The sequence below is a fragment of the Sycon ciliatum genome, chromosome 13 (assembly GCF_964019385.1).
Source record: "Sycon ciliatum chromosome 13, ocSycCili1.1, whole genome shotgun sequence".
NCBI lineage: Eukaryota > Metazoa > Porifera > Calcarea > Leucosolenida > Sycettidae > Sycon > Sycon ciliatum.
Genome location: NC_088655.1, coordinates 20,903,421 through 20,975,509, shown reverse-complemented (window position 1 = coordinate 20,975,509; position 72,089 = coordinate 20,903,421). Strand labels below are relative to the sequence as shown.

The following is a 72,089-nucleotide window of genomic DNA, read 5'->3' as shown; positions in this document are numbered from 1 at the left end:
GTGTGCCTATCCAGGGTGAAGTTTCGCTACAGGTGTCCAGACTCGATGATGCTGTTTATCTGCCATGCACTACGAGTCGGTTTCTCGTCGTCCCTGATTTGCATGCCGTTGGCTCAGATCTGGTCATTGGCCTGGAACTGATTTCCGCACTGGGCGGTGTTGACGTCCAGTATGATCATGGCGTGCTCACTGGTGTGACGTTTGGCACGAAACCGCAGACCATTGACCCAGTTGCAGCTCCACCCGAGAGGTCGACCCATGACCATCCATATGGGCATGTGACAGTTACCAGAGATGACGAGGGTAATGTCACCCTAGCAACGGATGATGGCCAAGTGTGCTGGGACGCTGCTCGTAAGAGATGGGAGCTGACCTGGAAATGGCAAAGTGGGAGCGAGCCTCAGTCGCCCGTTGGCTGTGGCATAGGCGAGTACTCTCGCTCGAAACTGACTGATGAGCAGGAGACCCTGTTCCAGCAGGAGGTCCGGACTTGGATTGACAACGGCTGGCTGCAGCCGTATGATGTGGACCAACATGGCCAGCCCAAGTGTGTGCTGCCTTTCCTTGCTCAAGTCCAGGAGCACAAGTCGTCCACTCCAGTTCGCCCTTGCTTGGACTATCGCAGGCTGAATGCCTGCATCATCTCACATCCTGGCTCAGAAGCACCTGCCTGTGGTGAGAAATTACGGAAGTGGCGGCAGGCTGGACCTGCATCTGAGTACGTTCTCCTGGACATTCGCAAGGCCTACTTACAGGTCCATGTCGCACCATCATTGCTGCCATACCAGGTTGTCCTCGTCGACGGCCAGCGTTACGTGATGGAACGGATGGCGTTCGGTCTATCCATTGCCCCCAAGTTCCTAGACATCATAGTGAAGTGGGTCTTGCGTGACGTGGTCGATGCCGACAACTACGTGGATGATATCCACGTGCCGCGTGACCGTGCTGCCGAAGTGTCCTCTCAGCTTGCTGCGTTTGGTTTTGAGACCAAGCCTGCAGAGCCATTGCCTGATGCCCGTGTTCTGGGCTTGCAGCTCCATTCTAGCGCCACGGGTGAAGTCTTGTGGACCCGTCGTCAGGGTGTTGATCTGTCTGTTCCACCCACGACTACGAAGCGGGAACTCTTCAGTTGGTGCGGTCGGGCGCTCAGCCATTATCCCGTCTGCTGTTGGCTTCGTCCGGCCTGCAGCTTCTTGAAGCGCCTCGTGTCTGGCCAGTCCGCATGGGATAAGCCTGTCTCTCCTGAAGTACAGCGGTTCCTCCAGGAACTGTCCGATCGCTGTGTGCGAGAGGATCCTGCTCATGGTACGTGGCATTCTTCCTCTACTGGTTCTGGTTTTGTTGTTCATTGCGATGCCTCTGATGTTGCTATTGGTGTTGTTTTGGAGTGTGATGGTTCTGTCCTGGAAGATCGTTCTTGGCTCCGGCAAAAGGACGACCGGCGTCATATCAATCTTGCTGAGTTGAATGCTGCCTTGAAAGGCCTCGAGCTGGCTATTGATTGGAATGTCTCTTCTGTTGTGCTCAAGACAGACTCTAAGACTGTCTTTGGTTGGCTCCAGGCTGTGTTGCGCAATACTGAACGGGTGCGAGTTAGTGGTTTGCAACATGTCTTGGTTCAACGTCGTCTGCAGATCTTTACAGATTTGATTGAGGCATCCGGTATTTCGGTCACAGTGGAATGGGTGCCAAGTTCTGAGAATCATGCTGATGTACTGACTCGTGTTCCGCAGCCGTGGGTTGCTCATGCTAAGAAGTTGTGTTCTTCTGCTGATGTCGCTGCTTCTGCCCCCTCTTCTACACTTTCACATCCATTGGAGTTTGACGTGTTGAAGTCTGGTCAAGCTACTGATGATGCTATCCAGAGCGTTATTCGCGATTTGTCTCGTGACGTCTCTGTTTCTGATCCGTCGTTCTGCAAGTTTCGTAAGCAGTTGTGTGTTATTGATGGTCTATTGTGTCGCACTTGGCGTGACCCCGTCGACGGTGAGGTACTGGTTCCTGTTGCACCGCAATCCACCGTTCCCGCTTTGATTACTGCTGCTCATGCCAATACAGGTCATGGCAATTGGGAAACTATGTGGCGTTCTCTGTGTCAGTCTTGTTTCTTTCCAGGTATGTCTTCGCTATGCCAGGCCTATGTGCGTAATTGTCAGGCCTGCCAGGCTGCCAATCCCCGCAGTGGTCCACCAGCTCCTGCTGTTCAGAATGACGTTCCTGTCAAGCCGTGGGACATTGTCCAGATCGATACACTGGAGCTCGGTGTCAACCAGACCGGTCAGTACCATTGTGTGTTAGTGGTTGTCGATATGTTTTCCCGTTGGGTCGAGGTGGTACCCTTGCGGCGTCATGATGGTCGCTCTGTTGCAGAGGAATTTCTGCGTCTCTGTTTGAAGTTTGGTCCGCCGCGTGTGGTGCGTTGCGACAATGGTCATGAGTTCCGCAATGCTATTGTGTCTTCTTTGTTGGATGTGTTTGGTGTTTGCGTTCGTACTGGTGCGGTCCGTCACCCTCAGTCACAGGGTGGCGCCGAGAGATTCAATCGTACTATTCTCACTCTTATTCGCAAGGTGTTGGATACTGCTGCCGATTGGCTAGCCGAGCTAGAGATTCTCCTCTTCTTCTACCGTACTCGTCCGCATAGTGAATTGTAGATTTCTCCCATGCGTGCTATGTTTGGCTGGGAGCCTCGTGCTCTATTTGTGGACGGTATACCATCTACTCTTTCGTCCTCTCTTTGGGTTGATGGTGTGTGTGATAAGGCTGCTCGGGTTCACGACTATTTGACGGCGGTTGTTGCAGAGCACGCCCCTGCGCCTGTTGTTGAGTCGCCTTCTTGTCCGTATGTTGTTGGTGATCGTGTTCTATTGCGTAACCCTGATCGTCGCCAGAAACGTCAGCCCCCGTTCGATTCTGGTTGGTCAGTTAAACATGTTATTGGTCCTGCCAGTGTTGTGATTTGCCGTGTGCATCCTGAGTCAGGTCGTCGTCAGGAAAAGGTGGTCAATGTCGAGCTCTTGAAGCGTGATGTTGGTTTGGTTGTTCCTGATGTGCCGTGTGTTCCTCTAGTGCCCCCGCCTGATGTTGGCGATGTTCGCGTTGATGGTCCTCGTGATGATGGTGATGATGATGGTTGGGTTTGCTTGGACATTTCCCCCCCATCTGATCATCTGGTTGGTGGTCATTCATTACGTCCCCGTGGTTCTCTGCAGCCCCCTGCTCGCTATCGCTAGGCATCTGTCTTCCCTGCTGTATGTCATTACATGTATGCCCCATCCAATGTTATCAGGTGGAGGGGTGAAAGGGAACTATGGTGTTCGAATACTTATGATAACATTGTGTATGCATTTACAATTATTATTCACGATTTGCTGGAGTTACTTACGTGGTTTGTTATATTCTTGCTCAGTGAAGTCCCTCTGCAGAATAACTCTACGATGTGTCACTATCTGACAGGGTTTACTGTCACCCCGTATCGGGTGCAAGCACCCACTGACAGATCAAACACTTTTCTTTCCTCAACTTTGATCTTTCTGTCTTCGTCCTGCTCACTACTGTTTGTCGTTCGAATTTCTGATTTATTTATTTATTTTGCTTCTGCATTTCTGCATTTGTTTTGCACCATGTTTTCCATGGATACGCGGGCTGTGCGCAGCAGCGCACCTTTCTGGGAAGACTGGTATCGTTTTAGGTTGCGTCCCGCTACCCTTATTTGTTGCGTGTAGTACGCTGGTCTCGTTTGTGCTGCACTTGTACGCGCACGTTTTGCCAGGGACAGCGGTTTTGCATTCGCTCTTCTTGGCGCAGCCAGTTCTCTCTCGCGTCTCTCTCATTTTCTCTCTCCTTTCAACCATGCATAATTTGTTCCTTATCTGAAAAGGCTGTGATCTTTTGTGTGACGGTGTGCACGGGGTGCATGACTGAGTGCCTGGGAAGGTTTAGATAACAGCCTGTTCTTTCAGGACCTGCCATCATCTGCGGATGGGCATTCAATGATTGTATTGTGTGTGTGTGTTTCATTCAGAATCAGATCCGCTATCGTTGCTATAAGAGAAAATCTGTGGGTTCACATCCAGTGCATTTGTAGATTTGCGTGCTTTTCTCGCCACAGGTGCATACATGGGACAGTGTGTGTGTGTGTGTGTGTGTGTGTGTGTGTGTGTGTGTGTGCGTGTGTGTGTGTGCGTCTGTGTGTATGGGGATATTGTCTGTATCGGCTTTTGGTACTAATGTTCAGGTCTGTGCTTGCATGTGTGAACATGAAATTGTTCGGTTCTGTGCATGCTATTGCTATGTTGTATATTATTGTATGTATGTCTGCATTTCCACGAACAGTGTAGATGAGCGTGGAGAGTGCATTCATCCCGGCCTCATCAACCACTTCCCCTTGGGCTTACGAGAGTTTTTCTGCGTACCTCTCATTTTTGTTTGTTTCTCTCTGATACTGTATTGATGCCGGTACCTGTACCTCGATGAGTTCCTCTATCTGCAGTCGCCTTTATCCTTCGGTCAAGTTAACGTATATTGTGCTCTATTTTATCGTGCGAATCAAAATAAACAATAATAACACAAGTCATGCTAGAGTGACGACATGTGCGTGTAGTAGGGTTGATGCGATGGGACGTTATAATTAGGTGGAACAGAACACACATTGGGCAGATTGATTGGGCATCATTGATTGTGCTCAGTCTAAACAGTGAACATAATGATAATTTTTATATTAAAATAATTATCTCCAGTGACAGACTGTAGGGGCTAGCCTCCAATAGGTAGCTGGCACTAGTCGTTACTGCTTGTTTGACAGGTGCCGCCAGAACCCCTGTTGTGTCATGCTATAGATGCACATGCCCTATTCTGGGGCATACTGAGGTACTTTGATTTTGTTGACTGCATGTAGACAGCATCCAATAGTAGTACTCGTAGACCTTGGCTCTTTGTAGGTCAACCACCATCGCATGGATCGATCGGTGACTATGCACTTGGAGGTTGGAATAGCCCGCGCTGAACAGATCTTGCCATGGCCCAGGGAGTGAACTCGCTTACTCGACTATCCCGGTTTTAGTTAACCAGCATGAGTGGTGCAATTTGTCCATACCATGTTGCGAGCTCACAGTTGTTCGGGCAGGTTTTGAGCTGCACCACGAAACAAAGCAAAATAACGGCGTGACTGTAGAGCAAGGAAGCGGCGAGACGGCACTTCCAGGACGAGACAGGCAGTAGAGATGTGTTCACAGCACGAGCAACCTCTCAAACCCTGCCGGTACTCCACAGTTACAAGAAAATGTCGGACTGGACGACGCGCCAATGCAAACCTGCTACATCCACCCAGGCAGATAGCTGCCAAACCAGGCCAATGTCGACCCACTGCATACCGGTATGTCAATGTCAAACAGATCCTGCAGGAGAAGACTGGGATGATATTGGCGTCCAGTGTACGGACACCAGTCACATTTCCTGCGTCTTTTGCAGCATACAGGATAGACTCATCACTATAAAGTCCACTACTTTGTGATTTTTATTTGTAGAATACATGACAGGCATATTCAGTGTGCCTCGCAGGACTGCGAGATGCTGCAGAAGACCAGGTTCGACCTTTCTGGACCACCATTCACCGACGGTGGGCTACACGATGCTGGAGGAACTAGATTCCAGTGAAAACCCAAGATTCCTTTGATCCTGGACGCTCCGACGTGTTGTGATATCTGCCAGGTGCGCAGTAACTAGTATTTTCATCGTTATAGCGAGGACGACGCCGATCGGCAAACTCTCGCTCACAGCCATCACCAGCCTCTCAAAACCATCACTTGGCATCCCCCAGAGGTATAGGAGAAAGCCAAAACAGCTCACAACAATCAAAAACTAAGGACGATGGAAAGAGAGCATGTCAAAAAGAAGACGAACAGTATGAAGTTCAAATGGGTTTGAACACTCGTACCACCAACTATACCACTTTCAATAAATCGTGACGCCATTTTGTTTTAACACGCAAACGGTCCATTATTGCTGACGCGGACCAAGTAGTTCCATGATTTCGTGAGCATAATCCGTCGGTAGCCTAGCTCTCAGTGTATCACCGGCGCCTCCTCTTTCTTTTGTCTTTTTCTTTCTTCAACAAATATTTCCTTCTTTCTTTCCACCGACGCAATCCACGCAGTCAAGTAAAGCCAATTCTTTCAGTAACCGAACGTTTCGTTTCCTTCTCATCATGGGTAAGTGCAGGGAATAATGGAAAAATGTCAAAATACAGCAACTTAGAGAGCTAGAGCAAAAGCATTATACATAGATCTACTTCGAAGTAGAACATCACACTTTACATGTACATGTGGAAAAAATTAAATTCACCTGAACGCGATTCAGCTGAACGCGATTCAGCTGAACGCCATTCAGCTGAACGCGATTCAGCTGAACGCGATTCAGCTGAACGTGATTCACCTGAACGCGATTCAGCTGAACGCGATTCAGCTGAACGCGATTCAGCTGAACGCGACATTCCAACAATCAGCAAACGGCTATCAAGAATCATCTGTCGGTTAGTGATAGTTGTGAGTTGTACAGATATGATGTTTTTTCTGTATTTCGATATTTTCCATCATTCCCTGTACCGGTACTTACCCATGATGAGAAGGGAACGAAAACGTTCGATTACTGAATTGGCTTTACTTGACTGCGTGGATTGCGTCGGTGCTGACACTGTTTTTCGAAATTGGATACGCCTCCAATTCTATTTTTCTTCCTTTCTTTCACTGGTTTTGCGGCAAGATACAAATGGGAACAGTCTGAAGAAAAAATAGAGTGTCACCACCCGGACTCGAACCAGGGTCCAGGGACCTTCGCTTTCTTTCTTTCTCTTGTTCTTTCCTTCCTTTCTCTCCCTTCTTTCCCCTTCTTTATACTTTTGCCAGGAATACCTGTACCGGTAGAGAGCGGCTATAGAGTTGGCAGTTATTTATAAAATACATACTGAGTCCGAGGTGTTTACGAGAAATAAAAAACCGACACAAAACCCGAGGCGAAGCCGAGGGTTTTGTGGAGGTTTTTTATAATTCGAGTAAACACGAGGACGAAGTATGTATTTTATTTAAAATATACTTATAAAAACCGATTTTCGTTTTGGATTTTCGTACCTATTTCGGCGCATGCTCGAACTTACTCCTCGTGTTTCAACTTTCTCCTCGTGTTGTTTATTTTGGTTTACGAGTGTAATGGCTTCTTCAACGTCTACTTTTTATTTTTTTATTTTTTTATTGAAAAACCACAAACCTTCAGACATGTGAATGTGCACATGATATACAGTGTACATACGTATGTATCGAGAAGGCAGCACGGAAACGGCAGTGGTGGTGAGGCCTGGGCAGCTCGTCCGACCGTAGGTCTCGGAGTCAACACTGGGCAGACGCACCGGGGGGGGGGGGGGGGGGGGGGTGGTAGCTTAGGAGATAAGGGATGAAGCCAGCATGATCATAGTATGTAATTCATATGCAGAAGTAATAATGATGTTAATCTTAAATACAATAGTGCGGTCGCCCTGCGCAGAGGAACGGCATCATGGACATGATCTACGTGTATAACAAAATAATAATATTATAAGTAAGCTAGGGCACATCATACACACACATATGCGCATGTTCAAATAGGAGATCAACCTGATAGGGCGTTCGCCGGCGTTGGGTAATCTTGAAATAAGGATATTAATATTATTGAAGAGATTTTTATCATACGCTCACATAAACACCACATACCAACCATGTGCACCCCCCCCCCCCACACACACACACGCGCGCGCGCACACACACACACACATGCTCGCACGCACGCACACACACACACACACACTCACACACATACACACACACCACACACACACACACACACACGCACACACATACACACACACACCACACACACACACACACACACACACACACACACACGTACACACACACACACACGTGCACATTCACGCAGACGCGTAATCATACATAATATTTGTGCACAGACTCACTCTCTCACAGTAACGTCCAGAAAACCACCACGCCGAGTCCCTACAGCCGGTCGGTCGCCCAGTCCCAGTGGCTTGAGCGCAGGAATCGGTGGACGCTGCACTTGAAGGACTGCAACCTGTTCTGGTCGGGCTGATCCAGGAGGTGTTGGCGAGGCAACTGGTTCCAGGCGTCCAGCACTCCTTCAGGGAACGACCGGCGGACGTTGTTGCGAGAATTGGCTGGGATATCAGACTGCAGCTGGTAGCGGTGGCCGCCGCCACCCGCGCCTGCTGCCTGGTGTTGGCAGGATGTTGGTCGTGGTCTGGTACTGCTTGGGAGGGGGGCAGCATTCGGGTTAGCATCTGTGGACCTGTCAGGTAGTGGATTTTGTAGAGATAGCAGAGAGCAGCCACTTTGCGCCGGAGTTCGAGGCTTGGCAGATATGCGCCTTCGCCGATCAGATGCAGGGCTCTCCGCTGTACAGCATCGAGTTGGGCCAGCACCGTCTGAGAAGCACCCATCCAGACTAGCATGCCATGCTCTAAGACTGGGCGAACAAAGCCGTTGTAGACCGTGAGACGGCAGCCAGGGTCAAGCACTGCGGAGGCCTTCTTCAGGAAGCCCAGTCGCTGTGTGGCGCGCAGGGCTGACTGTCGAATCTGCTGGCAGAATGTCAGTTGACTGTCGAAGGCTATCCCAAGTAGCTTCAGGCACTGGGTTTCAGGAACCATTTCACCTTGGAATGTGACCGGAGGGCAGTCCCAGGGCCGACGGTGGTGGCTGACGTGGAGTAGGTATGACTTGGCGGGCTCGAATGTCACTCGCCAGGTCGCACCCCAGGCAGCAAGGGCATTGACGGCGGTCTGGAGATCATCACAGTCAGCTGCGAGGTTGCCGAGATACCGGATACACTTGTAGAGCGTTGTGTCGTCTGCGTACGTGGCAAGGCTGGTCGATTGGGGAAGGTGGTCCTCAGCGTCATTAATGTAGATCAAGAAGAGAGTGGGCTCCAGGATGCTTCCTTGAGGCACACCTGCTCGGATGGCGTGTGTGGCTGATGTTTGTCCACCAACTACGGCCCGGATCTGGCGGCTCTCTAGGTAGTTTTTCAACTATGAGAGCAGGTGGCCAGTCAGCCCAAGGCATCTGGCCTTGTGAACTACACCGCGGTGCGACACTTTGTCAAATGCGCCGGCCACGTCGACAGCAAGGACTCGGGTCACACCCCCAGCATTGGACGTCCGACTCCACTCATGCTGAAGTGAGAGGAGAAGATCAGTCGTGCCCAGGCCGCGTCGGAACCCGAATTGACGTCCGGAAAGGACCTGATTGCTTTCCAGGAAGTTAGTGATGCTGCGATTGATGATGGCCTCCATAACCTTAGAGAGTATAGAGAGGAGGGAAATCGGACGGTAGTTCTTCGGGGTAGACTTGAAGCCTTTCTTGAAAATAGGGACAACGTTCGCGATCTTCCAGGATTCAGGTTGCACCCCGTCCCGGAAGCACTGGGTGAATAGCTTTGCCAGAGGGCTGGCGAGTGACTGCGCTGACTTCCTGAGCACTTGCGCCGGAATGCCGTCAGGGCCAGTTGCTTTTGAAGCGTCCAGGTTCTTGAGAGCTCGCTGGACTGTGGCAGGGCGGAAGTGTACGGTCTTCAGCCTATTGCCTGTGCGTTGGCGAATAGGGGGTAGAGGTGTGTCTGGCAGGTCATTGGCACCAAGGCTACATTTCTCCGCGAAGTAGTGACCGAGGCAGTTTGCTTTCTCGATGTTCGTGGCATGCTCTTTGCCAGCAGGGTCGACAAGAATCGGGATGGAGCTATTTCGGGAGGTTCCGATGGACTGCTTGATGGTTGACCACCACTGTTTATCTCGAAGGCTGCCGGTCTGGAGTCGTGCACGGACTATTGCTAGATGGTGATTCTGGGCATCACGTAGGCAATCAGAAGACCGGTGGACAGCGAGAGTATAGTTAGCTTGACATTGGGGCGAGTCTGGTCGTCTCTTCTGGACGTTTTGCGTCCGTTTCTGAAGAAGAAAGGAAGAAACTTTTGGAATCAGCAGTTCCTATTATTTAAAGTCAACCAAAGTTGCAACGAAGTTTTGGTTGAAGGTGTTCAGCGATTTTTTGATACAGGAGAGCTTGTCTTGTGATTTTGCTACTGTCGAAGACAAGGTACTGGCGGAAATCCTCGAAAGGTTTTACTGCTCCGTGAGAACTCTTGACAAGAAGGAATATAAACGGGCCAGTCTAATAGCTGCAAGAGGAGCCTTGCAGAGAGAAGTCAATGACCGTGACCGGGGCTTCGATTTGAAGCGTGGCGTGTTTGTCAAGGCCAACAAGCTCCTCGATGCCGTCCTCAAGGACAAGAAAAAAGGAGGCCGCGAGGCTCCTGTATGCCACAAGGAGAGTTTGTCTGATGGCGATTGGCTGCTCAGCAAAGAATATGTTGCTGATGGGATGACGACAATGGACCCATGACGAGGAGTGAGTAGCTCAATACTCTCCTTTTGATCATATGTATGTGTCTCTCATCTTACCATTCTTGAGCGGACTATTTAACCTTTCCAGTTCAATTTGTGCTCTTCTGATCTTGCTCTGCATCTGTTTGTACTGTTTTCTTGAATACTCTTATCTCTTGTTCTCATCTACCCCTAAAAAGAGGTTTTTTATACAGGTTTTTTATAGCCGGTAGGTTTTTTATACAGGTTTTTTCTAGCCGGCAGGTTTTTTATACAGGTTTTTTCTAGCCGGCAGGTTTTTTATACAGGTTTTTTATAGCCACCAGGTTTTTTATACAGGTTTTTTATACAGGTGTGTATGAAGTATAGAAACTTCTAACCCTACACGACAATCAATGGAGGTTTTTATAAGTATAATTTAAAGTGATATACTGGTTATAATGTTATCAGCTTCAAAATTCAAAAGCAAAAGTTTCTTTTCCACTCAAACTAAACCGGTTATAAGAGTGAAGTAATCGGCAAAAGCAATATATCGGCTACTAGTAGTAAAACCTGTCAAGGTGACCACTCGGAAAAGGCGACCACCTGTCCTGGAAGACCACTGTAACCGGGAGAAAGGGAGACTATTTCCAGTCAAATGACCGTGGATAAGGAGACCACCTGGTAACGGAGACCAGGATTTGAAGGTCCCTTGAGTCCCTTGTCTTAGACAGGTTTTACTGTACTGTGATAAAATTCTCAAAAGGAGAAAAACTATAACAAAACAAACAAAATATTCTCATTTCGAAACCACTCAATTGCATACATTATGGATCGTTTATAGTAACTAATGGTACCTACAGGAAGCTTTGGGAAACTGAGATTGTGTAAATGTTGTGTACTGCCAGCGTTGTGGTCATAGAGTAGGTGCAAGTTGTTGTTATTAATTTTGTACTTTACAAGTCTTGGTATGGTATTTACATCCATGATGCACGTCTCTTTGTGTATATACTTGAAGTATTCATGACTAAGTTGCAAAGTTATCACTTACATACTTTGAAGTACTACTTTGTCCAATGGTATAATATACCATTGAAGAAGTGTTATTTGATCACTATAGACAATAATATTATCACTATATTATAGTGATAATATTATTGTCTATAGTGATCAAATAACACTTCTTCAAACACCAACGCTATAACAGATCTCCAGCTGTACCGTACTCTTTTGAATAGTGCCCTATCTCGAATAGTGCTCCAGTCTCTAAGAGCCAGTGAGCAATAAAGCCTTCTCTTGCCTAGTGCCCCCCCCCTCCCCCAAGCTTGTAACCAAGTGCGTGTTTAGTTTCGTGTTCTTTTGCTTTTTCTTGTCTATGTAACTGCACTGGTGGTTTCAGCATCAAAATCGCAGTTCTTCTCGCCGTTTCTGCTGAGTGACTCAGTCGTGATAGTTTACAGCAAACTTTACATTGTACTCTCTGGTTTTCTCTGCCTTCTTTCCTTTTATGTCACCAGACTCACCACGTAAATTTACCACCATTGCACAAACAAATAGTGCCCTCTCTTTAACAGTGCCCCATCTGTAATGGACATTGAAAAAGCAGTGCCCCAGGGGCACTAACCGCGTGAGTACGGTATTCAAAGGTTTACGCTGACGGCAGTAGGAAAGCTAATTTGCGATCTATTTTAGCATTAGGCTTTCCGACCATTTTGGAAGGTTCCCTTGAGATTCGCCGATAATCTACCAAATAATTATTGTTCCAAAGTGCGTTTACGAACGAATGAGGTTGCTGCAAGCATGGCCGCTTGAGCTCTCTACTTCAGTGCTTGTAGTCCTAGTGCGTTGAGGTCGTGTGACTCGTGTCCTTTGACCTCTTCTCAAATAAACATTGCCATTAGGAAGATTGTTACTAGTAAAGTATTACACTACAGCGTACAGTTGTGGCCAGTAAATCAGAGCAGAGTTGTATTTCGAAGATCTCACCAATTCTGAAACCAATATGCCAACAATTCCTTCAGCCGATTTTCCAATACATTCCAATTTTGCAGCCGATTTTCGAACAATCAGCTGATTTTGCAGCCGAATCTGATGTATTCTTGAGCCGCGCGAAAAACCGAATAGGCGAAAAAAAGGACCGATTTGGGGAAAGCCTATTGAACCAGGCTGGCACAGTGGGTAGGTCAAAGACCATGATTGAGATACGAGAGGTACCTGGGTTAAGTCCTGCCTGGGAGCGATTTTTCCAGCCGTGCTGCTACCCACAGTCAACTGGGAACTTGTTAGGTAGGCCTTGACGGATTATGCTAGTATTTTCGTTCAATTATGCTTTTCGCATTGCTGAAAAAATTGCAAAATTATGCTATTTTTATGCTAAAAGTTATCATATTATGCCGCATTATGCTCACATATGCTGCTAATGTATGATGGTTCTGTGCAAAATAACAGGGGAATTTTTTGTAGAGGGCGCTGTACTGTTGTAGCAAAAGTTCAACGGGGTCAACGCACCGTGTGACCTAGCTACGACCGTCACTGATTGTAGTGGACTGGATATGTTATCAAGGTAGTCGTACACCTACGACTTCCTAGTGCATCTACTTGTACGTGTACTTGTAGAACACTGTACAGCTGTATGGAATTTGATGCGAACAGGCGGATTATTCCAATTTATGCGATTCGTATGCAATTTGCCTCGAATTATGCCATTATTCGATTTTGGTAGGAATTATGCGAAAAATTATGCTAGCATAATCCGTCAAGGCCTAGAACTTGTGGCCAGGCACAAGGGGTACATGGATGGAGCTATTGGGGTTTCTCGGCAATTGTGCCAGTGCTTATGAGACTTATCCACTCAACCCCACCGTTAGGCGCTGCATATTCCGCAAGGGTTTGCCGGGTGTTAGCGGCCGTCGTGAGTTCTCTTCGGGAACGGACACGATAACTTACTTTTTACTTACTTGTTGAGCATGCTCCTATAGGGCTTGAAAGTGATGACGTCAAAACGGTCAGGGAGTAGTAAGTTGACAGGAGATTTCTATTTTTGGATCCACTAAGGTGTGACTTTGCTATTGCCTAAGTATGTGGGTGCATAGCAACCCACTCATGTAGCATGCAGGTGTGACTTTTATGTTGCCACCAGTTGTAACCTCGCCCTCAGTAGCCAAATCAGTCAGTTTCACTGGCTACATCACCATGCTGTGGGTAAACAGCTTGAAATGTGCTTGGATCCATACAAAAACTGGATCCAAGTGGATCGAGTTTTTGAATTTTTGAAATTGTTGCTATGCTGTGACGTAGCACTTTCAAGCCCTATTGCCAGTGCAGTTGAGCACAGGTCTTTCCAAGTCTCCTTTGTTTGTGTTGGCGACGAATGAAACGTATTTCTACGTGTAGAATTCCTCAATATGGATGGTGAAAACTGGCAGTAGGGGCCTCATACTAGTCATCTACACGCTATACAGTCATGCACTTGTCAGATGATGTCATAGAATAGTCTAGTCCCTTTCCCCGTAGGATTTAGAGCGGAATTTAGAATTTTTGTCCGTATCATAGCAAAGGTAGGCATGGTAGGATGGTCTTTAATGACCAAGATTGATAAGCTGAGAAAAAGAGGGTAAAAAAGAGTAAATTATCGTATCCGTTCCCGAAGGGAACTCACGACGGCCGCTAACACCCGATAAAAAGAGGGTACGTCTCGTACAAGGTTTAAATCCTGCTTGGAAGCGAAAGTGTATTTACAGCCGTGTTGCGGCTCAATCTTAAAATGGAAACACGTGACCTGGCACACGGGAAACATAGATGCACCGAATGAGATGTTTGGGTCTTTGACCCCTTGGGTGCTGGGTTTGATCCACTTACCTCCCACCGCTTTAGGAGCTGAATATTCACCTCGATCCTTGACGTTGGTGGCTTTCATGCAGATGCGGAAAACTTGGGTTAGCCGAGTCTCTACGAGAACCGTAAAAATGTAGTCCAATGGGACAGCAACCCAACCAGCACATGCACATCACGTGACCACAGAGGATACTATCTCATTAGGTTTCCATAGTTGGAAAAATCTTCGGACAGCTGTTTCGCTTCCTCATGCGCAGTTGTACACGGGTAAGTGTGATAGAAAAAATTTAAAAAAAATATTATCACGGTTCGCATTAGACTCTGCTGGAGACCGAATTTTCAGCATCCACTGGGACGCCAACACCCCTACAGATCAACGAGCAGATGCAATTTCTAATGCGGTGGGAGGCGAGCAGATAAGATCCACCACCAAAGTGGCCAAAGATCGAGAATCACATTCGCTGCATCTATGCTTCCCTCGGTCCAGGCCACGAGTTCCCAACCAACTGTGGGTCGCAACACGGTTGGAAAAAATCCTTCCTCTTCAAAGCAGGACTTGAACCTGGTACCCGGGCCTCTGTTTCTCAATCATGGTCCTAGACCATCCCACTATGCCTGCCTGCTATTTATGAGAATGAAGGGGCGAACTACTGGATGTGCACAACACAGGGCGTCAAATTGACTCAAGAAATCACCAATCATAGCAATTACTGCAAGTACAAATCAGTGAAAGCTACAATATGTGGTGCAGAGGCAACAATTAAATCCATGTAATGAGCATTGCAGAATGTATTCACAGCAAGAAGGTTGACAGTTGATATACATGGATGTACATGTACATCAGAACAAGTCAGTGTAAATACCGAACTTGCATCAAGCAGGGAGTAGTAAAACACCGGTATTTTATTACTCTCTGGTATCAAGTTTTTGTCTCCATACCGATTGCGGGAAAAAAACGATGTCTGTTTCCAACGGAAATCACGAAGCCCGCTAATGTACGGAATAGTCTAGCCAAACGACTTGAAAAGACAAATTGATAAAAAAATTAAAAAAGGAGAAACGTGTTGAAAATACATCCACTGACGATAGTATGTCAGTTGATTCTAATAATTATAATGCTAGCAAAGCACTACTGTGACGACATTGTACAATTTTCTATTCAAACATTGTAACTTCTAGTAAGGATCTGCATGGAGTGCAAGACGATCTGCAACAGATACTTGGAAGGGAAGAGGAAATGGAAGCTATCATGTCTAGAAATGTATGGTATCATGCACTGGCATTGTGGGCAGGGACAGCAAGACAACACTGCAGTCTTACCTGCCCATTGCTCAAATACATACAAAGTCATGTATATGTGACGATTAAAGCTCTGGATCCACCAAAGAAAGATAGCTGCCATGTTGCTTCAACTGGCAGGAAATGACCCGCAGTGTGTGCATAGTCACTTTACAATTAGTAAAGGTCTCATGATGTCTATGGGGTGGCCTTCTCCAATAGCGCTACAACCGCATGACGTTTCCAGTATCTCGCTCTGTCCAGTGGTGTCAGGCCATCCTAAACACAAGAGAGTTGCAATATACACATAACACACCTATCAATATAATATTATACATCATGTCATACAGGTACTTGTGCAGTTGTGCTCCGTGAAATCCCACCCAAAGTGCATATTTGGTGCCATGAACTCGCACAGCCCTAGACGCCCAGGATGTGATACAAATGCAACTGGACATACACATGTGCAAATGCAGTGATGCAATTAGAACTGGTCGAGGGTGTCAACTTTGCACTTTAGGCCGGATTTCGATACTCACAACTGTACTTGGTCACTGCCTTAATCTGATCTCTCCCGGGTGATTCAGCAGCAGTTTTGGAGTTTGTGTTTTTGCCACTTTCAAAATGGATGTTTTTGCCTTTTATCCTGCATGTGTAATTTGATATCGTACTCGTAATGCAGGTTCAGTGAAACCCAGCCTATTCACGCAGCAGCACATTCGTAGTACATACCTCATACGGTGTTACTGTTGCTATTGAAACAAGAAATAAAAGGAGGAGGAAGGCATGCAGACGTCTTAGCTTCCGTGCTTCTGTTCTTTGCTCGCGAAACCAGTCTGTGCAGCTAGTGCACCTAAACCTGACGTGAGGGTTCATGTATGGAAATCCTGTATCCACATCTGGAATGATCGAGGTCCTGTATGCACCGCCTACTACTAACGAGGATGGAGCCTGCGCTGCACTAGCCTGTAGCAATGTAAGATACAATATACATGTAGCTCGAAATACTTTTCCTTTTCCAGCTCATGTGCCTGAAGTTCACCTGTATAGGAATCCCGAAGTTGTTCCAAGTTTTTCTACTTCGACATGCTTGCCCCTCATACGTGTAATGGATGGAACATAATTATTGGTCCGTCTGGACCTGCGCAGGTGAAAGATTCCGGCATGATGGCGTTCCTCGAAAATGTACCAAGCAATGGGAGCGTGACTGATTTTTAGAAAAATAGACACAACACCCTGGGGCAAAGACCTGCACACATTGATTGGGTGAGGAGGCCGTAAATGAAAATTTTCCAGTGATGACAGGAATCCACTCGGCTTATGGTCAGGGAAAACATGATTGTTTGTACGTTAATTGTACAGTGCAGGCGAAGAACATGATCATGCTGGTTCACGACACTCAATGGCACTGTGCTTTACCTCATTCTTGATGTTGCAGTCCGTCGCTGCCTTAATCTGATCCCACCCGGGTGATTCAGCGGCAATTTTGGAGTTTGTGCTTCTGACACTTTCAAAATGGATTGTTTTGAATTTTATCCTCCATGTATAATTTGATATCGTACTCCTAATGCAGGTTCAGTGAAACCCAGCCTATTCACGAGGCTGCACATTCGTAGTACATACCTCATACAGTGTTACTGTCTTATGATGGGGAAAAAAGCTGCCGTCAACTGAATCCGCCGAGGGCCAAACCAAGCGGAGTTAAGCATGCACTCTGCAAATTTAAGGGCAGTCACGTCGTGTCCGACATGTTGATATCAAGTGGCGCAAGAAATAAAGGAGGAGGAAGGCATGCAGAAGTCTTAGCTTGCATGCTTCTGTTCTTTGCTCGCGAAACCAGTTTGTGCAGCTAGTGCACCTAAACCCTACGTAAGGGTTCTTGTATGGAAATCCTGTATTCACACCTGGAATGCTCGATGTTCTGTATGCACAGCCTGCTATTCACGAGGATGGAGCCTGCGCTGCAGCAATGTCTAGCCTGCAGCAATGTAGAATATAATATACATGTAGCTCGAAAATACTTTTCTGTTTTCAGCTCATGCGCCTGAAGTCAACCTGTAGACTCCTCCCGAAGTTGTTCCGAGTTTTAGTACTTCGACATACTAACCCTTCATACCAGGGCCTGCTGGAGAGCCGGGTCTGGAAACTGCACGATCTGGCTGAACAGATAACACCGGGTCCAGTCTGACCCGGCTGAAAAATGTCTCAAACTGACAATGGATTCCTAAAATACCGGTATTTTACAACTCGCGGACCCCATCTGTTGCAAATCTAGCGCAACCGTACACACTACAGTCTACAAACGACAGAAACTTTGCTGGGGACTAGGGTCAACTGTTGTCAACTGGTTCGAGGGCGATCTGGCCAGCGGCGAGCAGGAAGTCAGGACATTCAAAGTCGATGTTTCAGGCAGTCAAAAGTGTAACTTTGGCTAAAGCTTTTGACACAGTTGCAAATTTTCAGCCGACTGGTGATTTGGACGATGGAGCCCGCAGCGAAGAGAAAAAGAACTCACGCTTTCCATGACTCTTGGAAGAAAGGTCGACCCTGGCTGGACTAGGACCATGCCAGCCTATCCGTGTCATGCGCTTTGTGCAAGACGCATTTCCAAAGGAAGACGAGCGGCGGTGGATTTGGTCGCGATGCGTGGTTGAAAGGTAAGAAATCACTGCTTCGAAATATCGGCATGCTGCTCGGCTCCATCCTAGGTTTCGACATCCGTTCAATTAATCGTTTAGTCTCACCCACCCGAACCCGAACCCGAGCCTCCGGGCCTCGAAAGGCGTCCAGCAGATGTTCGAGATTCTCGCCGAGCAACATGCTGGAGACTACCCGAACCTGGCTCGCATCGCTGATTGGGGATTGGCCGTTTGCCTGTCCACTGCTGAATGCGAGCGAGACTTCAGCTTGTGAAGACGGCGATGCGGAACTCGCTGTCGACGAGGAATCTGGAGATGATCATGGCAATCAAGCTCGACGTTCCTGCCGTCGCTGACTTCAACTACGACAAGGCTATGGCTGCATGGCATTCTGAGGTGACTCGGCTCACTACGACTGCCACGTCAACCTCGTCTGAACGGAGGGACCTGGCCCGCATGTACACTTATACATCGGTTATCCAGACCCCAAAGTTACGGGAATTTCAGGCTACCGGACAAACTTGGGGAGAGTTTCAGTGTAAATGTTACTACTCTTTTGGCAATTTTTGTGGAAATAGTGGCGACATATGCCATATTATCTATGGCCATTCCCCGTCAAAATGTATGTCATTCGGAGTAACGGACATTTCGAAGTTACGGACAGTGCCCAGTCCTAGATCGCCCGGATAAACAAGTTATGAGTGTATTTCATCTTGGCGGATCATTGTGTCGTTGTACAATTTGGATGAACACCCAGGATGTGGTAAAAATGTGGCTAGAGGTACACATATGCAAGTGCAGTGATGTGCTCGGAACTGGTCCATGGTAGCCGTTTTGCGCTTTATGTCGCATTTAAGTGAAGATAATTGTGCTTGGTCACTGCCTTAATCTGATAACTCCCGGATGATTCAGCAGCAATTTTATGGCTTGCGTTTTATAGCTTTCAATTTTTTTTATAAGATTGGAAAACTTCAAATTTCAAAGGATCAGTCGAGGGAGTGAACTGCCTCGAAAGCTTAGAAGTGCCAGACACACCAGGACTCAAACCCGAGAACTTGATTGTTGTGGGCAATGCTCTAACCATCCCAGCTATTGGACCAGGCCGAAAACAGAAGGCGCTGACAAGTTTTTCACTCCGAAGGCAGCTCACAACACGTGTCACACATACTGATGACTCTTGGGTCTTTTCCTGTCGTCAGGGGACCAACCGAGGTCAGGTCTAGAATGTGCTACCAGAAGTGAAAGAAAGTTAACTAACTAACTTCCATTCGTGGATACAAATTGTGTTCAGGTCACGACATGACTCCTTTCAGCTGCAATTGCATGAATTTTGAGTATTTCACGCAGTTTGAGCAAGATTGCATCCCTTACTGTGCTGCGTTCCTCTTTTTGGAGAATGTATCAATTCTGTTACCCTGTGGTTATAAAATAGTCTTGGCAACCATTTCCAAAATATCAAAGGACCACAGTGGCCAGAGACCTGGAGTTTCAGGTGTTGTCATTGGCCCTGTTTTCGGTATTTACATGCAAAGTACCAAAGAAAAAGCCTAGTAGCTCTGAACAATGCGCAAGCAAGACGACCTGTGCCGAAAGAGTGTGTACTGTAAGACATGTATATATAACGAGGAAGCAAATCTAACGTTTTAACGGATGACATTTCTTCGTTATAATAAGATCCGTTCAGGCTGTACTGCTTCATATATGCTGTGTGTGGATATGGCAGAATACTGCAAGATTGTTAACATATCTTCTTGTTAACCTATGAATTTTGGACAATGGTTAAATTTGGGACTCGTTGTAATGAAATGTCTTACAGTATACGAAGCTCAGTAGATGTAACTTAGTGCACACACAGAAGCGGGATATGTGTACAGAAGTGGCAAACTTCCAAGCACCTTTCCGTTTTAGTAATAATTATAATGATTGTAATGTAACTATAACTGATAGTATTCTGTTGAGTGTTGGGATGCGTTGGGACCCCGACACCAATAGGTGATGTGGCCGATTTTAAAGAAAAGTTACACAACACCCTAGGGCAAAGATCTGCGAACACTACAGTTGTGAGCAGGCAGTAGATGAACAATTTTTCGGTTATGACAGGATTCCACTTGGGTAAACTAAAAGTTCAGGGGAACGTTAATTTTAGAGTGTAAAAACAGAACAGGATCAGCATGGTTCATGACACTCTAAATACTGTTCTTTACCCCATTCCTGATGTTGAAGTCCGACCCTGCAGCGAGCAGTGCTTGACACACCTCGATTCCACCCCAGATGGCTTTGTGCAACGGAGTGTCGCCACGCTGGAAGCACATGCAAGAAACAACAGTACAGGAAAAAGTTCTTGAGAAGTCTAAGTATAGATCACAGTCACAATTGTCAATCAAAGCAAAACAATGCAGAGTGGAATTCAACAGTTTGTTCATATGGTACTACTTGTCTGGTACTGCCGTGGACATGGAATTCCGGTCGCATGTCTAGCGGCCCCTGGGCACTGTCCACGTAGCCTTGGCTCGGTATGCGTAGTCTACGGTACACACATGCAGTGCGCTGGTCATATCGGATCAACATGTGCACTTCATGTAACGTTCTGTACACTAAGGGCGCCGGTCCCGGTCATTCTCCTGGATTTCCATGTCCAAGACAAGACAGTATTTTCATTGCATGATTGTCATTAGTGTACAGACATACATGTATGTCATATTTTCTTATCAGTGTGGTGCTATACAAATTGGATCAATGCCCAGGATGTGGTAGGAATGTGGCTAGACGTGCACATAATGCAAGTGCAGCGATGTAATCCGAACTGGGCCAGGGTGACAGCTTTGCACTTTATTACTGTAAATATACAAATTCTCGGCAGCTATTTAATTTCGGCTATATTCGGCACCGACCCAAAACGCCTAAATTAAAACGCCGATGAAATTTTTCACCGCATCTGTCGCACTATACCATGCCCTCTACCCCACGCCGAAAATAAATCGCCGCCGAAATGTCAAAAATCATGAAGTGCCGAAATTTTGCAGCGCCGAAATTTTGTATATTTACAGTAGTTCGGATTTCAACACACACAACCGTACTTGCTCACTGTTTGAGTTTGAGTGCATACTTTCAGAGCGTGGTGAAGGTAAGTTACGTAATAAAGGCAGAGAGCCGCGCACTGACCCATAACCACAGTTGCATACTCTTGTTTATGCACTCTTGCTACTATCCACGAGGATGGAGTCTGTGCTGCACTAGCCTGTGGCAATGTAAGATACAATATACATGTAGCTCGGAATACTTTTCTGTTTTCAGCTCATGTGCCTGAAGTTCACCTGCATACTCCTCCCTAAGTCGTTCTGAGTTTTTGTACTTCGACATACTAGCCCCTAATACGTGTAATGGATGGAACATTATTGTTCTGTCGGGACCTGCTGAGGTGAAAGATTCTGGCATGATGGCGATTCTCTACACTATACCAAGCAATGGGAGCGTGACCGATTTTGAGAACAATAGACACAACAAACTGGGGCAAAGACTTGCACACATTGATGGGGTGAGGAGGCAGTAGATGAGAATTTTCGGGTTAGGACAGGATTCCACTCGGATAAAGGTCAAGGAACAGATGATTGTTTGAACGTTAATTGTACAGTGCAAAAACAGAACATGATCGTCCTGGTTCATGACACTCAATGTCACTGTGCTTTACCTCATTCTTGATGTTGCAGTCCGCCCCTGCAGCGAGCAGCGCTTGACACACATCGGGTTTACCTAAAGTGGCGGCATCGTGCAACGGAGTGTCGCCACACTGGATGCACACGCAAGAAACAACAGTACAGGAAAAAGTTCTCAATGAGTTAGATTGTGGAACACAGTCACAACTGTAGATCAAAGCAAAACAATTCAGAGTGGAATTCAACAGTTGGTGGATATGGTACTACTTGTCTGGTATTTACATTGCATGATTGCCATTAGTGTACAGCAGGGAGTCGTACTCAAACTAGGGAGGTGACACGGCACAGAAATCCGTGTCACAGGGGTTGACTCGCACCCGTGACCCCTCGTTGTCATTTTTGGAATCGTTCAGTCCAGTCCAGTCCAAAAGTTCATACTCGGATCGACTCGCCTTCTGTACTTCACCTCCAAGCGTGCCGCATGGGTGTCTAGTTTTTGAAATTATTGAGGTAGCACATTTCGTTTACAGCCCATCACTCGCCAGTATTCTTTGAAAGACTACCAGCAATTTTGTTAGCTCCTGCCATGTCCGAACTACTTGATAGCAGTGATGGCAACAGCAGCAGTTATGAAACGGCGTGTAGTGTTGCGATAACTGTTCAGAACTTTTCAGAGTCGTATCCGAGGTTAATCCGAATACTAAAAATTGACCCAAATTGCACATAACACGAAGCTGGTTTTTGAAAATTGTAAGTCGTGTATCTGCCCCATTTCTTCTTTATGACTTGCACAATACACCAGTCTTCCTAAACAACACATTTATAGCAGGGGTTAAGTACCATATAAGAGAAGTACAGTACGTATCGCCTATAAGGTTGGCGGCTATAGTAAATACCGGATATACTGATCAATTTTTCAAATTCATTTTCATTTGCCATAACTAAGTATACACAGTTATCGCGTATAGTAATAATCGTCTATAGTAATATATCGCCTATAGTGATCAAATTCTTCTTTCAAAAGACCTTTGTTACGTTATTTTTGCATCGATTATAGTGATTGATGTAAAATCAAGTGGTGTCAGAGGAGACCAGGGTGTTAATTCTTCGTGAAGAACTAACTTGTCCAGTGTTGTTTGGTGAGTTCTGCTTGTACAAGTTGCCAAATATGCCTCCATCGTGAGGAAATGCTCATGTTGTGTGACATGAGCTGTAGCCAGCTATGCAGTGTGTATGTGCACGCCGCCCGGAGTCGTTTGACACCCCACTCGCATACATTGCATGCAGTATCGGCCATAGTGATATATCGCTTATAGTGATAAAATGCTCAAAATCAAACACCAACGCTATAGGCGATACTGACTGTACAGCCAGTGATATTGTCATGTTGAAATACTACAATTTTGACACAAATTACACATAACACGAAGCCAGGTTTTGAAAATTGTAAGTCATGTATCTGCCCCATTTCTTCTTTACGACTTGCACAATGGTCCAGTCTGCCTCAATAACACATTTATAGCAGGGGTTATGTACCATATTATAGAAGTACAGCCAATGATATTGTCATGTCTAAAAACTACAATTTTGACACAAATTACACATAACACGAAGCTGGTTTTTGAAAATTGTAAGTCGTGTATCTGCCCCATTTCTTCTTTATGACTTGCACAATACACCAGTCTTCCTAAATAACACATTTATAGCAGGGGTTAAGTACCATACAAGAGAGCTACATTGTACATCTAGTCATATTTCCAGGAAAATCCTCTTACATTGTCAGCTCCTATGTCGTTAGATACAATGTAGGGGGCTGTAGGACCGGCTCGTCAAAAATAGAGAACCTGAACAAGCGTGCTCGGGATGTCTCAGCAATCGTAGTAGGCCTGAGCACTCCAATAAAAACTTGATCAATGGCAAAATCGTTCCCCACAGAAAAATCATACTTTGCGGGTCTTGCGTTGCACGCTTGGAGGTGAAGTACAGAAGGCGAGTCGATCCGAGTATGACCTTTCGGACTGGACTGGACTGAACTATTCCAAAAATAACAGTGAGGGGTCACGGGTGCGAGTCAACCCCTGTTACACGGATTTCTGTGCCGTGTCACCTCCCTAGTTTGAGTACGACTCCCTGGTGTACAGACATACATGTACACTTATACCTCGGTTATCCAGATCCCAAAGTTACGGCCATTTCAGGCTACCGGGAAACCTTTGGCCAAGGTTCAGGGAAATGATAGTACACTTTTGGCGATTTTTGTGGAAATAGTGACGACATACGCCATACTTATTGCCATTCGCCGTCAAAATGTATGTCATTCGGGGTAACGGACATTTCGAAGTTACGGCTAGTGCCCAGATAAACAAGTTATGAGTGTATTTCATATTGTCAGATCATTGTGTCGTTGTACAAATTGGATCAACGCCCAGGATGTGGTATGAATGCGGCTAGACGTACACATAATATGAAAGTGCAGTGATGTGATCGGAACTGGTTCATGGTACATGTACCAGTTTTGTGCTTTAGGTCACAATTCAGTGAAGAGAATTGTACGTCGCTGCCTTAATCTGATGCCTTCCGGGTGATTCAGTGGCAATTTTGGAGTTTGTCCTATTGCCACTTTCAAAATGGATGTTTTTGCCTTTTATTCTGCATGTGTAATTTAATATCGTACTCGTAATGCAGGTTCAGTGAAGCCCAGTCTATTCACGCTGCTGCAGATTCGTAGTACATACTGTAGAACAGGTAATTTAGCGACTAGTTTTATTTTAGCGTTTTCCCGTTGTCAACGGGTTAGCGACGTTTTAGTTTTGCGATATGCAGCGATTTTACTCACGGATCACCAGCGCACTACTTGTCTCAACGGATTAAGGACTTGAAACTTTAGCGAAAATGAGTCGATCGCTAAATTCGCTAGGGTTTTTACGTTGCTAAAATTACCCGTTCTACAGTACCTCATACTGTGTTACTGTCTAATGATCTGGCGAAAGGTTTCTGTCAACTGAATCCACCCAGGGCCAAACCAAGCGGAGTTTAGCATGCACCCTGCAAACGGAATAACACTCACGTCGTCTCCGGCATGTTGATATAAAGTGGCGCAAGAAATAAAAGGAGGAGGAAGGCATGCAGAAGTCTTAGCTTCCGTGCTTCTGTTCTTTGCTCGCGAAACCAGTTTGTGCCGCTAGTGCACCTAAACCCTACGTGAGGGTTCTTGTATGGAAATGTGTTGTTTTTTCACGGCTGAGCGTAGCGAAAGAGTGTAAAAAACGTATTTTTCACTCACCATTTTTCTGTCGTGCTCTGCTGCTCTTCCACTGCGCAACTCTCCCCCACCTGCCATCGTGGTCTTGTATTCCTCGTAGAGTACATTCTGGTAGACCACTACCCCATGTACAACCCGGTTGCTATGTGAGTGAAAAACTGTATTCACATCTGGAATGCTCGATGTTCTGTATGCACAGCCTACTATTCACGAGGATGGAGCCTGCGCTGCTCTAGCCTGCAGCAATGTAGGATACAATACACTGGTAGCTCGAAATGCTTTTCTGTTTTCAGCTCATGTGCCTGAAGTCCACCTGTAGACTCCTCCCGAAGTCGTTCCGAGTTTTAGTACTTCGACATACTAACCCTTCATACGTGTAATGGATGGATCATAGTAATCATTATTCAGTCTGGACCCGCTCAGGTGAAAGATTCTGGTATGATGGCATCTCTCAAGAATATACCAAGCAATGGGAGCGTGACCGATTTTGAGAACAATAGACACAACACCCTGGAGAAAAGGCCTGCACACATTATAGTCGTGAGGAGGCCGTAAATGAACATTTCCGGTTAAGACAGGATTCCACTCGATCGGGTGAAGGTCAGGGAACACATGATTTATCGTACGTTTATTGTACAGTGCAAACACAGAACCGGATTATCCTGGTTGATAACACTCAATGTTACTGTGCTTTACCTCATTCTTGATGTTACAGTCGGCCCCTCCAGCGATCAGCGCTTAACACACCTTGAGGGTATATACCTCGGTTATCCAGACCCCGAAGGTACGGGCATTTCAGGCTACCGGACACCATTTGGTTGAGTTTCAGTGGAAATGTTACTACTCTTTTGGCAATTTTTCTGGAAATAGTGACGACATATGCCATATTTATGGTCATTCCCCGTCAAAATGTATGTGATTCGGACTTACGGACATTTCGAAGTTACGGGTAGTGCCCGGATAAACAAGTTATGAGTGTATTTCATATTGTCGGATCATTGTGTCGTTGTACAAATTGGATCAACGCCCATGATGCGGTACGAATGCAGCTAGACGTACACATATGCAAGTGCAGTGATGTGATCGGAACTGGTCCATGGTACCAGTTTTGCGCTTTAAGTCGCATTCCGGTGAAAGGAATTGTATCGCTGCCTTAATCTGATCCCTCCCGGGTGATTGAGCGGCAATTTTGGAGTTTGTGCTTCTGACACTTTCAAAAAGGATTTTTTTGCCTTTTATCCTCCAAGTATAATTTGATATCGTACTCCTAATGCAGGTTCAGTGAAACCCAGCCTATTCACGCGGCTGCACATTCGTAGTACATACCTCATGCAATGTTACTGTCTTAAAAAAATAAATAAATAAATTCGACGGGGTTCGCGTACCGGGCAGGTCAAGAACAAGGAGTCGTACAACTCCCTGGTCAAGAACCACCTTTCATGTCGGCTGAAGAGGTGCTCCAGTCCATCATGGACTCGGACAGTGATGAATGGAGCTGCGATAGTGAAGGCGATGACTCGAATGCGGATGCAGCCGTCCGCGATCGTGACAAATTTCGCAACCAAGTTCGCCGTGGTCAATGTCGTACCTACTGCCGTGGTCGCCTTGGACGGCCCTGAGGATATCGGAGGTGTCGATGTCGAGTTTGAGCAGGGCGCAGCAGCACAAGCTACGCCAGCGCAGGACAACAAGTTGGTTTGAGTTAATACGACTAATTACAAAAAAATGGCCCCGCAAACCGCGTGCATCTGGCCTGGCACTGAAAGGGATTTCAAAGGATCAGACAGGGAAGTGAACTGCCTGAAAGGAGATAAAAATGCCAGACCCATCAGGGCTCAATTCCGGGACATTGTTTTTCATGAGCAAGGCTCACAAAACACTTCCTTTCACCTCTCGTAGTACGTTCCAGAAAACTGACCGTGGTTGGTCCCCCGGGAGAGGGAAAAAACCCAAGCGCCATCAGCATGTGAGGCATGTGTTGTGAGCTGCATTTGGAGTGAAACACTTGTCAGCACCTTCTGGGTTCGACCTGGTCCCATAGCTCACATATTTAGAGCATTGTTTTCTCAACACGACTGTTCACACAGCATGGGGCTGTGTTCCCAAAATACGTTAAAGAAAATTGACAAAACAAATTGAATACAAACAAGAACACGATAAGCAGCAAACGCACAGGAGGGAAGTGAGAAATGGCAACTAGTTTCAAGAGATGTTTAGAGCATTGCTCATAACAAGCAAGGTCCCGGGTTTGCGTCCTGATGGGTCTGGCATTTTGTTGGTCGCTGTGTGCAGGTCCTATATGGCATTTGGTACACTATTAAACGGTCGCTAGTCACGCAAGGCAGGTGCAGTTTCCTTTTAGAACTGTCCGTGGATGGAAAAATGCTGGTTAAAAGCAGATGGTGGCTAAAAGCAGAGGTCGCTTACACCAGGTTTTACTGTAGAGTGAAATCTGGCCAAGTTCATCCGTCCACAGATTTGTAGTACATGTCTAGTATGGTATTACTTATGATTTCCAGAAAAGTCATGTCAACTGAATCAGCCGTGGGCCAAAACCGAGCAGAGTTGCCCATGCACCCTGTCAACATGTCGGAGACTCATAACGTCTCCGATATGTTGATATAGAGCGGCGCAAGGAACAAAATGACTTAAATGAGTAACGCAACTTGCAGAAGTTTTAACTTCCCTGCTTTTATGCTTTGCTCTCGAAACAAGTTTGTGCAACTTTTTGCTTTTCGGTTTCCGGATCATGCACCCGAAGTTCTTGTTTCTGCTCTTCTCGAAGTCATTCCAAGTTCTTGTACAGGTAGACTCCCTCTAATTCGAATTCGGAATAATTCGAACATTCCATGTAATTTGAACTTTTTCGTCGCACCGATCTTCTGCAAGTCACTTCAAGTTAAATTCGAATGCATAATTCGAAGTACGAAAAGTGCACCCGCTGGATAATTCGAACTCTGTCTTCGTACAGAAGAACAGTTTACAGTACAGTGACTATTTCCTTCGAGCGCTTATTTCGAAGTGAGATGGAGTTGCTACTCTCGTAATTCGAAGTTCATTTTTTCTTCTTTTCTAGCCAAGGGTAACTCAAAAATTGATCCCTGGTCCGCTCCAGGATCGACAATAGCGTTGAAGAAACCCACCTTCTCTCGAAATTTGATCCAAGCCTCTGCAAAGCAAAGTGCAAAGATTGGATTGAAGACGACTTCTTCCAGGTGGTTGGCTCTCTTCGCGGATCTCGATGGCTTGTCATGCCGCGCCAGCTCATGCGCAAAGAAGTTTAGGACTGAACTAAAACTGGAAGTCGTAAACATTGTCTATGCCTATGCTCCACTTCTGTTCTGCAGAACGACGTGCTGCTCTCCGACGGGCTTTCATGACGCAGAGAAGGCAGTGCTCTCCTTTTGCATTGAAATCGTTTCAGGACAACGGCACCGATTGAAAACTGCTTCACTAGAACTTCGTAGAAGATGAAAATAATGTCCAATGACTTCATGTCGATCCAGTGTTTTGGTGAAATGACCTGATTTCGTTGTTCCTTACCACCTATGTTTCGTTGTTGCAAATAATAATTATGTGCAAAAATAATGAGCACGCAATTTCGAGCATTTTGACATACATATCAGTACATGGGACTGCATTTGGGATAATTAGAAGTTCTGGATAATTCGAATTTGGTGCCTGGCAATTTGAGGTTCGAATTAGACGGAGTCTACCTGTACTTCGACATACTAGCAGCTAATACGTGTAATGGATGGAGTGTAGATCGCAATCACAATTGTGGATGGAAGCAAAACAATGCAGAGTGGAATTCAACAGTTGGTTGATATGGTACTACTTGTCTGGTACTGCCGTGGACATGGAAATCCGGTTGCACGTCTAGTGGCCCCTGGGCGCTTTCCATGCAGCCTTGATTCGGTATGCGTAGTCTACGGTAAACACATGCAGTGCACTGGTCATATCGGATCAACATGTGCACTGCATGCAACGTTCTGTACACATTGAGAGCGCCAGTCCCGGTCATTCGACTGGATTTCCATGTCCAAGACAGTATTTTCATTGGGTTTGCATCCTGGTGGGTCTGGCATTTTTTTGGTCGCTGTGTGCAGGTCCAATATGGCATTTGGTACACTATTAGACGGTCGCTAGTCACGCAAGGCAGGTACAGTTTTCTTGTAGAACTGTCCATGCATGGAAAAATGCTGGTTAAAAGCAGATGGTGGCTAAAAGCAGAGGTCGCTTACACCAGGTTTTACTGTATAGTGAAACCTGGCCAAGTTCATACGTCCACAGATTTGTAGTACATGTCTAGTATGGTATTACTTATGATTTACAGAAAAGTCACGTCAACTGAATCAGCCGCGGGCCAAAACCGAGCAGAGTTGCCCATGCACCCTGTCAACATGTCGGATACTCATAACATCTCTAACATGTTGATATAGAGCAGCGCAAGGAACAAAATGAGAAAGGCAACTTGCAGAAGTCCTGAGGGAGCATCTCATAAGTTCGCATTTTGTTTCTAAACATAACGCATTTCGAAACGGGGGTAGGGGGGTAGCGCCCTTTTCGAATAGAAAAATGACTGTTCGCACATTTTCTGGAACTGTACAATCTACTACCGTGCTAGATCCCTGCAGCAAATGAGTGTGTTTTGGTGGAGATCTACCTGTGTTTGCAGATCAGCTAACCTTTGCACTACATACATGCAGGCTACTCAGAGGTGTCAAATGTCACACCAGCCTGATCAAACCGTGTACATGTGCCTGGCCAGCGTTTACAGCAGTACAGTTGTTGTGGAGGAACTACTGTATGTTTATGTGCGTGTACATGTCATTGATTGTACTTGTACTCAGTAAATGCGGTACTACTGTATGCACTTCACGACCGCTCTAGCAAAACATTCATATCCATGTACATGTACATGTACAATCATGTACATAAGCATACCATAGCATGGGGCCGCATGGACGTGTACAGCAGATAAACACAGAGAATGTGCGATAAGACTTTCGAATAGAGGGGGGAGGTGGGGGGGGGGGTAAAGTCTATTCGAAATGCGTTATGTTTGCAAAATAAATGCGAACTTATGAGATGCTCCCTAACTTCCCTGGTTTTGTGCTTTGCTCTCGAAACAAGTTTGTGCAACTTTTTGCTTTTCGGTTTCCAGATCATGCACCCGAAGTTCTCCTTTCTACTCCTCCCGAAGTCATTCCAAGTTCTTGTACAGGTAGACTCCCTCTAATTAGAATATGGTATAATTCGAGCGTTCGGTGTAATTCGAACTTTTTCGTCGCACCGATCTTCTGCAAGTCACTTCAAGTTAAATTCGAGTGCATAATTCGAAGTACGAAAAGTGCACCCGCTGGATAATTCGAACTCTGCCTTCGTACAGAAGAGCAGTTTACAGTACAGTGACTATGTCCTTCGAGCGCTTATTTCGAAGTGAGATGGAGTTGCTCTACTTATAATTCGAAGTTCATTTTCTTCTTCTCTAGCCAAAAGAGTAACTCCAAAAAATTGATCCCTGGTCCGCTCCAGGGTCAACAATAGCGTTGAAGAAACCCACCTTCTCTCGAAATTTGATCCAAGCCTGTGCAAGGCAAAGTGCAAAGATTTGATTGAAGACGACTTCTTCCAGGTGGTTGGCTCTCTTCGCGGATCTCAAAGGCTTGTCATGCCGCGCCAGCTCATGCGCAAAGAAGTTTAGGACTGAACAACAACTGGAAGTCGTAAACATTGTCTATGCCTATGCTCCACTTCTGTTCTTCAGAACGACGTGCTGCTCTCCGACGGGCTTTCATGACGCAGAGAAGGCAGCGCTCTTCTTTTGCGTTGAAACCGCTTCAGGACAACGGCAGCGATTGAAAACTGCTTCACTAGAACTTCGTAGATAATGAAAATAATGTCCAATGACTTCATGTCAATCCAGTGTTGGTGAAATGACCTGATTTCGTTGTTCATGACCACCTATGTTTCGTTGTTGCAAATAAAATGTGAAAAAAATAGCCAGCACGAAATTTCGAGCATTTTGACATACATATCAGTACATGGGACTGCATTTTGGATAATTAGATGTTCCGGATAATTCGAATATAGTGCCTGGCAATTTGAGGTTCGAATTAGACGGAGTCTACCTGTACTTCGACATACTAGCAGCTAATACGTGTAATGAATGGAACATAATACTGTACCGCCTGCACCTGCTCAGGTGAAAGATTCTGGCGTGATGGCGTCTCTCAAGAATATGCCAATCTTGCACATCTAGTACGCAACGGGAGTGAGGCCAATTAAAACAAAATAGACACAACACCCTGGGGCAAAGATCTGCCCACATTGCAGTGTTGAGGAGGCAGTAGATTGAAAATTGCTCCTACATGCAAGGATTCCAATTTTGTGAGGGTCTGTGGAACACATGAGTTGTATTTTCTCGATGGTACATTGTTAGCACAGACCATAATCATCATGGTTCATGACACCCTATTATACTGTCATGACCGCATTCTTGATGTCACAGTCCGCCCCTGCAGCGAGCAGCGCTGGCACACATCGATTTTTTCTGCCCAGGCAGCATGGTGCAACGGAGTGTTGCCATGCTGGAAGCAGTTAATTTTACAGTGTAAAGCAGAACAGGATCAGCATGGTTCATGACACTCTAAATCCGGTTCTTTACCGCATCATTGATGTTACAGTCCGCCCCTGCAGCGAGCAACGCTTGACACACCTCGAATGTACCTCTCATGGCGGCATTGTGCAACGGAGTGTTGCCACGCTGGAAGCACATGCAAGAAACAACAGTACAGGAAAAAAGTTCTTGGGAAGTCTTATTGTAGATCACAATCACAATTGTAAATCAAAGCAAAACAATGCAGAGTGGAATTCAACAGTTTGTTCATATGGTACTACTTTTCTGGTACTGCCCAGGACATGGAAATACGGTAGCACGTCTAGCGGCCCCTGGGCGCTGTCCACGTAGCCTTGATTCGGTACGCCTAGTCTACGGTGCTCACATGCAGTGCGCTGGTCATATCGGATCAACATGTGCACTGCATGCAACGTTTTGTACTCACTGAGAGCGCCGGTCCCGCTCATGCGACTGGATTTCCATGTCCAAGACAGTATTTTCTTTTGGGTTTGCATCCTGGTGGGTCTGGCATTTTTTGGTCGCTGTGTGCAGGTCCAATATGGCATTTGGTACACTAAAAGATGGTCACTGGTCCCGCAAGGCAGGTGCAGTTTCCTTGTAGAACTGTCCATGCATGGAAAAATGCTCGTTAAAAGCAGATGGTGGCTAAAAGCAGAGGTCGCTTGCACCAGGTTTTACTGTATAGTGAAATCTGGCCAAGTTCATACGTCCGCAGATTTGTAGTACATGTCTTGTATGGTATTACTTATGATTTCCAGAAAAGTCATGCCAACTGAATCAGCCGTGGGCCAAAACCGAGCAGAGTTCCCCATGCACCCTGTCAACATGTCGGAGACTCATAACGTCTCCGATATGTTGATATAGAGCGGCGCAAGGAACAAAATGAGAAACGCAACTTGCAGAAGTCCTAACTTCACTGGTTTTGTGCTTTGCTCTCGAAACAAGTTTGTGCAACTTTTTGCTTTTTGATTTCCAGATCATGCACCCGAAGTTCTCCTTTCTACTCCTCCCGAAGTCATTCCAAGTTCTTGTACAGGTAGACTCCCTCTAATTCGAATACGGTATAATTCGAGCATTCCGTGTAATTCGAACTTTTTCGTCGTACCGATCTTCTGCAAGTCACTTCAAGTTAAATTCGAATGCATAATTCGAAGTACGAAAAGTGCACCCGCTGGATAATTCGAACTCTGCTTTCGTACAGAAGAGCAGTTTACAGTACAGTGACTATGTCCTTCGAGCGCTTATTTCGAAGTGAGATGGAGTTGCTTTACTCGTAATCCGAAGTTCATTTGTTCTCCTTCTCTAGCCAAGAGTAACTCAGAAATTGATCCCTGGTCCGCTTCAGGACGACAATAGCGTTTAAGAAACCCACCTTCTCTCGAAATTTGATCCAAGCCTGTGCAAGGCAAAGTGCAAAGATTTGATTGAAGACGACTTCTTCCAGGTGGTTGGCTCCCTTCGCGGATCTCAATGGTTTGTCATGCCGGGCCAGCTTATGTGCAAAGAAGTTTAGGACTGAACTAAAACTGAAAGTCGTAAAAATCGTCCATGCCTATGCTCCACTTCCGTTCTTCAGAACGACGTGCTGCTCTCCGACGGGCTTTCATGACGCAGAGAAAGCAGCGCTGTTCTTTTGCGTTGAAATCGTTTCAGGACAACTGCAGCGATTGAAAACTGCTTCACTAGAACTTAGTAGAAGATGAAAATAATGTCCAATGACTTCATGTCGATCCAGTGTTTTGGTGAAATGAACTGATTTCGTTGTTCATGACCACCTACGGCACTTGTGCCAGTGGTAGTGAGACTTATCCACTCACCCCCACTGTTAGGCGCTGCATCTGCCGGTAGAGTTTAATGGGTGTTAGCGGCAGTCGTGAGTACCCTTCTGGAACGGACACGATAATTTCCTTTAATTTTTTACTTTTTTATTAATTTTATTTATTTATTTATTCAACATCTTATGGCTTCCGATGGCAGCCAAAACGGGAAGATGTGGGTGATAGCCAACCATGGTAAAAGAAGGAGAAGATTATATACATGAAAAGGAAACAGCCGAAAAGCTATATTGATTATGTTTCGTTGTTGCAAATAAAATATGCAAAAATAATCAGCACGCAATTTCGAGCATTTTGACATATATATCAGTACATGGGATTGTATTCTGGATAATTAGAAGTTCCGGATAATTCGAATACACACTGCACTGTTGAGGAGGCAGTAGATTGAAAATGGCTCCTTCGTGCAAGGATTCCAATTTGGTGAGGGTCTGTGGAACACATGAGTTGCAGTGGTAGTGAGACTTATCCACTCACCCCCACTTTTAGGCGCTGCATCTGCCGCTAGGGTTTACCGGGTGTTAGCGGCAGTCGTGAGTACCCTTCTGGAACGGACACGATAATTTCCTTTTTATTTTTTATTTTTTTATGTTTCGTTGTTGCAAATAAAATTAATATGCAAAAATAATCAGCACACAATTTCGAGCCTTTTGACATACATATCAGTACGTGGGACTGCATTTTGGATAATTAGAAGTTCCGGATAATTCGAATATAGTGCCTGGCAATTTGAGGCTCGAATTAGACGGAGTCTACCTGTACAGTCGAATGTCACTTATCCGGACGCCAGTTATCTGAGCACGTCGGTTATCCGAGCACGTCGGTTATCCGACAAGCTCGGGAGTGGTAATTTATGACTCTCAACAGTAAAATTCTAAAAAAAAAATAAAACAAACTTTTTTCTTCTTATCATGTACGGTGTAATATGCATTTACTTGAAGTAGATGTGGTCAAGTATGCTAACATGTATGTGTGCATGGAATATGCATGAATATATTTGGGTATTAGTCCATCGGCCAAATCTCAGAAAGGGCCTCTTTCGGCGAAGGTGATGCACTGAAGCTCCAACTAAACGCCCTTTGGCACACTAGCTCATGAGACCCCATAGAATACGAATCCGATTGTTGGACGTTGCCAATCCAGTCCAGGATAGTCGAACTGGGTCGAATACCTTCTTCCGATTTTCGTAATTTCGTCCACCATTACATCTTTCTCATCGACTTTTTTTCGCTTGGCGAATGTTCTTGAGCCGCTGAGCAGAATCTACGCACGCTCGAACACTTGAAATGCCTGCATGTTGACGGTGCGCAAGATTCTAGCGAGCTTGTTGGAAATCTATTATTTATTTTGACATTTTTGGGAGAATCTGAATTAGAACGGTAGAAGCTCATTCGGAGAAGACGGCGTGTCGCCGCTGTCGGGTTGTCGCTACTGTGTTTCAGACGTATTTGCTTGAACGTGCTATTGAGGATGGACAGAAGATGAAGTGACGGCTTTCTTGAACACGGACGTTGTGTCTACATTGTAGCTGAAACATCTCATCTGGCGTCTAGAACGCAATTATTATGAGTTGTGAGTGCCAGCTGAGCTGAACACAAGCTGGACACCATTCGTCAGCTGGGAATTTGCATCGAAGCTCTTGATAGCCACGATAAGCTTAATTATACAGAGGTAACCTTGTTTGACTCAATACGCATGCAGGTGATACCACTAGTGGCACTACAATGTAAATGGTGCAAAATTGATGCAACAGCGAATATGTACTTCGTACAATCACGAACAATTGTAAGGCAAGTGTTCATGCCTGTCATAGAAGAATTTCAGCCCGGAAGTCTTGTTGTCATGGTCATAAATAATACAGGACTTGAGTTGGCTCTGGACATAAACACACTTGTGGTGAATACGGTCATTATTGCGAGAAAAATATTTAGCCACTGTATGTTAACTGTTGCCGCACTACACGCAATATTTCATGTACATGTATGTGAGACTCAATTGCATCCACAAGGCCGTAGATGCATGTAAGCACACAATGCTGTACAGTATAAGTAGTAGTCGACATGTGGTGCCTTCCTGCTGCACATGCACATGCGGCAAGTTGGCAACGACACATGACCTATCTGCACCGCACAGCGTGAGCTTAGAAAGGAATATTGCACACATAGTGCTATTTGTGTTCCGATATCATTAAGCCGGTATACATGTACTAGTACCCTTAAACATGTACCTGGTCACTCGATAGGCGATGCCGACTGTACTAATCTTATCCATATTACCCGATAGCAAGAGTACATAACCCCCCAGAGTGTGCAACGCCGATCCAGCTCTGTGTAGGGTCTTGGTCGAGCGGAATCGGATCTTCTGATGTCATGCGTACACTTCACACCAGCGCAAGGCCGGTCTCGAGGCAGGGCACCATTGTTTTTGATCCAAGAGTACCCGCGACTCCCCGGGTTCCCCTCAGATGTGTACGGTATTATGACGCAAAGATCCGATTCCGCTCGACCAAGACCCTATGCAGAGCTGGATCAGGCGTTGCACACTCTGGGGGGTTATGTACTCTTGCCGATAGGCTATAGCACACTGCGTCAGATCACTATGCAACAAAACAAGAGCTTTGGAGCGAATATACACTGAAGCAAAGTAGGTTTCAACGGTACAGCACTAGTCACGATGAGGGGAGTTACGAGGATGGTTAGGCCGTGACACATAGATGATGATTGTTAATGATTCATGCACGGTGGAAAATTACCACCAATGGCGATGATATTGCTTTCACAACAATGACATCAGTAGGAGCAGTGACACAACCTTACTGCTCCAAGTAGGATTTACAAGCGAGTGAAGGGAGAGCAGACTGGTCTAATAGCAGACCGGGTCTAAGCAAGGAAGTAATCGGCATCAGAGGTGAGCTTGCACATCAGAAAACAGATGATGATCACCAAACACAGAGAAGTTGGCTATGTGTATGTTTGTGTCACTGTGTGTGCATGTGTGTGTGTGTGTGTGTGTGTGTGTGTGTGTGTGTGTGTGTGTTTGTGTGGATGCGCGCACATCTGTGTGTGAGAGAGAGAGAGGCAGACAGACAGATAGCATATGGTGGGAGGGATCAAGGTCTGACCTCAGAGTTAAATGCTGACGGTGTGGAATAGCAACAGTGCGAAATCGGGCAGGGTGGTTAATGGCCCACACTGGAGCCGAGTAGGAGCGCCAGTGGTTGAGGGCTAGCACAGGAGTAGCAGCAGCTCCAGCCTAGGAAGATCAGCTTCTGGATGAAAATCTCCCGGACACAGTAGGTACCAAGCTTCACTAGCAGATTGCCGGCAGGGGTGCACGGCGAGCACCCGTACATCCCTCAAGCCACCAGAGCCGCAGTACTTGGACACGATCCAGATGCTTACCCGTCAACAATGCTGAGAAGGCACTGGAGCCATACAGGAACTTATGATCGAGCATGACCACAGACTTGAAATACAGGGTCCGGCGTTGAATACTGAGACAGCGACGTCTCCTCCACAGAACACCACTCAGCCCCACCATTGCATTATTTTCGCTTTTTCATGATTTTTACAATTGTGTTAGAGCACACAGCACTCTGCAACATTTACCAGTGACTAAATAACTCCGCGTCTCCGACCATAACTGCAGCGTTCCCGTGAGCCTGTTGGATTTCCGTCAGCCTGTTGAGATCATCTTCATCTCGTCACATGTGAGCCTGTGTGTTTCATCCGTATCGTGGCACAATTACACAGACACGATTTCCAACTCAGGCCGGTTCCGTTGCTCGAAGGGTTGGCGGTAAGAATTGCTACGCCGTCTGTGGCTGCATGGGAACTTGGCGAGTCGTCGTCTTTCTCCATAAATCCTGATCGTCACGCGAACAACAGCCACTATTGCCTAAAAACTACGACACAACAGTATCAAGCTCGCCCCAGCAGAAGGACACGAATGACGAGCGCTAAGACGGAGAAAGAGAGACAGGGTTAGCGAGAGCTGACTAGTGCATGTACGCTGTCATCTCCTGAGGTGGTGGGCGAAGCAGCGAAGTGAAACGAAGGAAGATAGAACTTATTAGAAGGCATACGGAGGCACCAAAACCTATTGCCTGTCACATACTAAGTGCCATTTAGGGTTGACAGCTGTCAGCTGACAGCCTCAAAAATTTGAAAATCTGCTCAAAAAACTCTCGATCAGAACTCTAAGCACTCTCAAATGGAGCGCACAGTAAAAAACTCGGCGACGAAGAACGCTTCGTATCGACGCCCTGGACTGAATTCGGCACGTCCAACAAACGGAATAGTGTTCTCTGATATATTCTCTACGTGCTGGGTATGGTCGCGTTTAGTTGGAAGCTCAGTGCATCACCACTTTCGATTTTGAGACTTGGCCGATGGACTATATTGTGTACCTAAATCAGTGAAATCCAGCCATATATGCACATGCAAAATGATATCAGTTATCCAACATATTCAGTTATCCAACATGCCTGATTCCCGAAGTGGTCGGATAAGTGACATTCAACTGTATTTCGACATACTAGCAGCTAATAAATGTATTGGATGGAACATAATATTGTACCGCCTGCACCTGCTCAGGTGAAAGATTCTGGCGTGATGGCGTCTCTCAAGAATATGCAAATCTTGCACATCTTGTACGCAACGGGAGTGAGGCCAATTAAAAAAATAGACACAACACCCTGGGGCAAAGATCTGCCCACACTGCAGTGTTGAGGAGGCAGTAGATTGAAAATTGCTCCTTCGTGCAAGGATTCCAATTTTGTGAGGGTCTGTGGAACACATGAGTTGTTTTTTCTCGATAGTACATTGTAAGCACAGACCATAATCATCATGGTTCATGACACCCTATTATACTGTCCTTGACCGCATTCTTCATGTCACAGTCCGCCCCTGCAGCAAGCAGCGCTGGCACACATCGATTTTTTCTGCCCAGGCAGCATGGTGCAACGGAGTGTTGCCATGCTGGAAGCAGTTAATTTTACAGTGTAAAGCAGAACAGGATCAGCATGGTTCATGACACTCTAAATCCGGTTCTTTACCGTATTCCTGATGTTACAGTCCGCCCCTGCAGCGAGCAGCACTTGACACACCTTGATTCCACCACAGAAACAGACGGCTTTGTGCAACGGAGTCTCGCCACGCTGGAAGCACATGCAAGAAACAAAAGTACAGGAAAAAGCTCTTGATAAGTCTTATCGTAGATCACAATCACAATTGTAAATCAAAGCAAAACAATGCAGAGTGGAATTCAACAGTTTGTTCATATGGTACTACTTGTCTGGTACTGCCGTGGACAAGGAAATCCGGTCGCACGTCTAGCGGCCCCTGGGCTCTGCCCATGTAGCCTTGATTCGGTACGCGTAGTCTACGGTGCACACATGCAGTGCGCTGGTCATATCGGATAAACATGTGCACTGCATGCAACGTTCTGTACTCACTGAGAGCGCCTGTCCCGGTCATTCTCCTGCATTTCCATGTCCAAGACAAGACAGTATTTTCATTGCATGATTGTCATTAGTGTACAGACATATAATGTATGTCATATTTTGTCTTATCAGTGTGTTGTTATACATATTGGATCAACACCCAGGATGTGGTAGGAATGTGGCTAGACATGCACATATGCAAGTGCAGTGATGTAATCTGAACTGGTCCAGGGTGACAGCTTTGCACTTTATTATTTCGGATTTCAACACTCACAACCGTACTTGCTCACTGTTTGGGTTTGAGTGCATACTTTCAGAGCGTGGTGAAGGTAAGTTACGTAATAAAGGCAGAGAGCCGCGCACTGACCCATAACCACAGTTGCATACTCTTGTTTATGCACTCTTGCTACTATCCACGAGGATGGAGTTTGTGCTGCACTAGCCTGTGGCAATGTAAGATACAATATACATGTCGGAATACCTTTCTGTTTCCAGCTCATGCTCCAGAAGTTCTCGTGTATGCTCCTCCCTAAGTCGTTCCGAGTATTTGTACTTCGACATACTAGCCCCTAATACGTGTAATGGATGGAACATTATTGTTCTGTCAAGACCTGCTGAGGTGAAAGATTCTGGCATGATGGCGTTTCTCTACACTATACCAAGCAATGGGAGCGTGGCCGATTTTGAGAACAATAGACACAACAAACTGGGGCAAAGACTTGGACACATTGATGGGGTGAGGAGGCAGTAGATGAGAATTTTCAGGATTCCACTCGGATAAAGGTCAAGGAACAGATGATTGTTTGCACGTTAATTGTACAGTGCAAACACAGAACATGATCACCCTGGTTCATGACACTCAATGTCACTGTGCTTTACCTCATTCTTGATGTTGCAGTCCGCCCCTGCGGCGAGAAGCGCTTGACACACATCACGTTTACCTAACCTGGCGGCATCGTGCAACGGAGTGTCGCCACGCTGGATGCACACGCAAGAAACAACAGTACAGGAAAAGTTCTCAATGAGTTAAATTGTGGATCACAGTCACAGTTGTAAATCAAAGCAAAACAATTCAGAGTGGAATTCAACAGTTGGTGGATATGGTACTACTTGTCTGGTATTTACATTGCATGATTGCCATTAGTGTACAGACATACATGTACACTTATACCTCGGGTATCCAGACCCCAAAGTTACGGGCATTTCATGCTACCGGACACCCTTTGGTTGAGTTTTAGTGGAAATGTTACTACTCTTTTGGCAATTTTTCTGGAAATAGTGACGACATATGCCATATTATCTATGGCCATTCCCCGTCAAAATGTATGTGATTAGGAGTTATGGACATTTCGAAGTTACGGGCAGTGCCCGGATAAACAAGTTATGAGTGTATTTCATATTGTCGGATCATTGTGTCGTTGTACAAATTGGATCAACGCCCATGATGCGGTACAAATGCGGCTAGACGTACACATATGCAAGTGCAGTGATGTGATCGGAACTGGTCCCTGGTACCAGTTTTGCGCTTTAAGTCGCAATTCGGTGAAGAGAATTGTATCGCTGCTTTAATCTGATCCCTCCCGGGTGATTCAGCGGCAATTTTGGAGTGTGTGCCTCTGACACTTTCAAAAAGGATTTATTGCCTTTTACCCTCCATGTATAATTTGATATCGTACTCGTAATGCAGGTTCAGTAAAACCCAGCCTATTGATGCCGCTGCACATTCGTAGTACATACCTCATACGATGTTACTGTCTTATGATCTGGAAAAAAGCTGCCGTCAACTACCAGTTTTGTGCTTTAGGTCACATTTCAGTGAAGAGAATTGTACGTTGCTGCCTTAATCTGATGCCTTCCGGGTGATTCAGTGGCAATTTTGGAGTTTGTCCTATTGCCACTTTCAAAATGGATGTTTTTGCCTTTTATTCTGCATGTGTAATTTAATATCGTACTTGTAATGCAGGTTCAGTGAAGCCCAGTCTATTCACGCTGCTGCAGATTCATAGTACATACTGTAGAACAGGTAATTTAGCGACTAGTTTTATTTTAGCGTTTTCCCATTGTCAACCGGTTAGCGACGTTTTATTTTCGCGATATGCAGCGATGTTACTCACGGATCACCAGTGCACTACTAATGTCTCAACGGATTAGCGACTTGAAACTTTAGCGAAAATGAGTCGATCGCTAAATTCGCGAGGGTTTTTACGTTGCTAAAATTACCCGTTCTACAGTACCTCATACGGTGTTACTGTCTAATGATCTAGAGAAAGGTTTCTGTCAATTGAATCCACCCAGGGCCAAACCAAGCGGAGTTTAGCATCCACTATGCAAACGGAATAACACTCACGTCGTCACCGGCATGTTGATATAAAGTGGCGCTAGAAATAAAAGGAGGAGGAAGGCATGCAGAAGTCTTAGCTTCCGTGCTTCTGTTCTTTGCTTGCGAAACCAGTTTGTGCAACTAGTGCACCTAAACCCTACGTGAGGGTTCTTGTATGGAAATCCTGTATTCACACCTGGAATGCTCAAGGTTCTGTATGCACAGCCTACTATTCACGAGGATGGAGCCTGCGCTACCCTAGTCTGCAGCAATGTAAGATACAATATACATGTAGCTCGAAATACTTTTCTGTTTTCAGCTCATGCGCCTGAAGTCCACCTGTAGACTCTTCCCGAAGTTGTTCCGAGTTTTAGTACTTCGACATACTAACCCTTCATACGTAAAATGGATGGAACATAGTAGTCATTGTTCCGTCTGGACCCGCTCAGGTGAAAGATTCTGGTATGATCGCGTCTCTCAAGAATATACCAAGCAATGGGAGCGTGACCGAATTTGAGAACAATAGACACAACACCCTGAGGCAAAGGCCTGCACACATTATAGTCGTGAGGAGGCCGTAAATGTACATTAAAGGGGAAGTTAAGGCAAAAATTAAAATTTCACCAGTTGTAGTCTTCAGGGTACTGAGTCGAATGGTCTTGGTCCGAGGAAGCTGAGACGCTCCCTTCCTACTTGAATCCCAATCGAACTCGCGCACTTCCACCGAAACTGGGTGACTGCGCCCTACTAGATGGGGATTTGTATGCAAAATGTCACTAAAAGCGCCATTTCGTTCTTGTTAAAGCACGGATGACCGCGATTGGCCCATATGTTGTAGTCTTTTGGACGCTGAGTCGACTGGTTTTGGTCCGAAAATGCTGCAATGCAGCGTTCCTCCTTTATTCCCAATCGAACATGGTTGAAGAAGCGGTCACGTGGTCCTGGGTGCCGAAATCACCTGGTCACCACGCCAGCAGGTGACAACTTTCACACCAAGGTTCAACTCGAGTTCAACTCGAGTGACAGGACTGCACCCAAAAAAGGTCAAACAGGCTAGTAAGTTGTACCCTGCAGGCACGATGACCAGGTGACTGGTGTACGCAGGAGCACGTGACCGCTTCTTCAACCATGTTCGATTGGGAATAAAGGAGGAACGCTGCATCGCAGCCTTTTCGGACCAAAACCAGTCGACTCAGCGTCCAAAAGACTACAACATATGGGCCAATCGCGGTCATCCGTGCTTTTAAAAGAACGAAATGGCGCTTTTAGTGACATTTTGCATACAAATCCCCATCTAGTAGGGCGCAGTCACCCAGTTTCGGTGGAAGTGAGCGAGTTCGATTGGGATTCAAGTAGGAAGGGAGCGTCTCAGCTTCCTCGGACCACGACCATTCGACTCAGCACCCCGAAGACTACAACTGGTGAAATTATAATTTTTGCCTTAACTTCCCCTTTAACATCCTACTCACCATGCTAGAGTATAGAGTAGACACACACGTGTGCAGGACGCGACACACCAAAAGACACGAGAGTGAGTTTGGAAGAATGGGAACGTCGGGCAGAGTAGCTGGCCTCAATTGACTGCGCGTTAACGAACCGTGTGGTCGGCCTACCCAGGGCAGGAGCTGTATATGACCAAGTGGGTCGGCCTGCGCTGAGCAGGAGCGGTTTGTGACCCGCTGGTTGGTTGGGTATTTTTTCACTTCGCACATTCAAACGGGATGACGACCCAATAAAATGATGGCGAAGGCTTAGCCTAGAAGTGGCTATGGAAGAACATAGTAAAAGCTATAGAAGCACATAGTAAGAGAATAGGATACTAATAACTGCGAGTAAACGGCCTCGCACGCGCATTACTGCCTGCAGGCGAAGTTTGAGTTGCCGCCCCGGGATCAGGGGCCACATTCAAGGCGGCGGCAGAAGAAACTGACGGCGCAACGTCGGAGACAACAGAATCTGAGTGGGGAGGTATTGGAGTTCTGGGCGGTTGAAGACGAACAGGAGTTCGCCGCACACGCACATTACGTCCTGTATCCGAAGGTTGAGCTGCCACTCTGGCCGATGGCGTCTTTTGTCTGGGCGAGAAACGAGCCATCGTGAGAATATAATACTCAAATAATCTCTGGCCGCTGAAAACACGTAGTGTGACGGGACTGAGCTGAGAGAGAACAAGGAAAGCGAATACTAAAGACGGCAGCCAATCGGCAGAACTAGGACTGACACTCTGAAGCAGAACGGAGGCAAACTCAAATCAGAAATCAAAATTTTTGAGTTCAGAATTTGAAAACTGACTGCAGGCAAGGAAACTGGAAAGACCTCCCGAAGTTGTTCCGAGTTTTAGTACTTCGACATACTAACCCTTCATACGTGTAATGGATGGAACATAGTAATCATTGTTCCGTCAAAATGTATGTGATTCGAAGTAACGGACATTTCGAAGTTACGGACAGTGCCCAGTCCTAGACCGCCCGCCCACAAGTTATGAGTGTATTTCATCTTGGCGGATCATTGTGTCGTTGTACAATTTGGATGAACACCCAGCATGTGGTAAAATGTGGCTAGACGTACACATAATGCAAGTGCAGTGATGTGATCGGAACTGGTCCATGGTACCAGTTTTGCGCTTTATGTCGCATTTCAGTGAAGATAATTGTACTTGGTCACTGCCTTAATCCGATAACTCCCGGATGATTCAGCAGCAATTTTGGAGCTTGCGTTTTATGGCTTTCAAAAGGAATTTTTTTATAACATTGGGAGAACTTCAAATTTCAACGGATCAGTCGAGGAAGTGAACTGCCTGAAAAGCTCAGAAGTGCCAGACACACCAGGACTCAAATCCGGGACCTTGATTGTTGTGGGCAATTGGACCAGGCCGAAAACAGAAGGCGCTGACAAGTTTTTCACTCCGAAGGCAGCTCACAACACGTGCCACACATACTGATGACTCTTGGGTCTTTTTCCCTCGTCAGGGGACCAACCGAGGTCAGGTCTAGAATGTGCTACCAGAAGTGAAAGAAAGTTAACTAACTAACTTCCATTCGTGGATACACATTGTGTTCAGGTCACGACATGACTCCTTTCAGCTGCAATTGCATGAATTTTGAGTATTTCACGCAGTTTGTGAAGATTGCGTCCTGTACTGTGCTGCGTTCCTCTTCTTGGAGAATGTATCAATTCTGTTACCCCGTGGTTATTAGTCTTGGCAACCATTTCCAAAACATCAAGGACCACAGTGGCCAGAGACCTGGAGTTTCAGGTGTTGTCATTGGCCCTGTTTTCGGTATTTACATGCAAAGTACCAAAGGAAAAGCCTAGTAGCTCTGAACAATGCGCAAGCAAGACGACCTGTGCCGAAAGAGTGTGTACGGTAAGACATGTATATATAACGAGGTAGCAAATCTAACGTTTTAACGGATGACATTTCTTCGTTATAATAAGATCCGTTCAGGCCGTACTGCTTCATATATGCTGTGTGTGGATATGGCAGAATACTGCAAGATTGTTAACATATCTTCTCGTTAACCTATGAATTTTGGACAATCGTTAAATTTGCGACTCGTTATAATAACATGTCTTACAGTATACCAAGCTCAGTAGATGTAACTTAGTGCACACACAGAAGCGAGATATGTGTACAGAAGTGGCAAACTTCCAAGCACTTTCCGTTTCAGTAATACAATTATTGTAATGTAACTATAGCTGATAGTATTCTGTTGAGTGTTGGGATGCGTTGGGACCCCGACACCAATAGGCGATGTGGCCGAGGAAAAGAGACACAACACCCTGGGGCAAAGATCTGCGAACACTAAAGTTGTGAGGAGGCGGTAGATGAACAATTTTCCGGTTATGACAGGATTCCACTTGGGTAAACTAAAAGTTCAGGGGAACCCATGATTTATTGTACTATGTTAATTTTCGAGTGCAAAAACAGAACAGGATCAGCATGGTTCATGACACTCTAAATACTGTTCTTTACCCCATTCCTGATGTTGAAGTCCGACCCTGCAGCGAGCAGTGCTTGACACACCTCGATTCCACCCCAGACCGCTTCGTGCAACGGAGTGTCGCCACGCTGGAAGCACATGCAAGAAACAACAGTACAGGAAAACATTTCTTGAGAAGTCTGAGTATAGATCACAATCACAATTCAACAGCTTGTTCATATGGTACTACTTGTCTGGTACTGCCTTCGACATGGAAATCCGGTCGCACGTCTAGCGGCCTCTGGGCACTGTCCACGTAGCCTTGGCTCGGTATGCGTAGTCTAGGGTACACACATGCAGTGCGCTGGTCATATCGGATCAACATGTGCACTGCATGTAACGTTCTGTACACTGAGGGCGCCGGTCCCGGTCATTCTCCTAGATTTCCATGTCCAAGACAGTATTTTCATTGCATGATTGTCATTAAGTGTACAGACATACATGTATGTCATATTTTCTTATCAGTGTGGTGTTATACAAACGAAGTAGCGGTGAGGCATCCTGCAGCTTCATACTAGTAACTCGAAGAGAATGGGTGAGCACACATGCTCATTCCCTGGGCACTGCAAATTCACAACTAATTTCATTTTACAGAATGATTTTCAACCTTTCGGCAAATTGCCATCATCAGGATGCATATGAAACGTTGAAAATGATTCTGTAAAATGAAATGAAACTCGGGTATTGAGCCAATAATAAAAGTAGAAAGGAAAAGGACATAATTATGGAAACGAGTTAAGAGTAACTCTCCACCACTGTAACTAGATACTAAATACAGTCAGAAAGTGCAACAACTAGGCACAAAACTGACAGAGTACTTAGACATTCGACGTCCTGACACCTAGCTTCAACACATCTCCGTAGCGCTAACCGACAGCCTTCCAACTTGGAAGGTTCAAGGTTATGGAAAGACCAAAGAGGGGAAGGCAAGCGCAACGAAAACGAGCACAAGCTACAGTCTCAACGGAACAAAGAATGTCGATTGTCACTGGACGATGACGAGACCAGTGGGATGAGCCGTCACGAACCATACGGCGAAACGTACGTCGTGTGAAACAACTTGTTTTGTAGTCAACTAGTCCATCACAATGCATGAGGAGTACTGTAGGAGTTTAGCTTGTACAATTCGTTCTCGCAAAGCTTCCTCCTTCTTAACTTATCTTTGATATTGTTGACCCACCCAAGTTGGGTGGTGTGCTGCTTTGCTGCTTCGAATTGTAGTTAGACCGCTTTGTCAAATCGCCTACTGGTCTCGTCATCGTCCAGTGACAATCGACATTCTTTGTTCCGCTTTCTGACTGTATATAGTATCTAGTTACAGTGGTGGAGAGTTACTCTTAACTCGTTTCCATAAAAATGAAATTAGTTGTGAATTTGCAGTGCCCAGGGAATGAGCATGTGTGCTTACCAATTCTCTTCGGGTTGTTATACAAATTGGATAAACGCCCAGGATGTGGTAGGAATGCAGCTAGACGTGCACATATGCAAGTGCAGCGCTGTAATCCGAACTGGTTCAGGGTGACAGCTTTGCACTTTATTAGTTCGGATTTCAACACTCATAACCGTACTTGCCCACTGTTTGGGTTTGAGTGCATACTTTCAGAGCGTCGTGAAGGTAAATTACGTAATGAAGGCAGAGAGACGCGCACTGACCCATAACTACAGTTGCATACTCTTGTTCATGCACTCTTGCTACTATCCACGAGGATGGAGTCTGTGCTGCACTAGCCTGCAGCAATGTAAGATACAATATACATGTAGCTCGAAATACTTTTCTGCTCATGCGCCTGAAGTTCACCTGTATACTCCTCCCTAAGTCGTTCCGAGTTTTTGTACTTCGACATACTAGTCCCTCATACGTGTAATGGATGAAACATAATAATTATTGTTCTGTCGGGACCTGCTGAGGTGAAAGATTCTGGCATGATGGCGTCTCTCTACACTATACCAAGCAATGGGAGCGTGACCGATTTTGAGAACGATAGACACAACAAACTGGGGCAAAGACTTGCACACATTGATGGGGTGAGGAGGCAGTAGATGAGAATTTTCGGGTTAGGACAGGATTCCACTCGGATAAAGGTCAAGGAACAGATGATTGTTTGCACGTTAATTGTACAGTGTAAACACAGAACAGGATTATCCTGGTTCATAACACTCAATGTTACTGTGCTTTACCTTATTCTTGATTTTACAGTCGGCCCCTCCAGCGATCAGCGCTTGACACACCTCGAGGGCACCTCTCCTGACGGCATCGTGCAACGGAGTGTCACCACGCTGGATGCGCACGCAAGAAACAACAGTAGAGGAAAAAGTTCTCAATGGGTTTGATTGTAGAACACAGTCACAACTGTAGATCAAAGCAAAACAATTCAGAGTGGAATTCAACAGTTGGTGGATATGGTACTACTTGTCTGGTATTTACATTGCATGATTGCCAAGCAATGGGAGCGTGACCGAATTTGAGAACAATAGACACAACACCCTGAGGCAAAGACCTGCACACATTATAGTCGTGAGGAGGCCGTAAAAGAACATTAACATCCTACTCCCCATGCTAGAGTATAGAGTAGACACACACGCGTGCAAGACGCGACACACCAAAAGACACGAGAGAGAGTTTGGAAGAATGGGAATGTCGGGCAGAGTAGCTGGCCTCAATTGAGTGCGCGTTAACGAATCGTGTGGTCGGCCTACCCAGGGCAGGAGCTGTATATGACCAAGTGGGTCGGCCTGCGCTGAGCAGGAGCGGTTTGTGACCCATGCGAGTTGGTGGGTCGGTCTGCGTTTAGCAGGAGCGGTTTATGACCCATGCGAGTTTAATAGTAGTGCGCGAGAGGCCAGTTACGGAGGAGTGCCCATACCGACATTCCCATTAGGGCCAGAGAAGATAGCGGGTGATAACAACCAATATAGATGGTAAGTATGTATTGCACAAGAGCATTGTTCAAGAGGCATAAAGTCAGACTGATATTGTGGATTAGGATTGACAGAGAACGCTATCTGCATTCTAAGTGAATGTCTTTGCACTTACTCAGTGATCGGCTGGACCATGGTGTCAGGCCGCTCCGCAGCTGTAGGAGCAAAGGTCCTGAAGGCATCCATCTTGTTCCGGGACAGGGCATCAGCGATGGTATTGGAAATTCCTGGCAGGTGCGATGCTTGGATCAGGAAATTGTGCTTCACACAGATTGAGTACAGGGTGCGGATGAGTGCCATGACTGCGGGAGACCGGCTCGTGCCCGTCTTCAGGCCCTCCACGACAGCTTGGTTGTCGCACTGAAACTCCACACGCAGCCATTCGATCCCTCATGTGGCGCAGGCCACGTCAATGGCAAAGAGCTCCTTGTAGGTAATGCTTAGTTCCAGTTGCTGCGGGGACCAGTCACCTCTGAACCAACGACCATTGAAGAAATCTCCAAATCCAATGGTGCCACTTGCGTCGGTTTGCGACTGGAGGTCAGCGCTGGGCATCCACGTCTCTAGCAGGAAAAATGACTTTCCGTTCCATGTTGACAGTCTGGTGCCACCAGCTCAGGTCGCCCTTGAATGAGGCTGAGAGGTGCAGCATTCGGTGAGATGACATCTGAGATGTGGCCTTGTCGAGGTCATACAGGCGGCGTAAGAATGTACGGGCGGCCGGAATTGCTCTGGAAGCGAACGAGAGGTGGCCCTGGAGTGAGGCGAGTTCGCCGTTTGAGAACGCAACCAGATATAGCAGCAGAATGGCCTATCGTGAAACCGTGACACAACCCATGCAACACAAAGTGAGAGAAGGAGTGATCAGAATCATGGTTAAGGAGCCCGGCTAATCGGCTAACATTGATGGGGTCTCCACAGAATGTTTACGGATCAGACGCTGAGGTGGCGGACTGTCCCCTGCCACATTTGACTTATGGTGCTTCCCGCGGCATTGAAGGCACACGTGGGCACGATAGCAGAATGAGTTGTTGCACTGGTGCCTGTTGAAGCTGCGGCAGATAGGCTTTCCAAGATGGGTTGGCGCGCTGGACTGCAGCGGACCTCCACTCTCAGCGCCGTCGGATGTAGGCCCTGGTCTAAAGGGACACCGGGCCTGGGCCACTGGGTGCACCAGAGAACAGCGCGAAAATGGCGGGCGACCACAGCTGGTGAATGACGACTGCCACAAATTAGAGTCGATGATAGCCCAGTCGTACGACAGTGGTTGGGAGGCTAGGGCGCGCCGGAAACGCCTGTCATAACTTAGCCATGCGTCCACATGATACGAGTTATTTGCATCCAGAATAGTGGCCTGATATGCCAGCAAATTGTTCGCCCTATCTGGAGCCGCCGCCACAATTACTCTCGTGTAGACAGTAAACGCCTCAAACCATGACGCTACATCGTGGACATGACGGCGCTGGGCCTGAGTTGGCTTCTGTACAAGTTGGACAGAGCGGTTAGCCCCCACAGCTAGCTGGATCACATCGGGCTCCACACAGAGCTGGTCCAGGAGGAGGTCGTCGAAATCAATAAACTTGCCGCGTTCAATTCGCCCGCGGAGTTTATCAGGCCACGGAGTTTATCAGCAAGGAGTTTATCAGGCCACGGCTAAAAAAAAGTCCATTTCAAGATCGAGGTGATTCCGCCGACGGTAATCAAGCGACCTCGCAACGATCGTGTGTTCTTACTAGGCTTCGTTGGTGGTGAAGTAGAAATCATCCAGAGCTAGCAGACAACAAGCATAGCAGCTCTCGTCCTGTGGAGAAAGTCAAAGCGTTTGAGATGAGGCGCGACCATCTTTCAACCTTCCTTGAAATATTTCGGAACGATATTTTTGCGTCCATTTACATCAGCGACGACGAGGACTTCATCTCTGCATGAAAACTCTCAGTTCAACTGTCCTGGAACGTTACTCTAGTCTTCAGACTATCATACTGTGTACAGAGGCAATATGCTTTGGTTCTGCAAGAGTGCTCAATGCCTGATTCAGGCAGAGCGGCGTACACAAAGGCACACAATGAAAACCTTGGCAAATTTATTCCGTTGTGACTCCGAGTTTCATGGCTGAACCAATCATCAGACAACCGGTTCGTTGTCTGATGATTGGTTCAGCCATGAAACTCGGAGTCACAACGGAATAAATTTGCCAAGGTTTTCATTGTGTGCCTTTGTGTATCATACTGTGTAATAAGTTTTGAATGGCTTTGCTTATGGAGTTGTCAGTAACGAGTGACAAGTCACTAGTCAAACTGCGACAATTTAGATGACGCGGAGGAAGTAGGCGATGCGCTCCTTGTCATCAAAAAGGAGCAGATCGGGTCTGTTTGCTGATAGTTTCAGGTCAGTTGGGATCGTATACTCCCAATAGAGGCAATGCCGATCACTTTTGACCAATGCCTTAAGCTGGTGGTCGAAGCGTGAAGCACCAGTAGGTAGATCTCGTGCTCTACACATTTCGAAGTGCACATACTTTACTATCCGGTAGGGGTGAAACGAGTATCAATTTTGACCAACCGATCACTCATTCATAATATTCGATCGAGTATCCGATTATTTCGAGTATTTTATCAAAGTTCAAAAGCGCTAGATTTGTGAGTTCTCGACCAATTCGGAAGAAATTATCTGTGAACATAGAACAAAAGTCGCCAACGTCTTGTACAGCGATTTTCACCAGTACTTTCATTATCTCATAACAAACTAACGTTTACTTGCCGTGGTGTTCGCATCGTCCAAGTCATAAAATACTGACTCAAAGGCATGCATAATGCATGCATACCAGTCGACGAGCGGTACAACAGAAGTTTTTGAAAAATAAAATGCCAATACTAAAAAAAAAAAAAAAAAAAAACGATCGAGTGCAAAATTTCGAATACTCGCTCGTTTGAAATTTTCGAACGAATACTCGAATATTCGAACTAATCGTTTCACCCCTACTATCCGGTTATGTCGTTCAATGTAACTGGTCCGAGCAAGAACTGGGCAGGCACTGACAATGTGGTCAGTTGTTTCTAAGCTGCCCTTGCAAAGCCTGCAATTGGCATCAGTTCGAGCAATTGACTTCATTATGGCGTATTGGTAATTTTTCGTTTTGAGGGATTGGTCTTGTGCTGCCATAATCATGCCTTCAGTTGAAGGTTTCAGTGTCCTTGATTTCAACCACATGAAGGTAAGCTTCTTATCTAGGCGATTCTCCTCCAATCGGCTCCAATACCTCCCATGCAGCGGCATAGTGGAAAGTGTTTTGGATTTTCGCTCGGCGCACGCTTGTTTAATGATATGCTTACTTGGGTAAAGCTGGTCCAGCTGCTGGCAGATCCAAACTCGACAGGAACTTAGCGGCCTTTGCAGTTATTGAGTGGCTTTTTGTTGTAGGTTTTTGTTGATGATACTGATAAAGCAGGCTTATTCTGTCTATTGGGCTGGTACTCATGTAGCGGGCCAGGCCACACATGCTCCGGCCGTGGATAACCTCACAAGAGACAAAGCCCCGGCCTCCATCTCCCCTCTTCATGTAGAGCCTGTTGACTGAGGCTTTGGGGTGGTGAAATCCAGATGTAGTCAAGGCTGATTTTGTCACTCGATCTGTGGTCTTGATTTCAGCCTCGGTCCAATTTACGATTCCATAACTAAATGTCATAACCGGCAGAGCATACGTATTGATGGCCTTGATCATGTTTCGCGCATTCAATCCACTGTTAAGAAGCAAATGTAATCTCTTTTTGTATTCTGCAGTGAGTTGCGTCTTGAGATGTGGGTGAGGTATCATGGCTGCTTGCACTAATCCAAGGTTCTTGTATGTTTCATGTTTCATTATTATTATTATTATTATTATTTAAACAATCGACGAGGAGACAATAGTCGTAAAATGGCAATAAATAAGATAAAGTTATGGAACTTGATTTTCTTCATTTTTGCTGTTGTTATGAGTGCACAATTTTTCTTATTTATTGCCATTATTATTATTTTAATATGGCAATAAGTAGGACGAGCTGAAGCGACATGTGGACTACTTTATTAACAATGTAAGCGATGGAGACGATGCAAGAAACAACCTAAAGGGTAAGGAAAAATACATGTAAGAAGAAAAAGGGCAATGGAAAAAAAAGATGATTCGAACAAGTTTTCGTACAACACTCTTCAGGAATCACCGTTGTACTAAAGAACAAAATGAGAACAAAGCAAATAATATAGCAATCAAGGTAGGGTGACACGATACAATGACAGCACTAGAATATCGAGGTGCGATTTCTCACAAAAGTGTGCAGAAAACAAGGGTATACAAGTAAGAACTAAGCGTGACAAGTGTGTATCAGCAACAAAAAAAAAAAAGTGAGAACGAATGATAATAATAACAATAATAAACAAGAAGGTGACAAAACACATTTAGGCACAAGTGGCAACAACGTTGCCACACTACACAACAGAACATTATTTGAACAATTTTAGGGTAATAACACTATCTTTCTGGACACACAAATTCGGCTTATGAATGCGCTGACAAACAGCTTCCAAAACTTGTAACTGCAACAGATAACCATGACGAGCACGGCACAAAACAGAAAAACAGGAATCAGAATAAGTACGACAACAGTCAGTACTAGAAACCAAATGATTGTATACTGAAGACTTGTTATTACGAGACAGACGCACAAAATCTCGACTCACGCGCACACCCTCACACTCCCTCTCACCCTCACTCAACTCACCTTCTCCCTCACTGTCCGAATCAAAACCTGCTCCGTCATCCACCGCGGTTTGACTCTCCTCCTCACTTGCATCGTCCTGCGTCTCACCTTCACCACCCACGCCAACCCTGAATGCCGTTGCCTTCACGTCAGTCGTCGTCCTTTCCGATTGTTTCCTTTGTATTTTTACCGTGAATTCATAGGTCCGGTTGTAATCTGCTGTAGATCTCCGTGGTCTGTCATTCGCTTCTTTGTTTTGTGGATTAGTTGTTGTTGTTGTTGGATGTGAACCTGGTGTTGTTGTTGGATGTGAAGCTGGTGTTGTTGTTGCAGCCATGGTTGTTGGTCTTTCTGTTGAATCCAGCTCTGGTTCCGGTGGGACAAATCGACCGCCGCGGGTGCTCCCCACCAACACAGACCTCGAAGGAGAAGGGTCAGGGGGAGGCAGAGGTGCTGTCACCACTCGAGGCACAGCCCCATGCAAAGCACCCAGAGGCACAGACTTAGGCACACCCGAGGGCTGCACCAGTGGCGGTTCCGCACGCACCTCCAAAGAGCTGCCAAGCTCCAGCCCGTCCAACACAGATGTCAGAGGGGGAGCGGCAGACAGCGGCAGGGAACTATCCTGCCGTCTAGGTGATGGGTTTTTCCTAGGCCTCCTGCGTTTGGGTCTCTCAGATTGCGCACTGGGTGGAAGGATGTGAAGTGGAGTGTGTTGTTTGATACGTGCATTCAGGTGCTGAACAGTCCTACCAACATACCGACTAGCACAATGTCGGCATTCGAAGTTGTAGATAACATGAATGAGGTGGAGGGTTGGTAGGACGTCCTTCCGCACCGTGAACGCACGCATTGTTGTGAAGACTGGCACAAAATGTACTGCATAATAAGTACGACGGACGATAGACTTGACTGCGTGACACACTTTGATCGATTCCTGCCCCTTCCATGGCAAACATAGATAGACGGGACAGCGGGGTTGACCAATCAGCACCGATTTCGGTTTCTGCTCCATGGACAGAAACTAACGCAACAAGAATTCTGGGTAGCCATTCTTCAAGAAAACAGATCGAAGGAAATCGAGCTCGGCCTGCAGCTTACTGGGCGAACAAATACGTTTCGCACGGTCCACGAGGTTACGAACTAAGTTGACCTTGTATTGAGACGAACAATATGAATCGAAGGCAATGTACTGACCGGTGAACGTAGGCTTACGATACACAGAAGTCAACATTTCACAGCCAGTCTTCTCTACAAGCACGTCTAGAAATGACAACTTACTAGACTGCTCGTGCTCACAAGTAAAGCGAAGGGAAGGATGTAGGCTGTTGAGCACATCGAGAAACAATTCACTGCTCTCAACACTGTCAAAATGCGTGAACGAATCGTCAACAAAACGCACGTAGAACGCGGGCCAAAGCGACTCATCAATCTTGCACTCACAATAACCAACGAATATATTGGCGAGGACGGGACCAAGAGGAGATCCCATCGCCACACCATCTACTTGCTTGTACATCACATCGTTGAACGAAAATTCGACACCAGTTGTAACTGACAGCATCAAATGACGAAACGCCGCTTCCGATACCCATGGAGTATCAACATCATCGTTACGGTACAATACATCCATACAGATGTCAACAGTCTCATCAATAGGAACATTCGTAAAGAGACTTACAACATCGAAGGAACACATGTGTGCATTGAGAGGGACCGGACTATCACGAAGCCTCGCAACAAAGTCGAAGCTATCCTTCACAGTGCGTTTGCAATAGTAATCTTGTACAGGCTGTAGGTAGATGCACAGCCATTTCGAGATAGTCATGTTATCTACAACTTCGAATGCCGACATTGTGCTAGTCGGTATGTTGGTAGGACTGTTCAGCACCTGAACGCACGTATCAAACAACACACTCCACTTCACATCCTTCCACCCAGTGCGCAATCTGAGAGACCCAAACGCGGGAGGTGTTCTCATTTTGTTCTTTAGTACAACGGTGATTCCTGAAGAGTGTTGTACGAAAACTTGTTCGAATCATCTTTTTTTTCCATTGCCCTTTTTCTTCTTACATGTATTTTTCCTTACCCTTTAGGTTGTTTCTTGCATCGTCTCCATCGCTTACATTGTTAATAAAGTAGTCCACATGTCGCTTCAGCTCGTCCTACTTATTGCCATATTAAAATTATTGTCTCCTCGTCGAATTTTTAAATTATTATTATTATTATTATTATTATTAACTGGTTTGAGGGAAAGAGACAAAGGGAAAACGTCTGAAGAAAAAATTGACTGTCACCACCAGGACTCGAACCAGGGACCCTCGCTTGTAGCCAGCGATGCTCTAACCACTGAGCTATGGTGTAGTCGTCATCCAAGCAGAGATCGTTCAACGTTTTCTTCAGACTTCGTATTATTATTATTATTATTATTATTATTAAGTAGTGGTTGCGACTTCGGCGATGATCTGTAAGAAAAGGTTTGCTCCCCACACCGGAGCTCGCGCTATTCCGCCGACGTTACTTGACACTTGACTGACTCACGACTGCCATCCAGAGCACACGAGCAGTCCATCGAACCTTCGACTCGGCAAACCTGCAAGAAAGCACCACTCCCTGCTCAATACACAGTGTTTCGGGGAATTCACCCCTCATCAGTTGAGCTTGAGTAGGCTGAGGAAGATTGTGCCTGAAGAGCACCACTTATATAGTGCTCTCCAGGCACAAACATCACCAGGGATACAAACTTACAGAGACCCTCCGTTTCCAGCGCGACAAACACCTCGTGAACACCAGATAGCAGCGTGAGTCAGTGTCGCTCCTGGACGGTGAGACAGACGTCGAGGACCCTCGGTCATTCGCAACGCTGTCACCTCCAAACCAACTAGTCGCAAGCCCGCCCTGGGCACAACAGTACGAAGTAGTGGTTGCGACTTCGGCGATGATCTGTAAGAAAAGGTTTGCTCCCCACACTGGAGCTCGCGCTATTCCGCCGACGTTACTTGACACTTGACTGACTCACGACTGCCATCCAGAGCACACGAGAAGTCCATCGAACCTTCGACTCGGCAAACCTGCAAGAAAGCGCCACTCCCTGGTCAATACACAGTGTTTCGGGGAATTCACCCCTCATCAGTTGAGCTTGAGTAGGCTGAGGAAGATTGTGCCTGAAGAGCACCACTTATATAGTGCTCTCCAGCCGCAAACATCACCAGGGATACAAACTTACAGAGACGCTCCGATTCCAGCGCGACAAACACCTCGTGAACACCAGTTAGCAGTGTGAGTCAGTGTCGCTCCTGGGCGTCTGTCTCACCGTCCAGGAGCGACACTGACTGTGTATTGAGCAGGGAGTGGTGCTTTCTTGCAGGTTTGCCAGTCAAAGGTTCGATGGACTTCTCGTGTGCTCTGGATGGCAGTCGTGAGTCAGTCAAGTGTCAAGTAACGTCGGCGGAATAGCGCGAGCTCCGGTGTGGGGAGCAAACATTTTATTATTATGTCTCCCTTATTCACTTCTTTCGAAGGCGATAAGCCAGACCAACCGGGAAATATTTCCATGGGTGGGACAGCAAAAGAAAGTGAAAAAAAAGGGACAAGAAATAGTTGAAGGAAGAGGAAGAAAGGAAAGAAACTCAATCCAAACTCCAACATCAAAACAATAATAAAGAATTTGCCGCGACAGGCAAAGTACATCAACCAATGAAGAGAGTAACAAAGGAAATATCAGTCTTTATCAGTCGTTATTTAAGTCTCTCAGCTATTGAACATGCAAACGCAGCAGAGGTGCATCTACATGTTAAGGATAGTTCTTAGTATTTTAATCGAACCTTGGATAGCCTCCTGTTGCACAATAGCCAGGTCTCCTCCCTGCACAGTCCGAAGGCATTGAGGAGTCTCTCCCACCAAGCCTCCCAGGGCACCGACAACCACAGGGACCACGTCAACCTGGGCGAGGGACCAAATCCTGGAAATCTCCCGCTTCAAATCATAATATTTCGAGCGCTTTTCAGCCATTTTCTTATTGATGTTGTTCTCACCAGGAACGCTGATGTCTATAATGTAGGCGATGCGCTCCTTGTCATCAACAAGGAGCAGATCGGGTCTGTTTGCTGATAGTTTCAGGTCAGTTGGAACCGAATACTCCCGATAGAGGCGATACCGATCACTCTTGACCAATGCCTTGAGCTGGTGGTCGAATCGTGAAGCACCAGTAGGTAGATCTCGTGCTCTACACATTTCGAAGTGCACATACTTTACTATCCGGTTATGTCGTTCAATGTAACTGGTCCGAGCAAGAACTGGGCAGGCACTGACAATGTGGTCAATTGTTTCTAAGCTGCCCTTGCAAAGCCTGCAATTGGCATCAGTTCGAGCAATTGTCTTCTTTATGGCGTATTGGTAATTTTTCTTTTGAGGGATTGGTCTTGTGCTGCCATAATCATGCCTTCAGTTGAAGGTTTCATCAGTGTCCTTGATTTCAACCACATGAAGGTAAGCTCCTTATTTAGGCGATTCTCCTCCAATCGGCTCCAATATCTCCCATGCAGCGGCATAGTGGAAAGTGTTTTGGATTTTCGCTCGGCGCACGCTTGTTTAATGGTATGCTTATTGGGTAAAGCTGGTCCAGCTGCTGGCAGATCCAAACTCGACAGGAACTTAGCAGCCTTTGCACTTATTGAGTGGCTTTTTGTTGTAGGTTTTTGTTGATGATACTGATAAAGCAGGCTTATTCTGTCTATTGGGCTGGTACTCATGTAGCGGGCCAGGCCACACATGCTCCGGCCGTGCATATCCTCACAAGAGACCAAGCCCCGGCCTCCATCTCCCCTCTTCATGTAGAGCCTGTTGACTGAGGCTTTGGGTTGGTGAAATCCAGACGCAGTCAAGGCTGATCTTGTCGCTTGATCTGTGGTCTTGATTTCAGCCTCGGTCCAATTTACGATTCCATAACTATATGTCATAACCGGCAGAGCATACATATTGATGGCCTTGATCATGTTTCGCACATTCAATCCACTGTTAAGAAGCAAATACAATCTCTTTTTGTATTCTGCAGTGAGTTGCGTCTTGAGCTGCGGGTGAGGTATCATGGCTGCTTGCACTACTCCAAGGTACTTGTATGTTTCATTGAGTCGTAGTGACTCTGCAATGGTCTCATCGCCAACCTGGATAGAGCATCCTTCATCTGGTTTTCCTCTCCTGACGTGCAGCACGGCACACTTGGCCGGGTTGAGATTCATGCCGATGCCATCACCAACGCCACACACGGTAGACACGAGGGTAGTCACATCCTTTGTAGTTTTCCCGTAGAGTTTAATGTCGTCCATGTACCAAGAGTGATTGATAGTCAACTCGGCGTCTCTGCAGCTGACTCTGTATCCCAAAGGCAATCGGTTGAGCTCAAAACTGATTGGGTTTAGCGCCAGGCAAAACAGTAACGGGGATAATGTGTCACCTTGAAATATGCCTCTTCTTATAGAAATGTTGCCGGTAGTGACCCTGCATCTTCCCTGGTCGCATATGTGCATTGTCGTTCTCCAGTTCTGCATGCTACGAGCAATAGTTGTGACCAAAGCTGGGTGGAATCGATACATCGTCAAAGCATGTAGAATCCATTCATGCGACACACTATCAAACGCCTTTTTGAAGTCTGGTATGCCATGACCAAATTTTGCCCTTTCGTATGGGCATCCTCCAGAATCATCTTATCCACCATCAGGTGCTCCTTGCAACCAAGACCAGCTGCTGCACAACCGCGCTGCTCCGTTGCAAGTATTTCATGTTGATTGATGTGCTGCCACATAATCTTCGATATGGCGGCGGTAAAGAGCTTGTACTGTATCGGAAGACACGTAATTGGTCTATAATCTTTGGGCATTGCTGAAGGTGGAGAAGTCTTCGGAAGGAGAGTAGTAGCGCCAGACGTCAACCATCCCGGAATGTCACTGTGGCCATCTATCACCCTCTGGAAGGCTCTCCGAAGGTAAGAATGCAGGCTTGTCGGCCACTTCCACCAGTACCCATGCAACTTGTCATGGCCCGGAGCCCTCCACAAGGCTAGTCTGCGCAGGCAGTCAGCCAGGATGTCCTGGGTGATAACTGCGCTACTCTGCACAGGGACATGTTCTTCATAATATTCTGCTTGCCTTACATACCACTCACCAGCGGTGAATGGCGCAGGTGTAGACAAAAGATCACTCCAGAATTCGGTGGCTTCACCCGCCTCTGGAAATTGCGGCGTCTCCAATTGATTTAAAGCACCACTAACAGATTGTGCAGGCTCCCGAAGCGTCCGGTAGAAAGCACGCTCATTCATTTGGAACATTTTGTTGGCTTTTTGGCCTTTTCATTTTCTCGGTATCGATGCATCCTGGCTGCTAGCGCAAGAAGTCGATCTTTCTTTCCCTGTAGCTTCATTTCCAACTCGTCTGTGTTTCCGACTTCAACTTTATATCTCCTCCAGAAGTCACGATGTGTCTCCGATGGATATCGTAGCATGCTGGTGAGTCGGGAAACATCCGAGCGGAGTTGATCGATTTCCTTTGTCAATCGGATCTGCCACTGCGGCGGAAGGTCCTTGTCACTTCCGTTTTGCTTGGCATTGCCAGTCGGAGGATTCTGACTGCCTTGGACAGTCGATATGCAAACGCAAGCACCAGCATACACGAGGCAATTGATCTCATGGAGCGACGCCTCACCATCAGGAAATAGCCGGCGACACACAAGCTTGAGCTGAGAGTTGACCATGGCAGTAACACTGTATAATAATTTATTTTGTACATGCTTTTTGGTTGGATTAGGGAGGCATTGTCGCTGTGCCATGTCGGCCACGACCTCTGCACGATACCTCTTCTCCAACTCCTCCGTTACATCACTAATCTCCTTGGGCAGCAGCTCATCTTCCAGGTTGTACTGCTCAGCATCAGTGTTGGTGGCGTTTTCTACAGTTGGTAGATTGGGTTCAACACCACACGCCACATCATCACTGTCATCACTGTCATCACTAGTACTAGGTAACTCACATGTAGATCCACACCTACCGCGGGGTGAACTACTTCCACATGCACAAGCGCACTTATCCACATGCACAAGCGCACACATTATTACTATTATTATTCGGGAAGTCTGAAGAAAGTGTTGAACGGCCTCTGCTGGGATGACGACTACACCATAGCTCAGTGGTTAGAGCATCGGTGGCTACAAGCGAGGGTCCCTGGTTCGAGTCCTGGTGGTGACAGTCAATTTTTTCTTCAGACTTTTCCCGTTTGTCTCTTTCCCTCAAACCAGTTAATATTATTATTATTATTATTATTATTATTATTATTTCACCGTCCAATGGCAGAAGCCAATGAAAAGGAGGAGGCGTTAGCCAGCCATGGCAAGAGAAGAAAAAGAATGAAGGAAAGAAGATGATAACCGGAAGAAAATAATGCATCAGCGGGGTGAAATGTATCACTATGTTGACCATGGTGGAGAGCGGCGAGATAAGCTAGCAAAAGAGGCGAGCGAGCCTACAACGTGGCATGACATTTAACATGGTCTATGAACTGTCTAATATTGGATATTGTCTTCATTTCCATGGGCAGCTTGAGCCAATACGAGTATGCAGAGAAGATAGGAGATTTGGTAAACATAGTTGACAAAGCTCTGGGAAGTACTATGCCATTGCGAGTGTCCTGTGCGAAAGTAAACCAATTATATTTGGTGAGATGTTCAGGGACAATGTTCAGTTTAATACGATGGACCAGAACGCATGACTGTCTCTGCGACAGGATAGAGAGGGGGCTGGTGGAGGCCAAACTATATAGATCAGCAGGGGGAAAAAGAGAGGGTTTACGAAAAATAATTTTCAACACACGTTTATGATGTATTTCTAGTGTCTGTACAGCAGATTTACTAAGCAGGGAATGCCACGCAGTGGCGCCGTACAGAAAGATAGGAAGGAGGTAGCATTTATAAAAGAGATGAATACCTTCGGGGGACAAGTGGGAGCAGTGAGACATCAGGCAACCTACAGATTTGCTAACTTTGTTGCATACAAAATCTACGTGAGAATTCCAGGACAATTGCGAGTTAAATACAACACCCAAATGGCTGTGCGTATCTACAATATTAATATTAATAGCCGAATCAAGTCCGGGAAGGGTAAATGTGGGAGGGTGGTCTAGTTGAGGGAGAAAGACTATTTCTATTTTCAAGATATTGGGTTTCAGATGCCATGACAACATCCATTTATGAACAACATTGATTCCATTCTGAAGCTTCGTACACAGGTTTGCAATGTCAGCGTCAAACTGAATGAGGACTATGTCATCAGCAAATAGTGACAAACCATCTATACAGTCAGGTAGATCGTTTATATACAACAAGAATAGTAGAGGCTCCAGTATAGATCCCTGGGGGACTCCCGACTTCACAGGCAGTGGGTCTGAGAGTACCCCTTCGACTGACACTGATTGCGTTCTATCTGTTAGGTAGTCCGTAATCCATGCCAGAGACGCTCCGGAAACATTGTACATCACAGATAATTTAGCTAGGAGTCCACGGAACCATACCGTGTCAAACGCCTTTGCTAGGTCGAAAAACACATACCAACATGTTGGTGGTCATGACGAAGGGCCACAATGTCCTGCACAAGGCGTGTCAGCTGCATGGTGGCTGAGTCTCCTCGTCGAAAACCAGATTGGACTGGGGCAAGGGCCGGCGACACATGAGCATAAAGCTTATCAAAGAATAATCGCTCACATAGTTTCGATACACAGGACAACAAGGAGATAGGACGGTAATTGCTGGCTTGTGACTTGGAGCCTTTGCTCTTGTAAACCGGAACAACCTTCGCAAGTTTCCATGCTGCTGGAAATTTACCCGTCGAAAAGGACACATTAAAAATACGGCAGAGTGGGTACGATATCGACGAGGCAAGTTTCTTCAGGACATCATTTGTAATGGTGTCCAAGCCAGGACTGCGGCGAGATTTTAGTCGGGCGATAGCCTTTCTAACATCCGCAGTTGTGGCGATGACCTGAACCAATGTTTCATGAAGTTGGCTGTGGGCATGAAGAGCTGGAAGTTATAACGACGGATCATCCGGCACAGCAACGGAGGCGAACTGCTAGTTGAGGACTGTAGCCTTGTCGAAACTGCCAGAAACTGGATGACCGCCTTCATCAATGAGGTGAGGAAGGCCACGATCCTGCTGACGATTCCGCTGAGAACGAACAAACTGGTACATGTTAAGGTTACCTGACGCCATGCTGGCCTGTATAGATGCCAAATAGTCACGGTGAAGAGATCGAGATAAGTTTCGGACTCTGTTATGCTGAACTTTGAAGGCAGACTGGTTAGCTGGGGTTAGGAACTTCCTATATCGGCTGTAGAGCTTGTTCTTCAACTTAATGGCAAGTACTAAATCTCGATTCACCCACGAAGGATATTTCCTAGAATCAGCTCGCTGGGTGGAGGAAGAGATTATCTGATAAAGCGACAGGTGATGGGAAAATGCATCATTCAAGGAAGAGGAGAATCTGGCTAATGCGACGTCGACATCTGGTGTGTCCATGACTTCCCCTGACCGGCCGTGTGCACGGAGGGTGGGCGTAATTTCGAGTGGGCGTATACAGGGGCTTTTACGGTATGCATGTAGCTTGGAACACTTTTCTGTTTTCAGCTCATGCACCTGAAGTTCACCTGTATACTCCTCCCGAAGAAGTCGTCCCGAGTTTTAGTACTTCGACATACTAGCCCCTCATACGTGTAAAGGATGGAACATGATAATGGTTCCGCCTGGACCCGCTCAGGTGAAAGATTCTGTTATGATGCCATCTCACAGAAACATAACAAACAATGGGAGCGTGACCGATTTTGAGAACAATAGACACAACACCCTGGGGCAAAGACCTGCACACATTATAGTGGTGAGGAGGCCGTAAATGAAAAAAATGTTCCGGTTATGAGAGGATTCCACTCGGGTAACGGTCAGGAAACACATGAGTTATTGTACGTTAATTGTACAGTGCAAACACATAACAGGATAATCCTGGTTCACGACACTCAATGTCACTGTGCTTTACCTCATTCTTGATTTTACTGTCGGCCCCTGCAGCGAGCAGCGCTTGACACACCTTGAGTTTACCACTATTGACGGCATCGTGCAACGGAGTGTCGCCACACTGGATACACATGCAAGAAACAACAGTACACTTAAACTTTCTCAATGAGTTTGATTTTAGATCACAATCACAATTGTAGATCAAAGCAAAACAATTCAGAGTGGAATTCAACAGTTGGTGGATATGGTACTACTTGTCTGGTATTTACATTGCATGATTTCCATTAGTGTACAGACATACATGTACACAGGGGCGTAGCCAGGATCATGGTAAAGGGGTGCCCATAATTTTCTTCCAAAAACGTTCTTTTGAGGAATCTTGTATATATGCATATTGTATATGCACGGTAGTGCGGTGTACACCTTGAATTATTTATGTATTATGAATGTCTCCAGCTTCCCATTCCAACAATCTATATAATTACACATTTGCATTGCATTGCCAACTGTTCTCTATGTATCGTCATGATGTGAATAGAGCGAAAACATTCAATAAAAATTTGGGCCTCTTCTGTGTGACAGCTTGTGTACTATTATTAAAGTGATAGTTTAGGAGTAGATATCCGATACTAATGATGTATTTAGCGCAAGCAAAATAATAATTAATAGTATGCAGGTGACCATGGCGGCTGGTGACTGGAAATCAAGTCAGGACCAACCGTTCAAGCTGAATCTGGTGCAGCAGCTTGACGAAGATGTTTGACTCGGACTCGGAGTCTCCAGGTCTAACAGTTTCAGAGTCAGAACTCTCTACCACGTCTACCTTTTTCCACTTTGCTTTGCTGAAATACTGGAGAAAGGACATCGTCGTCGATCAAAATATGACTAAGCGTTCAACAATTTGGAAACTGCCAAGTTTTTCAGCCAAAAGCAAGAGGACAAAGCCGGGACTCCGATATATAACAGGACTCAAACAGGACTCAAACCAAAGAAAGCATTCCGCGCTGGCTGTAATCTGGTATGAGTTTGAAAGCGCAGTTGCTGCTCGGAAAACAGCAGAAACAAGGCACTTACACCGAAACCAGCAGTGAACCATGCATCTACTGTCATGAAGCCTTTGCCTTGGTTGTGAAAGTGGCAGCCGCGTGGCGCGTGGTGAGCTACAGTTAGCGCTAGCTGTAGTTGTGCAGGTAGTATATATATATCTAAACTACAGGCCGGACCACGCGCCACGCGGCTGCATGGAGTAACATGCATGGATAAACGACTGCAACGGAAAAGTGCAAGCACGTGGTACAGTGCAGTACATGTACTCGCAGATCTACGTAACATTACTAACAATGCACCCAGTCTGGGATGAGTGCAGTCGCGGTTGTTTGATCATACAATGCATGCCAAGCCAGACCCATGGTCGAAATTTTTCGAGGGGGATGCTTTGGCACCCAAAGCACCCCCCCCCCCTGCCTACGCGCCTGGTACACTTATACCTCGGTTATCCAGACCCCAACGTTTCGTGCATTTCAGGCTACCGGGCAAACGTTGGGCGATTTTCAGTGGAAATGATAGTACTCTTTGGGCAATTTTGGTTGAAATAGTGACGACATAATTACGCCATAATTATGATCTGGAGAAAAGTAGCCGTCAACTGAATCCGTCCATAGCCAAACCAAGCGGAGTTTCCCATGCACTCTGCAAACTCAAGGGCACTCACGGCATCTCTGCCATGTTGATATAGATTGGTGCAAGAAACAAAAGGGTGAGGATGGCACGCAGACGTCTTAGCTTCCGTGCTTCTTTTCTTGCTCGCGAAACCAGTTTCTGTAGCTAGTGCACCTAAACCCGACGTGAGGGTTCATGTATGAACTTTCGAACGGAACTCGAGTTCACGCGCCAAAATTTAGAGATCGCGCAGGTACTGTCATGAATCCAGCAAAACAAATGAACTCGTACGAGAAATGTTGGGTTTGAGTGCATACTTTCAGAGCGTGGTGAAGATAAGTTACGGAATGAAGGCGGAGCGCCGCGCACTGACCCATAGCCAGAATTGCATACTCTTGTTTATGCACTCTTGCTGCTATCCACGAGGATGGAGTCTGCTCTGCCCTAGCCTGCAGCAATGTAAGATACAATAATGTAGCTCGAAATACTTTTCTGTTTTCAGCTCACGCGCCTGAAGTTCTTCTGTATACTCCTCCCGAAGTCGTTCCAAGTTTTAGTACTTCGACATACTAGCCCCTCATACGTGTAATGGATGGAACATAATATTGTTCTGCATGGACCTGCTAAGGTGGAAGATTCTGGCATGATGGCATCTCTCAGAAATATACCAAGCAATGGGAGAGTGACCGATTTTGAGAACAATAGACACAACACCCTGGGGCAAAGACCTGCACACATTAAAATGGTGAGGAGGCCGTAAAAGAAAATTTCCGGTAAAGACATGATTCCACTCGATCGGGTAAAGGTCAGGGAACACATGATTTATTGTACGTTAATTGTACAGTGCAAACACAGAACAGGATAATCCTGGTTCACGACAGTCTACGTTCTGTGCTTTACCTTATTCTTGATGTTGCAGTCCGCCCCTCCAGCGAGCAGCGCTTGACACGCATCGAATTTACCTCTCCTGGCGGCATTGTGCAACGGAGTGTCGCGATACTGGATGCACACGCAAGAAACAACAGTAGAGGAAAAAGTTCTCAATGAGTTAGATTGTGGATTACAGTCACAGTTGTAGATCAAAGCAAAACAATTCAGAGTGGAATTCAACAGTTGGTGGATAAGGTACAACTTGTCTGGTATTTACATTGCATGATTGCCATTAGTGTACAGACATACATGTACACTTATACCTCGGTTATCCAGACCCCGAAGTTACGGGCATTTGAGGCTACCGAGCAAATGTTGGGCGAGTTTCAGTGGAAATGATAGTACTCTTTTGGCAATGTTTCTGGAAAATTAATAGTGACGACTTATGCCATTTGATCTGGAGAAAAGTTGCCGTCGACTCAATCCGCCGAGGGCCAAACCAAGCGCAGTTTCCCATGCACTCTGCAAACCGAAGGGCACTCACGGCGTCTCTGCCATGTTGATATAGAGTGGCGCAAGAAACAAAAGGGTGAGGATGGCATGCAGAAGTCTCAGCTTCCGTGCTTCTATTCTATGCTCGCGAAACCAGTTTGTGTAGCTAGAGCACCTAAACCCGACGTGAGGGTTCATGTGTGCAAATCCTGTATTCACATCTGGAAGGATCGAGGTCCTGTATGCACAGCCTACTATCCACGAGGATGGAGCCTGCGCTACCCTAGCCTGCAGCAATATAAGATACAATATACATGTAGCTCGAAATACTTTTCTGTTTTCAGCTCATGCGCCTGAAGTTCACCTGTATACTCCTCCCGAAATCGTTCCGAGTTTTCTACCTCGACATACTAGCCCCTCATACATGTTATGGATGAAACATCCTTATTGTTCCACCTGGACCCGCTCAGGTGAAATATTCTGGTATGATGGCATCTCCCAAAAACATACCAAACAATGGGAGCGTTACCAATTTTGAGAACAATAGACACAACACCCTGGGGCAAAGATCTGCACACATTATAGTGGTGAGGAGGCCGTAAATGAAAATGTTCCGGTTATGACAGGATTCCACTCGGGTAAAGGTCAGGGAACACATGAGTTATTGTACGTTAATTGTACAGTGCAAACACAGAACAGGATCATCCTGGTTCATGACACTCAATGTTACAGTGCTTTACCTCATTCTTGGTTTTACAGTCGGTGCCTGCAGCGAGCAGCGCTTGACACACCTCGAGTTTATCTATAGTGGCGGCCTTGTGCAACGGAGTGTCGCCACGCTGGATGCACACGCAAGAAATAAGAGTACAGTTAATAGTTCTCAATGATTTTGATTGTATATCACAGTCCTTTTTTTACTAAGTACACAACCTACTCGTCAGAAGGGTAGAAGACAACAGAGTATACAATAACAAAACAGCAGGGAGAGTAGGGGCTGCAAAGCAAGCCTGTGCTGGTGGGGCAATCCCACAACACCGACCTATGGTCTCGGCGTTAACGTGAGCTTGCGCACCATAGCCTAAAAGAAGGCGGTGATTTAGCGATAAAGACAAGAGAAGGTGAGGTAGAATGGATGAGGAGAAAGAGAGAGAGAGAGAGAGAAAGAGAGAGAGAGAGAGAGAGAGAGAGAGAGAGAGAGAAAGAGAGAGAGAGAGAGAGAGAGAGAGAAAGAGAGAGAGAGAGAGGGAGGGAGGAAGAGAGAGAGAGAGAGAGAGAGAGAGAGTGAGTGAAAGAGAGAGAGAGAGAGGTGGGGTGGTGGTGGGGGGGGGGGGGGTGGAGAGAGAGCAAGAAGAGAGAAAAATAGATTCAAAGGCAGTTCAGATGCAGTGAACATGGTGCAATGCTGGGGGGGGGGGAGCTTCAGGATGGAAATAGTTCTGAGCTGTTAGAGGGAGTATGTGGCCCAAAGCCACTGGCTTCGGCGAAGATGGTAGTGGACGTTCGCTTTGAAGGATTGTAGGCCCTTAGGAGATGGTGGTTTGGTGAAGAGGGAGGATGGCAGTGCATTCCAGGTGTGGATAATGTTGTATGGAAAGACGCGTCTTAGGTAGTTAGGAGCGCCTGGAGGGAGAACATTTTCCAGTTGGTAGGGGTGTGAAGCAGACTGTTGGCATTGTCTCCGGGTTACAGGTGCGGCATGGTGGACGACGAGAGCGGGGACCATGGATCTCAGCAGAGGAGGACCTGGGGACAGTGGCGGGTTCAGGGGAGGGGGGGGGGGGGGGCGCGGGGGCGCCCCCCCCCCCCCCCTCAAAGGTTTCGACCTAGTTTTCGAAAAATAAAAGGCAGGGCGCCGGGGCTAGCTAGACTAGGCTCGGGGCTCGCGCGGCCTGAAACGATCGTCCAAAAGCGGTTGCACGGTAGATCTACGGTGCTCGAGCTAGTGTTGATTGTACACACTAGTCACTACAGACTAGTACAGTACAGTCTACAGAGTACGTACAGTGAGCATGCATGGCTACAGAACTAGAAACACGACGACCTGAAGTGACTGTTGTACAGCGTGATCCCTGCAGGGACGCGCTCGATGCGTTTTCAACGTTACGTAAAACATCGAAGAAAAGTCTTCGATCGAATCATCCAAAACACGATTCGAATGCCGAGGGCTCAGGCGATCATCCTCGTTCGAATCGTGTTTTGGGTGACTCGAAGACTTTTCTTGGATGTCTCAGCGACATCCCAAAAGGCCAAGCTCTAGCCAGCAGAGCCTGGAATTTTTGTAAAGCGTTCCTGTGGTGGCGCAACTCCTGCTGCCGCTCCAACAGGAAACAGTGGGAGTGATGAAGGCGCTGTTATTCCAGTTGAACTTTCGGAGCGGACTGACAGTCACACTCCGCCAGACGTGGAAGAACCTGCTGTCAGCGAGCAGCCAGACCATGTAGAACAGCGCACACTGACAAGTACCGCTGCCTATGTAAAGGATGCTTTGAGAGCGGTGAGAAATTGTTGGACTCGCATAAATAATTGCAGTTGATTCGCTCACATAACGGCAAGTTTGAAGTTTACAATGTACATTGTTGCTGCGTGTACAGAAATACTGCTCGCGGTGTGTGAGATTTACGGCTTGTTGTTGTTGTTGTTGTTGTTGTTTGAATTTTGAATTCTTTATTCTCACGATGGCACCATCGCCAATAAGAGATAAATTGATGAGAAGGTGAGATTGTGGGTTAAACAGTTGGAAAGTGATTTACATCACTTTGAACTTTACAAGTATGGGAGAGGGTGAGCGCTGCAGGAGCAGATTGAGTTAATCAGCAGTGAGCAGATTTCTTGTTTGAAAGCAGGTCGGGAGGAGATGTCACGAATGCTAGCAGGGAGGGCATTGTAGTATTCTAGGGACTTGTACAGTGGGGAGTCTTTACAGCGATCGGTTCTGGAGGGTGGGAGGTGCCAAGTGCGTGCGTGTCGAAGGCTGTACTGGGCCGTAACTTGAGCGGGGGTGTTGAGCAAGCGTATGTGTTGTGGGGCATATTGGTATTTTATGGAGTGAGCAAGAAGGGTGAGCTTCACTTTGCGGCGAGAGAACATTGTCGGCCATTTGAGCCGATGGAGCAGTGTTGAATGATCCAGAGGAGTGTAAAGGGGGAGACGGAGGCAGATTCTGGCCGCCTTGCGCTGGATTCGCTCAAGACGGTCAAGAGCTGCGATTGAGAGCGGGGTGACAACAATGCATGCATATTCAATTATAGGCAGGATATACGTTTTGTAAATGAGAGAGAGTGATTTAGTGTGTAGAGTTGATTTGAGCCTAAAGAGAATATTAAAAGATTTTACGGCTTTCTTCAGCACAAAGTCAAGGTGGGCTGACCATCTTAGGTCGTGCTGAAAGATGATGCCGAGGTGACGATGTTGTGTTACTGTTTCTAATAGGGTTTGGCCAAGTTTTATTTCGGGTAGTCGTGGTGGGGGTCGGTTAGCATGGTAGAACGGGAGGATGACGGTTTTTGTTTTATTGACTAGCAGGTGCCAGTGCTCTAGCCATTCTGCTACGGCATCGACGCTTCTTTGTAGCGCAGCCTCACACTCAATGTAGCTGCCTGCAATGGCAATCAGTGCGGTGTCGTCCGCGAACTGGCTACACGAGGTTGTAGCATTTTCACAGGCAGTGGGCAGGTCAATGGTGTACGCCAGGAACAGAAGTGGTCCCAGGACCGAGCCCTGGGGCACTCCTGCTGGTATTGGTATGAAGTCGGATGTTGTGCCTTCAACCTGCACCCGCTGTCTGCGTCCTGTCAAGTAGGCTTCGAGCCAATTGTGAGCCTTGCCGTCGACACCATAGTGGCTCAGCTTTTTCAGCAAGCCTTGATGCCATACACGATCAAAGGCTTTACTGAGATCGAAGAAACACGTTACAACATGCTTCCCCGCATCCCTAGCTGTGGATATCTGGTGGACGATCCGTGCGAGTTGCAGTTCGGTCCCGTCTTGTTTCCTGAAGCCGGATTGGTTGGAGGGTAAGTGCGGTGCTATGTGATTGTACAGACGAGAGTGGACTATTTTTTCTTGTGTTTTTGATATTATACTGAGCAGGGAGATGGGTCGGTAGTTGGTAGGATGGGAGGGGTTGCCCGACTTGGGGATGGGTGTAATAGTTGCGTCTTTCCAATCCTGTGGTATTTCTCCGGTTCTGAAGGACAGATTGTAGAGACTAGTGAGAGATGGGGAGATTTCCTTTGCAGTTTCTTTCAGGAGCCGAGTTGGGATGTTGTCAAAGCCTGGGCTCTTGCCAGTGTCTAGACTGCATAGAAGCTTCTCGACCTCTTCCACTGTTGCTGCGATTGTATTTAGAGTATGACTGATGTCAGGGGTAGTGTTGATGTCTGGTGTAGTACAGGTGGTCTTGTCGATGGACTGTTGGCTTTGGGAGATAAAGAACTTGTTGAGAGCTGTTGCTTTCTCCATAGCCGTGGCTGCAGTGGAGTTGGCTGTCGATAGTGTGGGAATTGTTTGCTTAGGCGGTTTTTTCAGGTGCTTCAGTAGACGGTGGAGGTCTGTACCCGTTGACGTTGTTTGCTGGACAAAGTCGGACTTAGCCTGTCGCAAAAGAGCGGTTACTCGGTTACGCTGGGCTGTGTACAGTTTCCAATCTGAGTCTAGTTGGGTCGCCTTGTAGGTGCGGAACTGTTTGTGCTTTGTTTTGATCTGGCTGAGGAGATCCTTCGTCATCCAGGGACGAGTGGGCGTAGAATTTTTGCGGGACTTGCTTCTGGTCACTTGGCAGTGGTGCACGGCTAGGTTCAGTATCTGGTCTCTCCAGAAGTTCCAGAATGAGGTTACTGGCTGAGGGTCAGTGGGATGTGGATCGTACTGCAGATTGCAGGTAGCAAGAGCTTCACGCAGGGACGCAATGCGTTCCTCGCTCCACAACCAGTATGTGCTGGAGGTGCTTTGCTGTGTAGTACTGCTCTCATTTTTATTATTATTTGTATTATTGTTTCTGTGGGTGGTGTGCTGCTGGGGTCGTATGTTGCCTTGTATGACAACATGATCAGAGGCACCCATAGGTGGCAGGCTTGTGATGGTGATGTTATGGCGGCTGAGGCTAGAGATGGCCAGGTCCAGGCACGATGTAGGTGTGTGTTGGCGTAGGTGGGTGGCAAAGGAGACGTGTTGTGTGAGGCCACGAGTCTCGCACAGCCAATGCAGGTCCTCACCTAAGGCATCGGTGGTGTCGCTGGGGTGCCACAAGCAGTTCTTGGCGTTGAAGTCGCCAAGGAGAAGTATCTCATCCTGGGGTCTTTCAACTAGCTTTATGGCTCTCTCCAGTTCCATCACGAACTCTGCGGGGTCGGACCGCGGGGGACGGTAGATGTTCCCTACCACAAGGGAGGCTTGGCCGATTGTTATTCTAATCCAAATACATTCCGCTTGAGTCATGGGAATGGTAATTGTCTCGTGTTGGCAGCTGTGTGGTATGTATGTGGCGACTCCTCCACCAAAGGTGTCCCGGTCCGCTCTTATGAGTTTGTAGCCGTTGATGGCGTACATCCCGTCGCTGTCCGATGGATCCGCCCAGGTTTCCTGGATGGCGATTATTGACGGTTGTTGCAACTTTGCCACGTGGCTAAGCTCGTCCATTTTGTTGAACAGACACCTGACGTTCGAGCTGATGAAATTCGCGACTTCCATTATTTTTTATTTATTTTTGTAATTTGTTTCTTTTTTTTTGGGTATTTCCGCAATTGAAAGTATTGTTCTCACTGATATTGTGTGGAGGACAGCGCTAGGATTGAGTATTGTGTGACACCAGTGGGCTGAAGCGTGAGCCCTGTGCCGGGGCAAGGGGTTGTTGTTGTTGTTGTTGTTGTTGTTTCAAATCTTTATTCTCACGATAGCCAGTGGCCAATAGGAGATAATAGTGTAAGAAAGGAGAAAGAGTGAGGAAGAATTGGGTGGGCAGGGCCTAGGGGTTAATGACTACTTAAGTGTACGGGCAGGGGTGGTCGCCACACGAGCATACAGAGTTGTGTACTTTTAAGTGTACGGGCAGGGGTGGTCGCTA

At 46.5% G+C, this 72,089-nt stretch overlaps 2 protein-coding genes across 2 annotated transcripts in view; one reads left to right on the top strand and one right to left on the bottom strand.

Annotated features, from left to right (window-relative positions):
• Positions 1-2,654, top strand: part of LOC135829265 (uncharacterized) — a 3,678-nt gene extending 1,024 nt beyond the window's left edge. Inside the window, exon 1 of the mRNA XM_065341667.1 lies at positions 1-2,654. This exon is cut by the window's left edge and continues 1,024 nt beyond it. Within this exon, the coding sequence (XP_065197739.1) occupies positions 1-2,654 (2,654 nt within the window).
• Positions 2,655-14,930: 12,276 nt separating this feature from the next.
• Positions 14,931-31,853, bottom strand: LOC135829605 (cyclin-dependent kinase 4 inhibitor D-like). Its single transcript, XM_065342003.1, has 4 exons — positions 31,760-31,853; positions 21,863-21,961; positions 20,379-20,474; positions 14,931-15,814 (listed from the first exon to the last, which is right to left on the bottom strand). Exons 1-4 carry the CDS (start codon positions 31,826-31,828, stop codon positions 15,734-15,736), a joined length of 345 nt encoding a protein of 114 aa, XP_065198075.1. The 5' UTR covers positions 31,829-31,853; the 3' UTR covers positions 14,931-15,733.
• Between the last annotated feature and the right edge of the window lie 40,236 nt (positions 31,854-72,089).

Coding starts and splice junctions, on each gene's coding strand:
- LOC135829605 (XM_065342003.1), bottom strand. CDS start 31,828: ATGAGAGGTACATTCGAGGTGTGTCAAGCGTTGCTCGCTGCAGGGGCG. Junction 20,475..21,862: donor ACTGCAACATCAAGAATGAG/GTAAAGCACAGT, acceptor ATGTGCTTCCAG/CGTGGCGACACTCCGTTGCA. Junction 15,815..20,378: donor ACTTCAACATCAGGAATGGG/GTAAAGAACAGT, acceptor TCTTGTGTTTAG/GATGGCCTGACACCACTGGA.